Source organism: Micromys minutus, assembly GCF_963924665.1.
Source record: "Micromys minutus genome assembly, chromosome: 1".
NCBI classification, from domain to species: domain Eukaryota; kingdom Metazoa; phylum Chordata; class Mammalia; order Rodentia; family Muridae; genus Micromys; species Micromys minutus.
Window position 1 is genome coordinate 99,132,095 of NC_137969.1, and position 65,299 is coordinate 99,197,393.

A 65,299-nucleotide genomic window follows, 5' to 3' on the forward strand; every position below is an offset into this window, starting at 1 on the left:
CAAGAAGCAAATTGGGGAGGTAAGGGTTTATTCAGCTTACACTTCCACATTGCTGTTCATCACCAAAGGAAGTCAGGACAGATACGCAAGGCAGGAGCTGATGCAGAGGCCATGGAGGGATGTTACTTACTGACTTCCTTCCCCTGGCTTGTTCAGCTTGCTTTCTTATAGAACCCAGGTCTACCAGCCTAGGGATGGCACCACCCACAATGGGCTGGGCCCTCCCCATTGATCACTAGTTGAGAAAATGCCTTACAGCTGGATCTCATGGAGGCATTTCCTCAAGGTGTGTGTGTGGGGTGCTCCTTTCTCTGTGATAACTTCAGTTTGTGACAAGTTGACACTTCCAGAACAAGTTTATTAATAAGTTATAATGTTTTATGTTCTTTTTTTTAAAGATTTATTTATTTATTTATTATATGTAAGTATACTGTCACTATCTTCAGACACACCAGCAGAGGGCATCGGATTCCATCACAGATGGTGTGAACCACCATGTGGTTGCTGGGAATTGAACTCAGGACCTCTGGAAGAGCAGCCAGTGCTCTTAACCGCTGAGCCATCTCTCCAGCCCGTTTTATGTTCTTTATTAAGGAAATACATGGGCTAGAGTGGGGCAGAAACCTCCCATAAAATCACTACAATATTTGATTGCATTTTTTTGCTATTTTGCCTTTAACTCATTCTCCTACTTGGCTCATTATACAAAGATATTACTATGGAATGAATTTTCTCACACTCAAAGCAAAAAAAAAAAAAACTTAGATCTAAAAAGCTTCTGATTTAATCATAAAAGGTAGAATAGGGGGCTGGAGAGATGGCTCAGGGGTTAAGAGCACTGACTGCTCTTATAGAGGTCCTGAGTTCAATTCCCAGTAACCACATGGTGGCTCACAACCACCTGTAATGGGATCTGATGATCTCTTCTGGCGTGTCTGAAGACAGACACAGTGTGCTCATATACATTTTAAATCTTTTTTTTTTTTAAGCCTATATCATTGGTCAGGAACAGACCTGGCAGAACTCTTAGTATTTTATACTAATATCTTTATGGGTAATCAATGAAGACTGGAAAAGAGCTTGTAGCAAGTATTTGGTAGAAATTAACAAAATCTTAGCCACTGATCTGAAAAGTGCTTATTTTATTGAAAACGTATGTTCATAATTTCCTGCTACACCCTCCAGCCTGATAACCTCTATTTTATTTAACCAATATCTTTAAATTGTGGAACAATATTGTATAGCATCACTTAGTGTACACAAGGATCTGAAAGTTGTGGCAACCAGATCTTGAGAGAGGGCAGTATTTATTATCTGAATACATAAAGTCACTGGACCAGCCCCCAACATACAACAGTTCAGACCACTAGATGATTCGCTGAATAAATAGTCATATTTATTTGTAGAATTTATTAATCTATTGATTTTTAATTTAATTTATTTTAGGCAGGGTCTCTCTATGCTGCTCTGGCTATCCTGGAACTCACAGCAATCAACCTGCCTCTGTCTCCTGAGGGATGGGATCAAGGTGTGTGGGACCATGCCCCGCTAATTGTACGGCTTATTCTTCATCCTCTAGTGCATACACACACCATGCCTTTCAAACATACCTCTAGCTTGTTAGTTACTTAGTTGCCATCTAAGTTATTGATTGACTGTCATGGTATTAAAAGAATTGTGCTCAAATAACCTTTATTCCATCCCGAATGGCCCCAGGAGCAGCAATGCTTGCGATTTTGTTACAGTATGTCATTATAATTGTACTTTTGGTTTTGTTCACTTACCTAATTCCCCCCTAAATTACATCTGCGTGTTATGTATATGTACCATGAGTGTCATAGTCCCTTGGAGTTACAGGTGGTTGTAAGGCATCCAATGTGGGTGACGGGACTGGAATTCAGGTCCTCTGCAAAAGCTAAATGTGCTCTTAACTACTGAGCCATCTTTCCAACCTCTTACTAATATATATATATACATACATTACCACAGTGTTTATTCCAGGAAGTAACATTTTATACAGGTGGAGGGGATTTAAATTGTACATGATATCAGGCATCCACTGAGGTCTTGGCACTCTGAAAGAACCGACAAAGCAGTGGTCAACTCCTCCTTCCTGCGTCAGCCCAGAGTTGAGGTGAGATGCCCCTGCAGAAGCTGTCGAAAGAGTGGCTTCTGTCAAAATGACAGCACAAGGGCATCCCCTCAGCACATAGCCATTGTTGGAGCTGTCCACGGTGGTTCATCACCTTCAGCAGAAGCTGCCCCCAAGAGCTATCCATGGTGGCAAAACCTTTCCTGCCTCAGCCTACTGTCATCATGTGTAGCTGTCCATGGTGGTGACACCTTCTTTCCTGCCTCAGCCTATAACCTTGGTGGACCACTGCTGCAGGAGCGGTCCCCTGGGAGCTGTCCCCAGTGGCAACAGCACCTCCTCTCCAGCCTCCCCAAGCAGCTCCACAGAGATGGCACCTCAGCAAAAACCAGCTGCGTCTGGGAAGAACTTCCCACCCTTACCAACGTACGTGATGAAGGGGAAAGCGGGTGAAAAAAAAAAGCCATCATTTCTGAGCAGGAAAACCCACCAAATCCCTGAGCTTCCTACAAAACCTCACCAATCCCTGATCAGAAGAATCCAACCAATCCCCCAACAGGAAGTCCCAACAATCCCTGAGCTCCCCAAGCTCAGGACTTGAAATCCCACCAATCTTCAATCTGGAAATCTCTGCTCTGAGAAGCTCCGCCCCTTAAGACATCTTATATAAGCCCTACCCTTTGTTTAATTTCCTGTGGCCTGCTCCTGGGAGCAGAGGGCAGCCACCCCTGGATTTGTTCTCCTATGCCCTGGACTGGCCAATAAATCTCTTTTATGAGGTTTTCTGCCTGGTGTGTGGCTCTCTCCTTGTAAGAAGGCGGGAAGCAATGAAGAGAAGGAGGAGGAAGAGAAGAGGAAAGAAGAGAAGAGGAAGAGAAGGAGCAGGGCTGAGGCTCAGCTGGGGATTTCCCTCCCCTGGGAGCTGCAAGGCCTCTGCTGGGGAGGCTTCCTCTCAGCGGTGTGGTTCCTGAGCTCCTGTGTCTCAGGATGCCTTTCCTTTGGGATTCTGTCCCATCTCAGAGCTGTGTGGTTCCAGCTGAGCAGAAACACTCGGAATGGCAAAGGGTGGCTACCTGAATCACATGTTCTAGAAGTCATAGCTGCTAATCTGTTTTAACAACATAAAATTGGAGTTCTTATCAGAACAAAATTATCAGAATGTTCTGTCATTTCCCTCCGTGGTACAAAGCCACAAAGGGCTTCCTGCATAGGATAATAGGCACGTTCTGTGTAATAGCGGGGGACTTTTCTATGCCCTCCTTTGCCTGTAACAATGACACGGAGACGGTGTATCTATGATATGATACTTCTGAGCGCTATAGCTGGGCAGATAGTGATCTATCCTAACCCAACGATGATTGCCTGGACTTCTCAGTCATTTCCTGTAATTCTGGGTTTTTTCTCTTTAGCACTTAACAGATTTTACTTGATTCAAACTTTGGCTGTGTTCAATATTTCTTCTGGGTCTGTGATTTGGCTTCTGTCTAGGTCAGACCTTGCACTGTCATTGGCCTGATCTCTGTTTATGTGTAACCAGGATATGCATCTTTCCAGATCCATTAAAGAACTGTTTTTCTACCACAGGGACTTTTTTTTTTAAGTTAGTTAATTTGTTTTATGTATGTATCTGTTTTCAGACACACCAGAAAAGTGCTTCAGATCCCATTACAGATGGTTGTGGGCCATGTGGTTGCTGGGAATTGAACTCAGGACCTCTGGAAGTTGGAAGTGTGGTCAGTGTTCTTAACCACTAATCCATCTCTCCAGCCACAGTAGGGGCTTTTTCTTAAAAGAGCCTCTCTGTGTCCCCCCTGCAGCTGTTTTCTCTCTCTCTCTCTCTCTCTCTCTCTCTCTCTCTCTGCAGCCAGCAACCACACCTGGCCTCCTGAGAAACTGTGTTGCTAAGCAACTGTTTTTTCTCAGCTGCTCTTATGGCTTTCTCTCTCTCTCTCTCTCTCTCTCTCTCTCTCTCTCTCTCTCTCTCTCACTCACTCACTCACTTAAAGGAACAGAACTAAGAAACTGCTCTGTATCTAGAGCATGCTTGTTTCTCTTCTCATCCAAACTTTCTTAAATTTGGATTTCTGTCTCAGATTCCATGTAAGTACTTTATTTAGTGCCAAAAATAACTACAGTGCCTCTCACCCAGAACTTTTCTAAGCTTGACTTATGACCCATGTAGAGCACCATATATCCTTAAGAGTTTTTTTTCCCCCTCTCAATCTTTGTTCCCAGAAACAATGACTCTGAAACTTCTTATATATAGGCCAATAATCTTGGCTCTGTTCCCTGACTCACTCATATCTCAATAATCCAGTTTATTCTATTTCAGAGACACATGGTTGTTTGCCTACTTCTTAGATGTATGTGTCTGTTTCCTCAGAGTTTGGGTGAAACTCTCACAAGCCTGACTCGTTTCCAGAATTCTGTCTCTCCCTTCTAGGCATCTTACTTTTGAATTCAGCTCACTGGCCAAAGTCTTTTCTTTCTTTTCTTTTCTTTTTCTTTTTTCTTTCTTTCTTTCTTTTTTTTTTTTATTGACAGGTGAATGCTTATACACAGCACACAATGGCATTATTCCTTCAACTTCCCTACCACATGACATTCCCTGCCATCTTGACCTCACTCTAATACTTCCTTCTTCATCTGATTCCTCATGTTGAGTTCTCCTGTGGCCAACTGAGACATTCTCTTTCTAAGGACACTGAAGTCCTGCCTTATACTCTCCTGCCCAGTTTTACCCTGATCAGCTCTTTATGGACAAATCAGAAAATAATGGACAATGTTTCACAAAATGCTGAGTGAGGAAATGTTTCATAAAGATGGCAATAACAATTCTGGACTCCATTCGAATCTCTGGGTACAGAAATCAGTCCTTAAATACGCAGTGCTCAAAAATATTCCTCAACATTGCTGCCCCCTTTTAGTCTAAAAGAGAATATTTCTTTTAGATTAGCAAACTATGTACAAGAACAGTTACTGAAACTATCAGGTAAAATTACTGTTGAGAATTAGTTCTAATGCTTTGTGTTAAGTTGGCTCCCACAAGCCGTGCTTCCAGACACCGAGGGTCCACAGCTGACTTTGATTGGTAAAAAAGAATTGCTGTATAGCCAATAGCTGGGCAGAGAGATGAAGGCAGGACTTCTAAATCCAGTGGGAAGGGACCGAGGGAGAAGGACAGACAGAATTATCATGACAGGGAAGCAGAAAGATCAGACTAAAAGGCCCACCAGCATGTAAGAATCAGGGTAAACAGCCACACCGGCCACTCCCCTTACTGTGTCTGGGGCAGCAGAGAAAAAAAGCATAGATTTAGCAAATGTTAATTCAGGAATACTGGAGGGGAGTGTGTGCTAGCTTCAGGGAGGTTTAGAAGTGCCCAACCCTTGAGCTAGTTAGGCATATTAAAAATTAACCCTATGTGAATGTGTCTTTTTATTCGTGAATTCATGCAAGCCACAAAACAGAACAAAGAAACACAGTGGCCAATGGGGATTTTTTTCCTTGGGCCCTTCTGAAAGGTCTCTAGCTACCTCACAGAGTTCTGTGAGCGCTAAGGTGCTGGGAGCCCTAGCTGTGGAGAAGCAGGATGCTCCAAGGCAGAGAAAGAGTCAGATGGTAGATACTGCCTGCTTCCTACAAGCAAATAATCAAAGGATAGAGACAAATAAAATTTGATTTAATTCTTTTTAAGGCTAAAGGAAGGTATAATGGTAATTGTTTAAATGTTCTTAAGTATACATGGAATAAAGAAATCCAGGCCTTTGATTTTAAATGTAGGAAATAAAAGCAAGGTGGGAGAATAGAAAGAATGAGAAAAATGTGTTTAATAAAAAAATTTAAAATCTATGGCCGAGCAGCTCTTGGAATCTTCATACATGATCTGCCCAGGATTTTTGGGATTACTCAGCCTAGTATAACAAAATTAGAGTCTGGAAATAGGCTTATACAGTAAGTAAAGGGGAATTTAATTAAAGTTAAATACATAGATGAATACATACTTTGAGGTTTGATCTTAAATTGTATGTCAAAAATCAGGGGTATAGTATGTGGCTCATCCTAGCCTTGAACTCTAAGTCAAATGCTGACCATCTTCTCCCTCACCTTGCTTCTTGCTACTGGTGGCTCTGTCCTTTTTTGTTTGTTTTGTTGTTCGTTTGTTTGTTTTTTCAAGACAGAATTTTTCTATGTAGTTCAGGTTATCCTGGAACTCACTCTGTTGATCAGGCTGGCCTCAAACTCAGAAATCCACCTGCCTCTGCCTACAAAGTTCCAGGATTAAAGGTGTGTGCCACCACTGCTGGCAGCTCTGTCATTTTTAAAAAGCCACCTTATCGTGACCTCAATAAAGACATAATGGTTACATGAGAATATAACTTGAGTTTTTTAATTAATTACCTGATATTGACACTAATATCTGCCATGAGGTTTAGATTTTTGGTTGTACATGGTAGGACCCAATTGTAATCATAACATTTAAGAAGGAGAAGCCAGAGGATCAATGCAAGTTGGAGGCTATCATGGTAGCTAATTAATGAGACAGTTTCAAAAAAAAACAAAACAAAACAAAAAAATAGGTTAGATGATGTAGCTCAGGGGTGAAACCACTAGTTATCAAGCCTGATGACCTAAGTTTAGTTCCTAGAATCAATGTGATGGAAGAAAAGGACTGAGTCTCAAAGATTCTGACTTCCACATGCACACACTGAAACCACACACACACACACACACACACACACACACACACACACACAAATTCTGGGTCTGAGATCACACAAATAATGAGGCACAGACCACCAAAATCCAAAGTCAAACAAAAGCATCCTTTATTAATCAAGGGAAACAGATCTAGCTGGACTAGAGACACAGTCAGGCTCGGGAGCTGAAGCTATGATCCCAAAAAGTGGCTCACAGACCTTTTAAAGCAGAAAACCACAAACAGGTATGAAGGGAAAGATTAAGGTGAGGGGGTCTAGGCAACCTTTATCATGATTGGTGTGGTTAGGGGGCTTTCCAGAGGTCCTGGTTCCTGATTATTCCATGGTGACCTCGGCTATCCCAGGGAAAGAAGGTTGGCAACTGTTTCAGGCTCTTGGAGGAAAGGCAAGATGTTCCTACCCTTTCCCTGATTGGTAGACTCTAGTCTTAGAACATTTGTGGTTTTTCTTGGCATTGGGACCATGCAAAATGGAGGACAGACTTCAAGATGGAGTGAGTTAGGCCAAGTAAGTTTAACCCAGTCTCACACACACACGCGCACACACACACACACACACACACACACACTCTATTGAGACAATAAGATAAACAGAATAATTTTTAAAATTTGATTTACTTCTTGGTAGTCAAAGTTCCAGCTTCTGTTCTGGTTGATGGTATCAATATAAATTCCATGTGTCACTACCAAAAAGTTTCAGTTTCACTCGACAAGGCATAAGACAGCACTGGAAACTTTAACAACAGCAACAACAATAACAAAAAAATTTTTTGTTCCATGTGCTTGTATATTTCTCCCCCACGAAAATGGGTGGAGATGACATTTTAACAACTAAATGCTTAGCTGTTAAACATTTCTAATTTTGCTTCCGTGCTCATACCAGTTTTTAAAAAACATTGCCACAATATGTGCTTTAATTATTTCATCCTTGTCACGCTGATCATATTACGTATTTAAGTGACCCTTTTTCCCATTAGCCTCAAGAAGGACCGGAGTCTGGGTCTGCAGTTCTGAGAACGGAACGCGGGGCTCCCGGAGAACGTCAGATTACAAGTAAAGACCTGCCTGTTCCCTTGGTGTATTTCGCCTCAGGCTGACTACAGGTGTGGTGGGATGATATCTAGGAATCTTCAGTAGGCAGCTTGCAGCCAGTGCTTGTCCATTGCAAAATGGGAATAATTCGTACCTGTCTCCAAGTGGGGTAGGGAGGAGCCAAGAGATGAGTGTGAAAAGATCGCAGCAAAAATCAGTAATTCACTCATCATTTAATGGACACTTAAGCTCCTAGGCCCCCTATTACAGCGCCAAACGTGATACTTCAGCAGGTCGCAACCTTTAGGACTAGTGCTTAGGACAGGATCTGGCCCTGGGGTTGGTCTCCAGTGAAGCACGGGGAGGTGGCCTTATTAAAAATGGCGCTAGCGGCTTCGGAGGCGACTGCGGCGGCGCGGACTCTGCGTGCCCTCTGACCTGTTGGCAGCAGGCGGGGAGGGGCGCCGGGCGCCGCCATATTGGCTGTTGTCCTGTGAGGGGAGCGGCGGCAGCGGCGGCGAAGGCGCGAGAGGAGTCAGCGGGGGAGCGGCGCGAGAGGCAGCATGACTCGGAGGCGGAGCAGGCCGAGCGGCGGCGCGGGCCGGCGGGAGCGGGCACGGACTGCGGGGCTGCAGAAGCCCCAGGCGCCCGAGCCGCAGCCGCCGCCAAGCCTGGAAGCGGGAGCGGGTGCAGGGCCCTTGGAGGTGTCTGCGGAGCCGGATCGCCACGGGCCCCGAGAGGAGGACGAGCCCAAGCTGGCTCCAGGCCCTCAGGTAGGATCGAGCAAGACGACTCCGACTGCCTGGCTGCTTACACCTCCCCAGAGTGGGAGCGGGAGTGGGGCGGGATTGGGCATGGACCATGCTCTGGGTCTGGGGTCAGATCCCAAGTCCGGAGCAGAAGCTTTCAGCCCCTTTTTAGGGAATGGAAGCTGTACCCCCTCCAAAGCCAAAGCTCAGCCAACCCTCTTGCGCCCCTCCTAAAGCTACCCGTTAAACCCCTACTCCGGAGCAAAATGTTCTGACCATTTATGCTCTCTGAAATTGGCTCAGATCCTGAGACCACCGCTTAGTTCTCTGCCCTCCACTTCCCTTTGGAGCCACCTGAACCCCTGGCCCGTAAAAGATCATCATTTCAGGGCGCCGGAACCGGCAAGGCTACCGCCTCTGTGCGCCCCCTCCCCGCCCCCAGCAGCTTCATTCCTACCCCTGCACCGTCTACAGCCACTACCCTCAACAGCTGTACCTCTGCATCTGCCTTTTGGGACCTCCCTCCTTTCCCTACCCAGCAGAACAGTTGGAGTAGAGGGTCAGGGGGCCCCAAAGACTGTTAAAACAACTCCACTAAAGAGGAAACCCTTGTTCTCCTACCTCCTGTCCCATAAGGCACCCCTACTCCCACCCCCGCCAATCCACTAGGTGGGTGAATCCTGCGAGAGTAAGAGTATTCGGGAGGATTCTCGAAAGCTTCCAGCTTGCCACCTGGAAGGTCACTTTCTTTTGAGCAAAAGAGAAAACAGGAGAGGCGGGGGTGGCGTGGGCCACAGTTGCTCAGGGAGGGTTGTGGCACCTGGGGCTGGGTGGCTTGCCCTAAGCTTGCTCTGACAAAAGAGTTTTGAGTTGGTTTTTTGGCTGAGCCTGCCGAGGAAGGCAGGCCCCTGCAGGAGTCTTGGAGGGTCGGATGCAGCGCCCGGATGAGGATGAGGCGTGGCGGAAGATGCGTTTGGCTCTGCAGACACTGCATCGGGCAGCAGGGGACTCTGGGAGGCTGGTGCAGCCTGAAGGCATGGCTCTTGACAGCCTTCTAGTAGAATCTCTGGAATTGTGCATGTGAGTGGGGATGCCATTTGGGGTACCATTCCTGGAAAGCTTTCCCTGACCTACCCAGTTACACCAAGTACCTCCTCTGTGCCCACAGCCCTCTTTGCTTCCCTCTAATGGCACCTCTCCTTCTGTGATGAAACTTGTTGATGTGTCTGTCCCAAGCACCGAACTGTAAACACCAGGGGCTAGGAGGATGCCATTTTTGTACTCCTCCATACCTATCCCAGGCTTTGTCTTTACAGAGAAGTAACCAGGTGAATGAAGGAGAGATTGAATCAGGCCAGAACCTGTGCTTAGTGAAACCCACTTTTGATGCTGGTCTCCTTTGTCTTGTATCACCGTGGAAGGATTTTTAATTAATGTAAAGGTCTCACTGCTTGACTGTCAGAAGCACGTCGTTCGTCCCACCTTGCAGCCTAGGCTGTCACAGGTTGGGCTGGACTCCTGCTGGGTCTTGAGTTCAAACCAAATGTTGCTTCCCCTTCTAATCTGTTTTGACCCCCACCAAGATTGTTGTTATCTAGAAGAGAGCCATGGAGCTAGCTGTCTGTTGTCCTCTTCCTTTCCCATTCAGACATACAATCTCTGGGTCCCCTGTCACATAGAGAGCCCAGAAAGTTTGCATGGTGTCTTAACCACTCACTTTCATTGAAATACAAGTATCCCCAAAATTAGAGCTTTCATTAGTTCCTCTGATCCACATTTTTATAGATTCTTGTCTATGCTACTGCTTGGCCTAGGAATTCATTCTTTTGTTCATGCCGAGGTGACTAGCATGCCTTACTTCTAACCTTTCCACCTCCCCTGTATTCTCCTTAGCATCTAGCACTAATTTGATGCATTAACCACTAATACAGTTGTTTGTCTGCTTTTCCATATAAACCGAAGAATGCAGGAGCCTTGTTAACTGGTCGCCAGATCCCTGTCCTAGTGATTAACAGATATTAGTAAACAAACTAGAGGATATAACTACAATTACCCTGTTCTCAGATGGGGAAACAGAAACCCAGGGCAATTAAACATTTACACAAATGACTCCCACTCATAAATATGAGGCAAAAAAAAAAAAAATCTAATCAAATAAAAATTCACTCTTACACACACAAGGGAACTGAAATATCAGCTCTGAATGGGCCCTACTTTTTGCTGAGGACAAAAATGAGATTCAAGAAACAGCTTTTTGTGCTTGGGTCAAAACCTGGTGTCGGAGTAGAGGTTGGTCATTGCTCTGTCCAGTGTCATATCTTTCTTGAGGATCTTGGTTTGTAACCCTGCCCCCTCACTTTTGTCTGGATAGAATAGATAAGGAAGGTGAAATTCAATGTTAATGTTAACCTGCTGAACCAAGTCTATGTGTGGCACATAAGACCGCATTCAGCCCACAGACTTATTCTAAGATTCAAAACTCATACACTGTCTTATTTTTGTTTTTAATCTTAATGTGAGCTGGTATTTCGAAGCAACTGTGTAGCAAGGGGTGGTAGTTTGTGCCTGTGATTCTATTTTAGCACCCAGGAAGCTGAGGAAGGAGGACAGCTTTGAATTCAAAGGTAGTCCGCACTACATAGCAAGTTACAGGCCAGCCTCGACTCCATCACTCATTTTAATAACAATAGGAAAAAATGAAGTAAAGAGTGTTTCATGCCTGCACTTGTTCCTCTTAGAACCCTAAAGTCTTGCTGATGCTGACCCCATGGTTCTGTAAGAGTCATCCTGAGCACTTGAGAGGCAGGTAACCTTGCTCTAGCCTGGTGGTTCTCTCTGGAGCTCTTAGCTCGCTTGTGTAACCTGGACACTTTTGGATACAATCTCTTAAGATTATTTGGGATACCAAAAGGCCTTTCAAGTTGTTCTAGCCACTAAATCTGGTCTATTCACCCAAATTCTCCAACCGTCTTTTACTTCAAGATAAAGCTTAAACAGGTACTGTTTTACTAGCAAAAGATAGTAGAAAGGCAGAGGTGGGTCAACTCACACAACCTCATAGCAGTCCACGGAGGCATTGGGAACAAATTGACAGACTTGAGTTTATCTCCCCATCTTTCCTCCTGCTTTGTGTCTCAGATCCCGCTTCTTTCCCTATTTGAGCCACATCAACAGGAGACTGTGAAGCAGCCTAGGATTCAGAGTCTCTTGGTGGCAGGAGTTGTGTTGCGTAGTCAAAGCCAGCCTTACCTATTACTACCAGCTGATTTTAGATCAAATCATTCAGCTTGCAGCCTGTGTGTGTGCTGAGAACCCAGGAGGCTTGCTAAGGAAACTGGGGTGCTTGGCAATGAGGTCATCCTTTCCCTCTCATCTCTACAGAATCTCCTGCGACAATCCAGTTTAGTGTAAAGAGCCTCCAGAGACCTGGTTCTTCCAGTGCTAAGAGTAAATCTGTTCCCTTGAGGAACTGGCTAAGGTGATCAGTCAGTACCGTTATTGAAACCATTTCATTATGTTTAATTCACTCAGCAAGCTTCAAAATGATCTTTAACCAGGGCCTTTGTTTGAGGTACACAGAAGATGAAGGTAGTTCCTGTCCTCAGACCTTCGTCTGCTGGCTCATGCCTGTGCTACTTTCATGGCTAGTGGGAGGAAATGATCTGAGGGGCCATCTGCCTGGAACCACCTAGTTCTTTTTCTGTGCCAGAAAGGACTCTGCAAAAATGCCAATGACATATTGATGATAAGGAGTTTAAAGTTTTTAGTTTCCTTAAGATGTCTTAGAGTTATTAGCTTAATGTCTAATAATAGATGGATGATTATAATCATAACACTTTTACTTTACCTAGAAATTTTTAGAGTGGGGACCATTTTAATTAAGTCACTTTAAGGGTATATACTATGTGTGATCTTTATTGCTCAGTACATGGCTGTTGGATACCTCATGGTGCTGACTCACTGGTACTTAGGCAGGTATGACATACACACACCGTCATACCCAGTGTCCACTTGCCTAGCATTCATTTGTTCTACCAACACTAAGGGAGCCCTTAATGTCAGACCCTGGACTAGCTGCAAAAGGAGAAGTGAATGAAACCTGGTTCTTGTCCTTAGGGAGCTAATATGGTACAACAAATCCTGCATCCTCTTACTGGCTTTTGGGAGTGTTTATCCCTCCATGGTTTGTTTACTGCTTTATAAAATGACAGTGAGTCCAGGCTTACTTGGTTAATGTTAGGGACCAACAAGTCATACATGTCAAGCGCTTAGCATGATGGTAGCTATAATTGTTGGTGCTTGCTGCTTTGGATACCCAAACTCGGGGAAAGCTGAGGCAGAGAAGCTTCTCAGAGTCTAGTTGTAATGGTAAAATAACTCCAGAAAGTAAGGTAGAGAAGGAAAGTAGTGTTTACAACATCAATTCTCAGCTTTACTGTTGTGACCTTTGATACAGTTCCTCATGTGTAGTGACCCCCAACCATAACATTATTTTGCTACTACTTCATAACTGTAATTTTCTTCAGTTATGAATCATAATGTAAATGTCTGATAGAAGAGCCCTGTGAAAGGGTACCTAAGGGCCAGGACCTACATGTTGAGAACCACTGGTCTTCAGAGAAGGGATGAGCAGGGAGAAGTGAGGCTGTGCTCCACTGCAGGTGGTTTGGGCAGTTGAGGAAACAAGGGATGGTGTGATGGTGTGAAGTAGGGGTCATATGGTACGGTCAACCCTGTGTGATACAGTGTGAGAACGTAAATCTGTGGGAGAGGCGGCTGGATTGCTCTCTCTATTCCATGTGCCTCACCCCAGCCTAACTAATGGCCACATACTTTGTTCAACTAGGGTTGGAGCCCACCCAAGATAGATCCATTTCTAGATTCTTGTAGGTGGTTTTGAGTGTGGCTGCATCTGGGAGCTGCTAACTTGAGGAAGTCTAGCATTGTGTTTTGTTTTGTTTTAAGGTGCTAGAGTCCAAGGATAAAGCTCAATGGTAGAAAATTTGTATAAGGTTTAAGGCCTTGGGTTTGATTCCTAGCATCAAGTAAAAAACAAAAACAGGTTGGAGAATTGGCACAGATTTAAGAGCACTGGCTGCTCTTCCAGAGGATCTAGGTTCAATTCCCAGCAACCACATAGTGGATCACACACTGTCTGTAATACCAGTTCTGGGGGATCCAACACCTTCTTTTGGCCTCTATGGGCACCAGACATGCATGCAGGCAAAACATTCATACACTTAAAATTTAAAACAACAACAATAAAACCCAAAAAGTTTGCCTTCCTCCACTTCTTCAGTTAACTATTTTTTTAAAAGATGTATTTATTATATATATATATACACACTGTCTCTGCCTTCAGACACACCACAAGAGGGCATCAGATCTCATTACAGATGGTTGTGAGCCACCATGTGGTTGCTGGGATTTGAACTCAGGACCTTGAGAAGAGCAGTCAGTGAGTGCTCTTAACCACTGAGCCATCTCTCCAACCCCTGAGTTGACTATTTAACTGCCAGTCTTCTGTTGTACATTAGCCTGTGTGTCTCTGCTGAATGATTAGAATACAGTGATTCTAATTAAAGACAGGACACTGTCTGTCTTTGGAAGTACTGTAGAGATAATAGATTTAGACAATTAAGGTATGTGAAACAGGGCTATGCATGGTGGTGCATGCCTGTAATTCCAGTATTTGAGACAGAGGTGGGTAATCTTTATGATTTTGAAGCCAGCCAGGTCTAACATAGTGAATTCCAGGCTGGCCAGGGTTACATAGTACTACCCCATTTTTTTCTTTTGTTTGTTTGTTGAAGTTAGGTGATCACTCTGTTCATTCTGACTAAGAACTTGGAGGATTTATAACTGGGGAAAGAGGTATTTAATGGTCCTTCATGGGCAGGTAAGACCTAAGGAAAGACAAGCTTGTATTCTAGGAAGGGTCTGAGTTTGCACCTTTTATATCCTTATTTTCCAAATTATCCATTAGCAGAGTAGCAAGAGGAACATGCTGCAGTTTTATAATCTGCCTGCCTTCCCTTTATCCTCTACCCAAAGCTCATGGCTCCCTTTTTGGTTTACCCCATTAGAATGAAAGAAGTAGGTATCTTTATTCTGAAAGGGGCTATGGGAAAACTAAGGCAGAAAGCAAGGGCCAGAGGAGCTGCTAACTGAAGATCCTTATTAGGAAACAAGGGCCATGTTGTATAACATGGGGGTTCAAAGATGCCTTTAGTTCTTTGTCCTGTGCTTCAAGTAATACATTTGGTTTGGGCAAGTCTCACTTAGTAAGTTTCCCTATCATTTCTTCCAGGGCAGAAGAGGAAAGAAACTAACGGGTATTGCGCACCTACTGTGTGCCAGACCCAGGCCAGGTACTTTACATAATTTATTTCCTTCTGTCCTCACAACTCTGTGAAGTATGGTGTTATTCCCATTTCATAAATCGAGAAACCTGAGACTCAGAATTTGAGTAATACTTAAAATACTGAAAATGGCAGAACAAGGATTTGAACTTAGAACAATGTCTCCAAAGTTCATGCTCTTTTCCCAGTGAGAGACCTGTCCTGGAGTTAAAAGCAGTAGAGCAGCAGTTGGCCCAAGCATTTGGGTAAATGAGCAGCTTGGGATCCTTTGGCTGCTTGTACTGAAGCAAATTGAGTGTGTTGGTTAGGCTTGTGGGATCATTAGGATCAGCCAGTCTCAGTGCATCATCCTTACTCAGCTTAAACGACCAAAGGATGTTCTCTACCAACTGGCCTTAAAAAGGGAAGCAGTTTTCTGCCTACTGGAAGGGCCATGAGTGAGTGAGAATTGCAGAAAAAGTTCTAAACCACTGAGGTAGGATTGGTCAGCTCCTAGAGCATCCCTGCAGTTCTGATTTCTAACAGTCTGAGAGGCTTAGTTCTGACTGCCTTCTCACCAGAGCCATGTCTTCACAGAGCAGGACAGGAAAGGGATGGGTTTTGCTGTTTTAAATTCTATTCCTGATGTTAAGTTAACTGAGACACTGGGCCATAAGGGCTTTAAAATTTCATTTATTTAATGAACACCTGCTATGTGACAGGCAACAAGCCATGCTTGTTTCTGAACATATGTAAATGATCAGCAGCCACTCCATGCCTCAGAGAGCTACGATCTGCCAGGAATATGGCACAATGTGACAGTTGTCACACTAGAAGAATTACTTTAACTTAGAAAGTTCAGACCTTTGGCTAGGATCTTATGGGGTACTAGGAATTTACCACAGAGTTGTCCAGTGTGTGGAACAATGGTGAACATAAGAAACTGTAGCTGCTGTAGTCATTTACTTTGCCTGGGTGTCAGGGACGCTCTTGGAGTTTAGTATCTTGAGAGGATAGTACTCTCATGGGCTATTTCAGAATAGAATTTGGAACCTGTTGCAGAGCAGCTGGCTAGATACAGCATGTGTCTTGGGAAATCTGGTACAAACATCCATGAACTCTTGGGACTGAGAGGAACTCCTGGGAGGAGACTAGGCTAAATGTTGAAATGTTAGTTCAGCTTCAGAATAGATCTTGGCACCTGTCTGGTTGGCTGATCAGGGTTATTCTCTGACACTTGACAAACTGGACAAAAAAGCCAATGAAAAAAGTTGAGTCATGCCCCAAAAACTGCCCAGACACATCACAAGCTATGTAATTGTTGATAAGATTTATTGCCTAGCATACAATAGACCCGGGGTTTGATCTTCAGGACTGGAAAGAAGACTAATAATGTTTAAGTCAGCACATTAATATAAATCAAAATCCTTATTAAAAATAATTATGTGGGGGACCCATGAGATGGCCCTGTAGGTAAAGGTTCTTGCTGACCTAATGACACTAGGATCTACATGATGGAAGGAGAGGAGACTCCTGAAGTTGTCCTGGTGTTCACATATATGTATGGTGTGTTTGCTCCTGTGCATGAATGCATGCATATTCATACTCACAATAATAAGAAAGAAATGTGCCGTTTTAAAATTAATAATTATATATAATATATAATTTTATATATTAAGATAGGAGAATGATCCTGTTTTCATATTTGCAGATTTTTTAATAGAGTAAAGCTGGGGGAGGAGGCATGCTCTGTAAGCATAAGGATCATAGTTTAGCTCCTCAGCGCTCAAGTAAAAAGAAAGCTAGTATGGTTTTGTATACCTGTAAACCAGTATGGAGCTGGGATGGTACATGTGAAAATGAGAGGCTAGTTGAGGTTTACTGGCCCACCAGCCAGCCTAGCCAAAAATGATGAGCTCCAGGTTCAGATTGGAGAGACCCAGTCTCTAGGAAATAAGGCAGAGAGTGATAGAGGAAGGCACCCAGCATCCTCCTCTGGCCTCCACATGCAGTCCTGGGTACAGGCACCTATATGTACAGGTTACACACACCCTGCTCACCCTGCACAAAGCCATGACCTCAATGTTAATCTTTGTACTTATTTTACATTAAACATCTATCTGAGCCTAGCATGGTTGTGCATACCTTTAATCTCAGAAGCAGGCAGATCTCTGAGTTCAAGCCAGCCTGGTCTACTTAGCAAGTCCCAGGCCAACCAAAGCTATGCAGTAAGACCCTACCTCCAAACAAAAGTAAAAACAAAATCTGATTTGCATCTAGCACTGCAGTTGGATTCCTCACAAATGTATAATTCTGTGAAATCATGCTTTACAGTCATTTTGGAAGTAGATTTTATTTATCATGCCAAAAAAATATTTGTTAATAACATGGTTTCCTCTGTCAAGTATTTAGACACTCTGAAACTCATGGGGGAAGTGATACAAACTTTCCCAAATTCTAAGTTTTTATTTTGATTCTCACTCTGTAGCCCAGCCTGGTCACAAACTCATGGTAATCCTCCTACCTCAGCTTCCTGAAGTGCTGAGATTAGAAGTATGAGTCACCGTATCCAACTTCAAAATGTGAATTTTTGATCAGAAGCTTGAAGAAAACTGTCATTTTTCTTGAAGTAATAGGCTTATTTTGTTTATTTATTTTTTTGAGAAAATGTCTGTTAATATTCTTGTCTAAAAAATAAAGACATTCTTTCAAGGTAAAACTGGTATTGCATGGAATTTAAGAAAGAAAAGAAAGAAAGGAAGGGAAAAAAGTTTCCTTAACTTAATGCTTCTTGGACCAAGCAGAACCAGTTGGGTTGGTAGGGGACCAGGGACACAAATTTCAGTGTCTTGAACCCTGGTTCCCCTGCCCTGGGATGTGCACACTACATCCGTGTTCCTGTGAGCCATCCCTCGATTTAGAGACTCTGGGTTCACTTGAAGAGTGGAACACTTATCTAGAAATCTTTTTGGCAAGGTTCAAAATCAACAGAACCACTAGAATTTTTTCTTCTTGCTTTGCTTTAGACTAACCCTGTACCCCAGAGGCTCTGAAATTTAATCTAAGGTGAGTGGGAACAATTAGCTGCTGCCCAGGGGACTATGGTTTAAGAAATAGTTCCCTGAGCCTTGGTGAAGAAAAAAATACTGTTGTTTTCATTCACTTGATGACTATGTTGTGTTCAGAAATAACAACAGAGCATGGGAAACAGCATGGAGAAAGCCTGGGTTCACAGACTCAAGGCATCAGGGGCCATGTTTGCCAGAATTGAAAATTAATGGGCATTGCACCTAGAAGGAGTCCTGACCTGCCTTAGCTTTCATTAAAGGAATTGTAACATCTCTTAGGTCCTGGGCGTCTTACCACCCTTAACAATGAAAACAGAGATATGGGCTGGCAAGAGGGCTCAGCAGTGAAGATTCATATTCTCAAGGCTGATAACCTTATTATTATTATATAATTCCTGGACCCACATAGTAGAAATAGAATTTCCCCTGAAAGTTGTTCTCTGACCTTCACCCATGTGCATTGTGTACATGTACCTGCACGTTGCTTGCATGCACATACACTCAATATAGTTTCAGAGGGAAAGCTGGAGAGATGGCCCAGTGGTTAAGAGTATGAACTACTCTTGCAAAGGCCCCGAGTTTGATTCCCAGAACCCATGTTGAAGTGGCTCACAAATGCCTATAAATTATCTCCAATCTTCTGGCTTCCAAAACACCTATAATTACATATAGACATAATTAAAAATAATAAAAACATACTTAGAAAGATAAATAAAAATTAAAGCAAAGATGAAAAGAGATAAACATGGTGGTGCACATCTGTGGTCCTAGCACTCTGGAGGTTGAGGCAGGAAGACCGTGAGTTCAGTGGTAGCCAAGACTTATAGTGAATACTGCCCCCCCCCCCTTTCCCCTTGAGACAGGGTTTCTCTGTAGAGCCTCTGTAGGCTGTCATGGAACTCACTTTGTAGACCAATCTGACCTCAAACTTTCCATAGTCCTCTGCCTTCCCGGTGCTGGGATTAAAGATGTGTACTGCCATCATCCCCATCCCCCATTTCTGGCTATGAGACTCCTTCTCAAAACAAGGAAAATAGCAAATCTCCTAACCCCACAGCACCTTGTGTCCAGAGAGACACCAGAGACTGACTTTTTGGGGGGGGGGGGCTTTCAAATTGCATGATCCTGAAAAAAGGGCATAAGTGTACTAGACTTTAAAGAATTACTTTATATATGTGAGTACACTCTCTTCAGACACAGCAGAAGAGGGCATCAGATTCCATTACAGGTGGTTGTGAGCCACCATGTGGTTGTGGGGAATTGAACTCAGGACCTCTGGAAGTGCTCTTAACCACTGATCCATCTCTCCAGACCAAGTGTACTAGACTTAAAAGAGCATTGTGAATAGCTAATCCCTAGTGTAGACTTGTTAGAACAAACAGCCAAAGGGCCTACCTTAGAAATTAAGTGCCTACTGAGTTGATCCACCGTTAGTTAGGCCCTTGGGCAGCTCTGTGCAGTGCAGATGTATCCATGTTTCAGTTAAAGCTTAATTAGCTTTCTGTGTTTATTTCCTCCTTTATCAGGAGAGACAGCCTGCCCTATAGAATGACTTTCATTAATGGCTAATACATTTATTTTGTGGCCTAATTTAGCTCTAGAAAGAGTGACATTATTTTCTTAGCTGGGAACATCTTATTGTAATCCTTGCAGATTTGAAATTGAAGCCATACAGGTAGAGGTGCAGGATAGAGAGGTGAGGACCTGCGCCATTCTATAGGAAGCAGTAATTTCAAGGAAGGTCTCACCGAGCTGCCTGCCAACTGTAACGCTGTGAGGATGCTTTACAAATCTGATGAATTAGTCATCAGCAAGGCTCTGCTGCACTGAATGTCTGCACTCAATAGAAGAAAACACTCGGAAAGACAGATGAATAAAAGTTTGAGGGCAGTCTGGTCTACATAGTGAGCTCCAGACAGCCATTTCCCTCTAGGATTGTCTAGAGAGGTGTGGATTTATGCTGAGGCCTTTAAGGACTTAACTATTTGTCAGGAAATGGAGATAAACAGGTCTTTTTCCCCCCTTAAAGATTTATTTATTTCATGTATGTAAGTATATACCAGAAGAGGGCATCAGGTCCCATTACAGATGGTTGTGAGTCTCATGTGGTTGCTGGGAATTGAACTCAGGACCTCTGGAAGAGCAGTCAGTGCTCTGTACCACTGAGCCATCTCTCCAGAGATGAACAGGTCTTAAGGAGAAGATTCCCTTTAACAAAGGGAAACAGGGAGATGTAGGGAATTGGGGGACTTAAGATTTTTGACTTAAATGCAGAGAGTAAGATGTTTAACAGAAGCCAGACAAGGAGGTTTATAACTAATCCTAGCACATAGAAGGCTGTAGCAGGAGGAATTCTACAAGTATAAGGGCAGCCTCTGCTATATAATGAGATTTTTGTCAAGCCCCACCCTCCATAAAAAAAAAAAAAAACTAACCCCTTGAATTTGTTGTATATGACAAGGTCTCAGTTGTATAAGATTCAGTAGTCATTTACTGTTTCCTTGGTTCCTGTCATGTAATTAGTACCCTGTTTAGCCATTTTATGTCTATAAATATTTTACCTACATGTATGACTGTGTGTCATGTGCATGCACAGTGTCAGCAGAGGCTGGAAGAAGGGTGTGGGCCTCTGGGAATGAAACTAAGATCCTTGTGAGCTTCCATGTAGCTTCTGGGAATCGAACCCAAGTCCTCTGGAAAGACAGTCAGTGCTTTTAACTGTTGTGCCGTCACTCCAGGCCTGAGAAGGCATTTTTTTGTACTGTGGGGTATACAGTATGCATTTTTGAGTTATTGCTCAAAACCATATATTAGCCAGGCATAGTAGTGCTCAAATTTAGTCCCAGCATTAGGTAGGCAAAGACAGGTGGATCTCTTGAGTTCCAGGCTACCCTATGGCTATATAGATGCTGTCTCTCAAAAGAGAGAGAGAGAGAGAGAGAGAGAGAGAGAGAGAGAGAGAGAGAGAGAGAGAGAGAGAGAGAGAAGAAGCATAAAATCAATACATTTTAAAATCCCCATATATTGTACTGTATAGACTATATAAATATTTTACATGTACATGGTCCTCCTGAATTTGATCTCTAGCATGCGAGAGAGGAGAAAAGGCTGCTTTAAAGAAGATTTTCACTGTTTTCAAACTTTTTTTCCTGACCAGACATGCTGGCATATGCCCATGCCTATAATCCTAGCATTTAGGAGTAGATGCAGGAAGATGAAGAATTCAGGACCATTCTTTGCTAAATAATGAGTTCAAAGCCAGCCTGACCTTCATGAAACCCTGTCTCACAAAAATAAAACACGAAAATACCTAGCAATAACAACCCCATGTGATGATTTTAGGACCATCTCACCTCGTGAGTGAGAGCTGCCGTGAGGATCCTTATCCTAGGCTGCCTATGGCATTCTTATACCACTAAGCACTGACCCCTGCATGCTGGGGCCTTCCCCTGTCTACCTGCAGGTAACTATAACTCACCTCACACCTTTGGAAAATGTCCTAAGTGCTGTTCTTAAAAACTCCACCTTTGGGTCCATGAGACACCTTAACAGCTACGGGAACTTGCTGCCAAACTTGACAACCTGAGTTCAATTCCCAGGACCCATATGATGAGAAGAAAGAGCAACTCCAGCAACCTGTCCTCTTACCTGTGTGTGTGTGAGCGCGCGCACACACACACACACACACACACACACACACACAAATAAATACACACTTACGTTTACACTTAAAAAGTCCTTTGGGCTGGAGAGATGGCTCAGCGGTTAGGAGCACTGACTGCTCTTCCAGAGGTCCTGAGTTCAAATCCCAGCAACCACATGGTGGCTCACAACCATCTGTAATAAGATCTGATGCCCTGTTCTGGTGTGTCTGAAGACAACTACAGTGTATTTAAAAACAATAAATAAATAAATAAATCTTTAAAAAAAAGAAAAGTAATTAAAAAAAAAAGTCCTCCTTTGCCTTCATTTCTCTAACTATTCTTCATTAACCTGCCATATTTGTAAGTGATGAGATGAGTTCCATTTTCACTCACCGTTAGCAGCTGCCTTGCCCATTGGCAGAGTGTTGGACTGTGTGTTTTATAACTGCCACGTGTAAAATGTCTTTATCTCTGAGGCTCTTTCCCTAGTCTTTATCCTTCCCTGAGTCTTTCCTTATACTCTTGTTGTCACTGCTGGTCCCTTTCTTTTGTGAGAAACCAGGGACCCAGGATAGTAATGACAACATGGCTGACTTAAGGATACCCTGGTCCCGATTCATTGTGAAGAGGTGATGTCGCAGGAAACAACACACTTACAAATTACCTAGTGGAGGGTAAACTTGAAAGTTGCATGCGAGTTGTCTGTTGCTGTGAACAAACTACTGGCAACCTAGTCGCTTAAAACAATTCCATTTACTGTTTCTCCTGAACCTGCTGCTTGATGGGGTGTTCTTGCAGCTCTAAGCAGGCCTGTTTGGTTTCAGGGGGCTCACTCAAATCTGATCAGCTGACTGGTTATGTAGGAACACTCCTATTTTCTCCAGGTCCCACCTGTGAGGCAAGAGTCTGGCCATTCCCTCATGGGTGTCAGAGGCATAAGATCATACAGGTCATCCATGCAAGGGTACAAGAAATGCAAATACACTATTCAGATTGGTGCTGCCAGCTTGTCGGCTAACATCTTGTTGGTCCACAGGATGGACCATGTGCATTGTTAGTGGAGGGAGACTAGTGTTGGAAAACAGGAAAATCGTGAATTGGGCCTATAAGTAAGTTCTCAAACAGGACCCCAGTGTGAAAGGAAACCTTCAAGAGTAAATGATTGGGTCCGATTTGTTGCAGAGGGAAGAAACAGGCTAAACAATGATCTGGGCCTGGGCTATGCATACTGTACAACTCTGTAGGGCTGGTAGGAAGCAGAGCTCAGGGAGGTTAAATAGCTTGCTCAAGGTTGTCAGCTGACTCGTGCTGAGGCTGAGATGGAGTGTAAGTCTGTCTGACCCAGAGTCCAGGTTTTTCCCCACCATCCTTACCCAAAAGAACATCACAGTCTGTCTCTCCCTATTTGTTTACTATTTCTACAAATCCTTCTCTATAATGCTAAAGGAATTAATTGTTCATCTCTCTGGAAAATGTTCATGTTCTTCCTAACTCTCCGAGGATGGAAAGTCCCTTTTCCTTCCAGGTGAGGACTGGTCTGTAGCCTTCATAGATCTGTGGCCCTTCCTAGGCTCATCAGAGAGGGAAGAAGCATCTCTGTAGTTTTTGATATTTTGAGGACATCTGAGCATGAGTTTTGGAGTCACATTTACTGGGATTCAACCATTCACTAGCTCTGTAACCTTGGGCAACTCATTTAACTTCTTGAAATCTGTTTCTTCATCTTTAAAAAATGGGAATAAGAACACCTGGTTTGCAGAGCTGTTACAAGGACTAAAACTAAATTATGCTTCTAAAGTGCCTGTCCCAGTGCCTGGCACGTGATAACTGGTGTTACTAATAATGTTAGCATCATTTCTAAGGCAGCCTTTCCCCCTCCTGGGAACCCCTGTGTCTGTGTGTTGGACAGGTTCCCCCTACCTCCAGCCAGTCTGTGCAGACTTGTTGCCTGCTGTGTCACCGCGAGCGCAAAGGCTGGGAAGAAGGCCCTTCACAAAATGGACTGGTGTTGCAGGGTGAGAAGCTGCCCCCTGACTTCATGCCAAAGCTCGTCAAGAATCTCCTAGGCGAGATGCCTCTGTGGGTCTGCCAGAGCTGCCGAAAGAGCATGGAGGAGGATGAGAGGCAGACAGGTGGAGACCATGCAGTGGCGGTAGGTAACAGCTGACAGGCACCCTGGATGCAGAGCTGCTTCCTCCCTCAGGAAGCTGAGCTCTTCCCCTGGCCCAGGAGGCTCTGCTCAGGCTGCTCAGAGAAACCACCAGGCTGCACTTAGTATTTGCAAGCTGGGTTCAGATTTGAGGGAAGAAGAGACAGGCCTACTAGTGAATGTAGGTAATCTTGATCCTGTCTGTCTCCTGACTCTGATGCCTTCAGCCCTGTGGCCACTTGAAAGGCCAGCAGTATGGAACAGATCAGTGGAGATCTGAGGTGTGCCTCAGTCAGAAGACATCAGTAATGGATAGGAGCTGTGAACGACTGCCGTCTGAGTCATTAGCCAGATTCCTCATTTACCCAGAATCAATTCCGCTTTCAAGACTTCTTGCTTTGGGGCTGGAAACATAGCTCAGTAGTAGAATGTTTGTCTTGTGTGTACAAAGCTCTGGAGCCATTCCTTAGTGCTGGAGAAGAAGGAAGGAAGTCAGTCGGTCCGGGCAGGTGACTCAGTGGGAAAAAGCACCTGCCACACAAGCTTGAGGACTGGAGTTTGAGTCCTCAGAATCCACATAAAGCCAGATGGGGCAGAGCATATCTGTAATCCCCATGCTCGTGCAGTGAAATAAAGGGTGGAGGCAGGACAGTGCCTGGAAGCTCATGGGCCAGCTAGCCTTGTCTACACAATGGCAAACCAACAAGGAGACCCTGTTTGAAACAAGGTGGAAGGGGAGGACCTGCATCCAAGTTTGCCCTCTGACCTCTATGTACACTGCGACTCAAGCATCTGCACTTACAGACACACTCACACATCATACACACATGTGTATCTTAAGCAGAAGGAAGGGCTGAGTGTGGTGGCACTCCCTTTAGTCCTAGTGCTCGGGAGACAGAGGCAGGCAGATCCCTGTGAGTTTGAAGCCAGCCTTCTCTACCTAGTGAATTCCAGGGCAGCCAGGGCTCCATAGAGAGATGTTGTCTCAAAAATACCCAAAGAAATAAAAGATAATTGAAAGTCTGGGGCTAGAGAGATGGCTCAGTGGTTAAGAGCACTAGCCGCCCTTTCCAGAGCATTGGAGTTTGGTTCTCAGAACCCACGTGGTATCTCATAACCTACTGTAATTCCAGTCCTAGGGGATTTGATGTCCACTTCTGGCCTCACAGACATACATTCAGACAAACACTCATACACATAAAATAAAAATAAAGTCTCAAAAATTTTTTAAAATAAATGAAAGGAAGGAGAAAGAAGCGGGCCAGGGACCATGAGCGCTAAGCCACACTTGGGATTTAAAGTCCTTTCATCTTGTTGGCAGCTCTTCATTATCAGATGGTCCATGTTCAGAGATAGGCTCTGCCCTTGGTAGACGCTCTGCCCACTGTCCATACAGTCACACAACAGGGAACACCATAGTCCTTAGCAGTGCTTGGCACTTGTTTCTGTTCAGCTCAGCCTATGCTGATTATGCTTCTGCCATAACCTAAGGCCGGACGGAGCAGAAGGTCAGCCCCACTGTTTGACCATGAGCCTTTTCTTTCTCCTTTCCAGATTTCCTTGTCACATACATCCTGCAAATCACAGTCTTGTGGGGGTGACTCTCATTCATCCTCGTCCTCTTCATCATCCTCATCTTCCTCCTCCTCTTCCTGCCATGGGAACTCAGGGGACTGGGATCCCAGCTCGTTCCTGTCAGCACATAAGCTCTCAGGCCTCTGGAATTCCCCACACTCCAGCGGGGCTGTGCCAGGCAGCTCGCTTGGGAGTCCTCCTGCCATCCCTGGTGAGTCTAAGCTTTGGAAAGTTCTGGGCCCCCTTCTATGTAGGTAGCTGATTACTTCTCTATTTTGGCCCAGTCAGTGAGGAATTTGGTTAATAGAATAAGTAAACATGGACCTGTTCTGATGGCAGCAGGACAACTTAGACCTTCACTATCTCTGAAAGACCTGCAAGACTCTGAAGTTACAAAATACTGCTGACAGAAAAGTTTGCCCTCACTATCGTTACTGACTTTGGGTCCAGGATGGGTCCTGATACTGTGTGGGTAACAAGTAGCCTGGAAAAGCCTCGGGAAATGAGATGTAGGTCATGTACACTGTCCTTTATCCCATCGACAGCCTGAGCCGCCTCTGATTCTTGGCCTCCTTGGACTTATTCTGTCTACATTAGAGATAGGTGGACAGCACTGTTTACCCCAAAAGACTGACAGGCTGGCAGGCCACAGGAATCTCCTTAAACTCAATACCAGTATTCAAGACCCAAAGGAGAAAGCATTTGGATTATTACTGCCATACTTCTAAATGGATGGGAGAGTTGTTCAAAATGATACTGTCCTCAAATTATGTGAATTGAGTACATCGTTTCAGTTATCTTAGTCCATGAGCTGAAGAGACTCATCAAAGCCCTTTCCTACTTCTGTCAGAAATCTGTAGCATCCTGGGAGTCAGGCATACCTTGGCTGCTCTGGTACATGTGGCCCAAGGTTGCAAAATTCTTAGGCCTAAGGAATTCCTGAGAACCACAGCTGAGCCATATCCTCTTTAGGCTTGGATGCTCAAGCCGGTCCAACAGAACCCCAACCCCACACATTTGAGGGTGCCTTGTGCTGTGCCCTCTGGTCACAGGAAACAGGATGATGTGGCAATGAGCCCATGGACTTTTCTTCCAGGTCTGACCCCTCTTTCTCCCCTCCACCTACAGGTGAGGCTTTCCCTGTCTCGGAGCACCACCAGCACTCAGACCTCACTGCTCCCCCTAACAGCCCTACTGGCCCTCCCCCCCATCCAGCATCTCTGATTCCTTCTCACCCTGGTTCCTTCAGCTCGGCGTCCCACCCACACCTGCTGCCCACCACTCCAGCAGCACCCTTCCCTGCCCAGGCTTCAGAGTGCCCTATGGCTGCTGCCACTGCCACCCACCCCCCAGGGCCATGTCAGAGTCCTCATCTGCCCTCCACCAGCATGCCACTCCTGAAGATGCCTCCACCACTTTCGGGGTGCAGCCACCCCTGCAGCGGGCACTGCAGCGGGCACTGTGGTGGGCCTCTCCTCCCACCACCAAGCTCCCAGCCACTCCCTAGCACTCACAGGTAAGTGAGTGCCGTGAAAAGTGCCACTCCCTGCCACTGGAGCCTAAGAGTTTGGAAAACTTGTCAAGAACAGAGTGTAGATTGGGCTGGAAGAAATGGCTAGAACAGGTCCTGTGTCCATTGGATTCCTTAGCACCAAATATAAATAAGCTCTCAATTAAGGGCTTTTCATCTTTTTTTTTTTCCAGTTATAATTTTTTAAAGCTTAGAATAATTCAGATGTAAGAAAGGGAAGGGTTTTCACAACCTGAAGAGAAACTTCCAGCATGTGGTCTGTTTTCTTGAAGATATTTCTGTATATAAATGGCATCATTTGGTCTGTGTTTGATAAATAATTTATGTAGCAATTTTTTTATTTTCTTCATATTGAGATGGGCTCTTGCCATGTAGCCCAAGCTAGCCTTTTAACTTGTGATCCTCCTGCCTTGGCCTCTTACTACTTGGATTACAGGTGTTTCTTACCTGCTCTGAACTGTGTACCAATACTTCTTAAATATCATGATCATTTCCCAGTTTAAAACTTAAGTATCCGGGTATTATCTTACTGTGCAGTTGAACGTAATTTTTGTTTTTTCATCCCTGAACATTGAAGCATTTTCAGTTTGTTTTTGTTTTTGAAGGCACAGTTTCTCTGTGTAGCCCTGGCTGTCCTGGATTCTCACTGTAGACCACGCTGTCATCAAACCCACAGATCCACTTGTCTCTGCCTCCTGAGTGCTAGGATTAAAGGTGTGCGCCATCAGACCTGTTTTGTTTTGTTTTCCCCAAATTTCTAACCAAGAGAAATACTTTTGTGATAAGCCTGGGTTTAAATAGATCTGGGTCCTTTAGTGCCCTAGAAGAAGCTCTTTGGTTCTATTAGCCTTTATTTGAAAGTGAATGTATTGAAGGCAGCTAGGCAGCTGTTATAATAGGTTGACACTGTATATTATGGATCTGTGTTTCCCAGTCTGAGATCTCACCACCTGCTGCTGCCACTCTTGACATGTGCTGTCACATGTCTTTCATATGCTGTTGTCAGTACAAACTTGGACTTTGCTGTTCCTATGTTTTGTTAAGCCTCAGTATTTGGGGCTAGAGAATATTAATTGTAATTCATTTATATTGCTGGTCTCCAGCTGCAGAATATTTTCCACTCCATTAAGTTAAATTAGCCAACATCTAAAGCCATCCTGCCCCAAAGTTCTCCCTTTTTTAGACTTTTCATCAGTTTCTTGGGAGGATTCTTAACACTCACTGGCAAGCTGTTTTCTCCCATGTAGAGTGCTACACACCTATAATCCCAGCAACTGGGAAGCAGAGGCCAGAGGATCTAGAGTTCAAGGCCAGCCTCAACTACTTAGAGAAACCAATTTTATACAAATTGAGAGTGAAGGGAAGAAGGGAGGGACGGTGCATGTGAGTGCTGGGGGTTCCCTTTGTGCCAGATGCAGAATGCTCTTAGTTTGATCCCTAGCAGGAAAGGGAGAGTAGGTGGGAGAACTGCTTTTGATAGGGTTCTCTGAATCCACATAATCACCAGTATAGAGTAGCAGTCTGACTCTATCTTCAGGAACACTGGTGAACTTGAAATAAATTTCTGTAAGCACCATTGGTAACAACTGCTGCTTTCCTAAACCCTATTGTATGTTTACTAACCTTTGCAGAAGCAGGCATGGGCTATAATGGCCTGTCCTAGACTGTCACCTTACTTTATTTCCCCCTCAAATATAGACCATCTTTTCCAGTACTTCAGCTGCTGCTGACCTATCACAGGGCTCTGCTTCTTCCAAGCTTTGATTCAGAGCCCTCTCAGCCTGTCTCATCCTTGCCCTGGGAAAATATTCTTTATGATATAAGTTGCCCCAACTCATTGCCAGAGTGCAGTGTAAATGGAGAAAGCATGAACTTCGAGTACAGGGAAACAGGATGGCTAGGTTTCATGCAGAGTATGAAAAGCAGTTGTGGCTCTTCTAGTGTATGGTTCCCCCCCCCCCACCCCCGAAGACACATCCACTTTTTCTCATCACAGAGCTCTTAAGCAAGGAAGCTCTCTGCCTACTGACACAGATACAAGACTCAAGTGTGCTGTATGGACCCTGGACAAGTAGAAGAAAAACTGTTCTCTTTGATCATTTGGGGCTATACCAGAAGAGCCACCAGCCCATGAGTCAGTTCATACATATCCCTGCTCACTGAGCACTTGCTCTGCAAGGTTGTGGTCCTGTATAATCAGACTCCAGAATGCAAGGAGCAGCATCACTAGGTCTAAAAGACAAATGATGAACAGCCAGCCCATTATCACAAGGTGATACAGCGAGCTAGAGAGGCATCCACACAGCACCGTCAAAGAGCTGTATGCAGGAAACTTCTACAGGGTTATTAGTCTTTACATTTGTGAGACCTGAGACTCTATCTAATCTACAAGAGGCATTAATGTGACAGGTGGAGGGCAGTTGGAATGGAGGCTGGGGACTGGGATACTTTTTTAGGCTCCTGCTGTGTTCTGTGCCTACACCACCCACTCTTACCTCTGGGCCCTTCTCCCTTGCAGCAGGGACCCTGGGTGCAAGGGGCACAAATTTGCACACAGTGGCCTGGCCTGTGAGGCAGATGAGGGTCTGGGCGAGGAAGAGGACAGCAGCTCTGAGCGCAGCTCCTGCACCTCGTCCTCCACCCACCCCCGCGATGGGAAGTTCTGTGACTGCTGCTACTGTGAGTTCTTCGGCCACAATGCGGTGAGTGAGCCTGCCTGGGCAGAGAGGGCTGGGCAGCCAGGGGCAGAGGAGAGACCCCCTGATCATGGCAGTGATTGCCATACTGGGATTCAGAGTTCTTACACCTACGTCTGCTTGCTTCTGCCTGGAGGCACATTTGAGGTCGGGATATTTTAACGTTTTATTGGCTGTGTTCTCGTGGTTTCTCTTAAGATTGACTTTTTTTCTTTAGGCAAAAAGGAGAGGAAGTGGCAGAGAAAAAGTTCTGGTTCTGATGAGTGTGTACACGTGTAACCCCAGAGAAGGGGACGCTTGAGCATGATGAAGGCAGAGTGGAGGCAAAAGGTTCCTCAAGTGTGACAGCCAGCTGAGGTACAGGCCATGAGCACAGATCAGGGTACACGCTGTCTCCAGACAGGGAGTAATTCAGAAGTCTTAGGAGAAAAGAGGAAAAGACTGCTGGCTAGGGCAGAGCAGTTTAGGATAGGAAATGTGGAAGAAATTCAGAATTGCTAGCCACCTTTGAGTGAGGTATTGTTATCTTCATTTTAGAGGTGACAAAATTGAGGTTCACAAAGACTTGAGTGACTCACCCAAGGTCATACAGCTTCCAAGTGATGAAGCCTGGGCTCAAACCTGCTTCCCTGGCTCCCAAGTCCTTGGTCCATAAGCTCTGCCCTCATCTTCATACCTAGCACTGTTTGGGCTCAGTTCAGAGTCTACTGAGGATGAAATCATTTGGCCTTGATGGCTGATGCTAGAGCGAATAATTATCTGGCTTCTCACCACAGACTTGGTGCCAGCGGGTGGGAATGCCATGGGCCTCTCAGGCCCAGGGTGTAATGTCAGCACCTCCCCCTCCCCCAGCCACTTGCTGCCCCGACGAGCCGGAATTATACTGAGATCCGGGAGAAGCTCCGCTCGAGGCTGACCAGGCGGAAAGAGGAGCTGCCCATGAAGGGGGGCACCCTGGGCGGGATCCCTGGGGAGCCTGCGGTGGATCACCGAGATGTGGATGAGCTGCTGGAATTCATCAACAGCACGGAGCCCAAAGTCCCCAACAGCACCAGGGCTGCCAAGCGGGCCCGGCACAAGCTGAAAAAGAAGGTGGGTGTGGGGGGGAAGCTCAGCTCTACTGCCTCTCCTCCTTTACCCCAAGCCCTAAGACCTCTGGGGTATGAATGGTGCTGACTGCCAAAAACCTTGGTATCATTCACTACTATGGGAAGGTCTGAATGAATCTGGGAGGCATCAGGGTCAGAGAAACCCCAGGGGCAAGTAATTGGAGCAGGAAATAAGTCTCTGCCGCAGGCTGCTTGCTGGAGTCCTCCATGCTGAGGATTTGCTGCTTCCATCGCCGGCCATTTATTCATTCAGCAAGCATGTCCACACACACTGGGAGCCAAAAAATAACAGTTCTGTTCTCACCCCAGGAGAAAGTCAGTCACAAACACATTAGGGTGTGACAAGTACCAGGCTGAGGGAACTGCCCTGTCTTGTAAAGCCCAGGAATGGCTTTACAGGAGGGTGACTCATCAGCTGGGTCCCGGGAAATAAGGGCAGCAGGTACAGCACATCCCACAGCAGTGTGATAGAGCCAGTGCTGAAAGCAGCAGAGAAGTAGGGCAGGAAGTGGGAACAGAAGAGAGAGCCTCAGAGGCCCTGCTGGAGGGAGGTCAGCTTTGAGACTTTAGCCTCCAAATAAGGTGTCACCAGAGGGTTGACTCGCTGAAATCTGTATTTTGATTGCAGTGTGGTGATAAAGAGGGCAGATTGGAAGGTGAGGGAAAGAAAGCTGAGTTTGATACCCCAGGCAGGAAAAGACAAGACCAAGGGGGAGGTGACTGAGACTGGAACTGAGAGACTTGAGTAAGAGAAGGAACAGGCTTGGGGACTCTACAGCACGAGAGACCCTCGGGGATGTGTCCCAGGTAGGAACTAGTATGATGACAGTTCTTGTGACTGAGCCAGCATGGCAGTTGCAGGAGACTTGGGTGTGGTTGGGGTGCATTGACTCAGGTTCCTGTGAGACATTCAAGTACAAGTGGAGATGTGAGTCTAGCAGTTGCCATCACAGAGATGTAATTGAGGTCCTGGGATTGAACCAGTCCTCACTCTGCACGGAGGATTTAATCCAGGGAGCTATTCCTAGACAGACCTGCTGCTAGATGAGCCCCAGGGCTTGATGCTAGTCACCTGCGGCTTCATTGCTTCACCTGCCTAACCCCAGCTGCATCTGCTCAGTGCCACGGACAGGAACCACCACCTGAAGAGATTTGGTTTTACAGCTAGCTGGTTTCAGTTCTTGGGTTGTCAAACAACCCTGGAACTCTGGAAGGCAGAATTTATTCTCCATCTTTTCAGCCCAAGGACAACCAAGATCCTTCTGCAGCCTCAAGTAGTTAAACAAAAGGCCATGCTGCTACCTCCAGAGAATGGTCATCCTTCTTTTGCTCCCAACCCAAGGTGCCCTCCAGAAGTGTTCCACAGGCTGCAGTGGTCTCTGACTTCTGAGCAGTCCCCAGAAGGCATGTCCCACAGTTTCCAGGTCTGGTGTACATTTATAAACCCGTGTATACTTCCTGAAAGACTGTCACTCCAGGGCTCAGTTCAGACATTTCCTCCTTTGCAGACATCCTCAGGGAAGTCTACGCTTTTGCTGCACCTTGTATTTCTCTAGCCTGTCTGCCGTTCACCATAGCTTCTGATCCCAGAGCACCCTGGAGTCACTGTCCACTAGAGCTGAGCCTTGTAGACAGGAACAAACATACAGAGGTGCTCTCAGTGTTAGATCAGGCTGTTATGCATGTGGGTGTCATTCTCCTCTTTGAGGTTCTTACTAGTTTGGCTGCCATCAAGAATCCAGTTTCCCCAGTAGGCATGTAGCAATGACTGCTTGTTCTCCAGCACCTTGGGAGTAAAAGTGAGGGTCTTCCTGGTCCTTCATCCCACTTTCAGACTGTTACTTCCTTTTCTTGCCTTTAGGTACTAATCCCTGATGCTTTGAAGTTATACCCATGCCTGTGCCATCTGCAACCTAAGACCCATCCTTCCTTGTCCACCGACTGTTCTCTTCTGACCTTTTCTTCTCTTCCCAGGCTAAGCTAGTACTCACTTGAGTAAGCTTACTTCAGTCACTCTGTGACCAGTACTCTTTAGTTCCTTGCCTGTTGCCTTTCTCATACATCTGCTTGAAAAACTGTATCTCGGGGGCTGGAGAGATGGCTCAGTGGTTAAGAGCACTGACTGCTCTTCCAGAGGTCCTGAGTACAATTCCCAATGACCACATGGTGGCTCACAGCCATCTATAATGAGATCCGATGCCCTCTTCTGGTGTGTCTGAAGATAGCTATAGTGTACTTATGTATAATAAATAAATAAATCTTTAAAGAAAGAAAGACTATATATCTGGTCCATCCTGCACGGTCTTCCCTTCTATATCCAGAGGATAGCATGTGACAATATGTGTATGTGGCACTCAGCTGGGTGGTTCCACCACTTGAACTCTCATGTAGCTTGGCTGGCCTATAGTCCTTTTCTTCCTTGTCCATTCACATGGCCCTTTTTTCAGACCTCTGATTTTCCAGATATGAGGCTCTCAGCTGTCCTTGTTCTTTAGCAAATATATTCACTTCTGTTGCAGCAAGAAGAGTCACTTCTTAAGATACCTCCTTATCTAATGAAAAGGTTGTCCTCCTACCCAGTCCATGGAGTCCTTTGCTTTCTCAGCCCAAGCTGCCTGCTCTTATTTTCAAAGCCTTCAGTTGGCAAACTGCTTCCTTAGGCTCAAACCCAGGGATACGCTCTCCTCTGCTCTGGCTCCCATCATGTGTTATGTGCCCACTGTTGAGTTTTTAAGGCAGTCAGTTCCTGCCTTCCGAGTTTGTTTCCTTTTCCTTATGTCCGAGTTCATTGTTTCCTTTGTCACCTAAGCAGTCCTTCAGTCTCTGCTTTATCACTGAATCCAAGGTATGTCTTGGATATATGCCATCATGGATGTCCACCAGTCAACCTCTCACATGTGCTCCCCTTTAATCCTTTGACTCCTTGACTTTCAGGCAAGCAGGGGCAATAGTATCACCATCTTCTTATTTCTCACCAGCCTCTCTGACCTCTCCATCTCCCTTGTGAATTCCTGTCCTTCATCTAAACTTTATAGACCATATCTCTCTAGGGAAGAAAAGCCATCTAGCTGTACTTGACATTGGCATCTCTGATAACTATTGGTCCTCTTTGGGGACATCCTGCAGGTACCTCAAACTCAGTACTTAACAAAAGAGACCTGCCTCTTCTTTTCCATTGTCTGTTCAGTAAAGGGGACCACTGCACTCTATTGTTTGACCTTGAGTTGTGGGCCTTGTCATGGGGAAGCACATTGTGACTGAAAGCAGTGAGCCTTGGAATTGGACTTCAGTTTGAGGCTCAGCTTGATCACACTTGCTGTATGACCGTGGGCAAACCAGTTAATTTCCAAACCTCAGTTTTTCCATCTATAAAATGAGACTAACAGGAACCTAAGCCATAGGTTGTTAGGAGGATGTTATGAAATGCTGCATGGAAACCTGGGTAGAGTGCCTGGCACATACAAATACTCAGCTCATGGGGACCATGGGAGCAGCTGCAGTAGTTGGTCATGCTTTCTGGATATGTGTCATTTTACCTTCCTGCTGAACACCACAAATCCCTATCTATGATATCCACCTACAGCTTCTCTGGTTAAAGCCTTCAGTTGGTAAATATTGGGTGTTCGGGCTCAAATCCAGGCTTCTCCACAGCCTACAGATCTTCAGATCTAGCTGCTGCTTAGCTTCCCAGCTTCATCTCAGCCTTACTTTCTCACCTACCGTCCTGTCTCCCAAGTCCCTCCACACCACACCTCCCTGGCAAAAACAAAGGCAAAACAAAATTCTAGGCTCCAACTGTACTTCTGCATAGGGTGCAAATTTTTCCAGGGTAATTCCACTCAGTGATCAGTGCCCCTTCAGGAGTACTCAGATGGTCCAGGCTGGGTTAAAAGCCTTGTACTTTTTGCCCTGAAGCACTTGACACTGTCACTCGAATTAAGCAGACCATTTGGCCGTCTCTCTTCCCTGGCTGAGTGAAGCTGGGAAACAGACTGTCTTGTGTCCAGCTGTCCCCTGAAACTTAGCCCACTGTTTCACAGTCAGTGAACAAAAGGAACTAAAAAGCCTGGAACTTATGAACTATGCCTTGCTGATTTACTACCCACCTAGTCTTGAACCAGTTTTGTATTCTTGCCAAAGCTGAAGTTCCTCTTCTGTATAAACTATGCATTATGGTGCAGCAAGGGCAGTGGTGAGGGTTAAAGACAACTTACTGCAGGGAGCCAGGTCTATACATATAGCCACTTTCCTTTCGATGACAGTGTTTGTAATGAGGAGGCTCCACACCAGGACTTCTCAGACCTGCTGGACTTGAAGTAGATTCCTGAGTAAAAACTTTCTTATCTATAACAACCAGAAGGCAGGCTGTGCTGGTTCCGAGAGGGAAAGAGCATCCTACAGTCTCCAGATGCCCCATTATCTCTGCAGACACTACTCCAGACCGCTCTGTTTGCTGACTTCCTGAGTAGGCAGAGTGGGGAAGGAGACTTGGACCCTTACAGCCATCCTCAGAGCCACTTTTTCATGTAAATTACAAAGTTGGATATTAAAGTTCAGAGACAGTGATTAGTCCAAGGGGCTCTAAAGAACTGAGCTTAGGTGTGTAATCACTGTTCAGAAGAGACAGGTTTCATGGCTGCCCACTGGGGCAGAAGAGCATTCGGTTCAGAGGTGGAAGCAAGTCTTTTCTCCCCAGATTCGTTTCCCTTTGTCTCTCCCTCAGTCTGCAAGTCACCTGGAAACACATGAGGTAGTACTCCACCACAGCCTTCCTGTCTGAGCCCTAGGCTCTGCTAGCCTCCTGGTACCTTGGATTTAGGTAGAGATATTCAGATAACAGCCCACAGATGGATTTATAGGACCCAACCTCTTGGGACTTGTCAGTCTCTTGGGCTCATGAGCCGCTTTTATACCTTGTGTTGAGGGCCCTGCCTGTCACTAATCATGGTATACTGTAGGACACACTTTAGATGTGGGCTTGGATATGTGGAGCTGGCTTAGCAGTGAGAGACCTTTCTAAAAGGTACCCTCTTCAGTAATGCAGCATCAGGAGGACACCTATAGTCAGCCACTCACTTGGAGCATCTCAGCTCCTACATCTTCTTCAAGACTGCTTAATAAGAGCACATCTTCCTGTCACCCCATTTTGTTCTTTAGTCAACAGTTATTGTCTTTGCTCTGCAGATGAGTCCACAGGGACCTAGCTGGGGAGTAAACAAATGTCTCAAGCTCATATTAACCCATACTCAGGAAGCAGATCCTAGCCCTCTTAGACCCTAGAGCTGACACAGACTCATAGTGAATCAGCTGTCCAAAGCTACCCTAGGGCTTATTTGTACTTCTCCCCCCACCCCACCCCCTGCCTCCAGACTTGATCTCTGTCTGCTTTCATCACCCACCATCCCTGCAGGGTTGAGGAATGTGTGAAGATCCTGAGTCTCTGTCTTTAGCAAGTGACAAAGCTAGGCTCCAGGCTGTGTCAGGTGTCACATTGTACTTGATCAATTCGTAGCAGACCTCTGCTGAAACTGTGTCTTCTATTGGCAGGAAAAAGAGAAGGCCCGGTTGGCAACAGAAGCTCTGAAGCAGGTGAATCATGTTTCTGGAAGCCAGGAGCCAAGGCCTGCCAGGGAGAGGCTTCTAGAGTGGCCTGACCAGGAGCTGGACCGAGTCAACAGCTTCTTAAACAGCCGCTTGCAGGAGATCAAGAGTACCGTCAAAGACTCCCTCTGTGCCAGTTTGAGCATGTGTGAGCTCAGTGTGGATAGCAGGGCCTTTAAGGAGGGTGCTATAGAAGCTCAGACCCTAACCCCTTCAGACCCCAGCAGCTGCTCTCAGAAACAGCCTGATATCAACCTTGACCTGTCCCCTTTGACCTTGGGTTCTCCTCAGAGCCACACATTACAAGCTCCAAGTGAGCCAGTCCCACCATGGGCAGAAAGGAGAGATCCTCACCCACCATGGACAGAGGTGAGGGGACCTCCTCCTGGTATTCCTGAGAATGGGCTTGTGAGAAGACTCAACACTGTGCCCAACCTGTCCAGGGTGATCTGGGTCAAGACACCCAAGCCAGGCAACCCAAGCTCTGAGGAGAGTCCAAAGGAAGTTCCCACTTGCAAACAGGAACTGTCTGAGCCTGTGGCCACAGGTGGAAAGCCAAGAAAGAGCAAGAGACAGGGAAATCAAGCAAAGAAGACTGAGACAAGTCCAGCCCCCTGGCCTCCAGCCAACCAAGAGGCTCCCAATGCTAAGAGCCAGATATCTAGCCCCAAGCAGCCAGGCAAGGGCTCAGCAGAGCCTACCAAAGCAAGCAATGGTGCAGAACCTGAAGAGAGAAGCCGGGGGAACCGGCCAGGACCAATTCGGGCTGACAGTCCCAAAACTGACAAGAAGGGTAGTTCCTGGCAGAATTGGCCAGGTGGGGCCAAGGCACGGACTCTGGAGCAGGAATCTGAACAGACCTCCGGCCCAGCAAGGCCACAGAGCTTGTCCCAGGGCAAGGGCCGCAGCCGCCGGAGCCGAAACAAGCAGGACAAGTCAGCCTCCTCCTTGGGTGAGTGCACCAGGAACCAAGTGGCTGAACCCCCCACTCCAACCAAGCCATGGGGTGGAGGGCATTCCCTGTATATGGGCAGCAGCGCTCCCAGCATGACCCCAGAGGCCTGGCCATAGGCACTGAGCCCTCCTGGCTGTGTCTTCCTAGACGATGTGTTCCTGCCCAAGGACTTGGATGGGGTGGAGATGGATGAGACAGACCGAGAGGTGGAGTACTTCAAGAGGTAGGTGTGTGCTGCCTGCTTTTCCCAGCTCGGGAGATCATGTCCATGCCCATGCCCCAAATTGTATCTTGAGCCGGAGAAAATCCACGGGGTTCCTTACTGCCCTTCCAGGCCCTTCCACATAGTCTGAGCTCAGGGAACCACTTGGCAAAATGAGCACCTGGGAAGGTATAAGGCATAAGAAAGGAGTGTGTCAGCACCCAGGAACAGGGTTCCAGTGTAGTCCTGGTTGCTCAAGAACTCTGTCCATAAAGTAGGCTAGCCTCAAGCTCCCAGAGATCCCCAGTGCTGGTATTTGACTGGCACTTCTTCTGTTCTAGTGGGCCAAGCTCTAGGAAAAGTCTAGAGAGATTCAGAGACATATAGCCCAGTGATTGGTGCCATTAAAGGCATATTGGTATGATGGGGCCGCCGGGTGGGAAGCCTTCCAGCCAGCCTGGGGATTAGAGGTTGCTTTTCTGGAGAGGTGAGACTAATGTGAGATTTGAAGAATAAGACTGAGCTGAGCTCAGCAGGGCTGGTGAAAGGTGTTTGTAACAGTGGGATACCATGTATAGAGGCCTGAGGGAGAAGAAGCGAGCTCAGTACTGCAAGGGTAAGGTAAGGTAGAGACGATGGCCAGTATATCTCTCAGCAGTTGTCGTCATGCATTGTACCCTGGCCTTGTGGACAGCAGTTCTGAAGTCTGTCAAACTCTGACTCCTGGAAGCCACAGTGTCTGTTTAGAGCCAACTTGTTTCTTTTGTTGTTGTTGTTGTTGTTTGTTTGTTTACAAAGTGTCTTGCCATATGACCCAGGCTGCCCTCAAACCAATGGCAGTCCTGAGTGTTGGAATTACAGTTTACCATGCTAGACTTCCAGCTGGTTTCTGACATGTTTTGTCCAGAGGTGGGGTCCAGTAAGGACAGGAAAAAAACCTCTTACTGTGTTTTGCCCATATTTCCAAAACCCAATAGGTTCTGTTTGGATTCTGCAAAGCAAACTCGTCAGAAAGTTGCTGTGAATTGGACCAACTTCAGCCTCAAGAAAACTGCTCCTAGCACGGCTCAGTGAGGTAGAGGCCCAGCCGTCATCTGCACCCGCTTCCTTCTTTCCATGTCCTCTGTCCCTCTAACCCACTCTGTACCTGTACGATGGCTCTGGGGATTTGGGCTTAGGGCTTGCTCGCCCTGCTTTCTGCACCCATATAGCAACCACATCTCCAGATTCAGTTGCTGATGCTCTACGCCCTGTCCTCTGTATGTCCACTCACCAAGGCCTCTGTTCTTCCCTCAGTCCTCCCTCGTTAGGCCCTCCCTGAATCTTGCTTGCTGCTGCTTCTCCTGAAGGTCAGCTTCTTGGGATGTCATCACTGGGGCTCAGCCTCCCAAGGCGTCCTGGCAACAGTAGACTCCATGGAGCTGCCCTGTGAGTGGGCTTAAGTCCCACTTGTTTCCTCCGTGCAGAATATGCCTTCCTCCTGAAGCAGCATAAAAGACCAGCCGTAAGGGAATAGTGACGCACAGGACAACTAGAGCAAGACCTTGCAGGCCATTGAGAAGTCATGGAGGTGTTGGTGAGGGTTCTTCCCCAATAGCACAGGTTCCTGAGGATCTAGTAGCTAAGCTGTCTTTTGGGAAGAGACTGGCCCACAGCAGCTCTGGCCTGCCCTCCAGCCACTCAGATAAGCCCTGTTATCTGAACTATTGACATGCTGGGTAATGTTTTGGGGGCTGGGTTAGTACAGAAGAGATAGGCAGCTAATACACAGTATTGGGGCCCACGGCCATCAGATCCCGTTACAGAAGGTTGTGAGCCACCATGTGGTTTTGGGAATTAAACTTAGGACCTCAGGAAGAGTAGCCAGTGCTCTTAACTGCTAAGCCATCCTCTCAACCCCCTTTTAAAACTATGGGTTTTTTGTTTTGTTTTTATGTGCATCAGTGTTTCACCTGTATGTGTGTCTGTGAGAGGGTGTCTGATTCCAAGTTACAGACGGTTATAAGCTGCCATGTGGCTGCTGGGAATTGAACAAGGTCTTTTGGGAAGAGCAGCCAGTGCTCTTAACCTCTGGGCCATCTCTCTAGCCCCACAGTTCAATGTCTTAACTTTGTGCTGTGCATGTGAATCAGGATTTTTTTTGTCTGACAACTGCATAGCTGCCCTTAGTACAAATGGGAGAAGTGATCTCTGTACACATACTCTTGAGGTACCTGAGCTGACACTGTGCTCCTGTGTTCTTTAAAAATCCTCTCTGGGTTGAAGCAATAAGGACTCTGAATAACTCCCATGGGGCAGTACAGAGGCCTGAAGCCAGGGCAGCCTCCAAAGTTGAGGCTCCCTGTGCTGTGCATATGTTGCCTTCAGGTTAAAGCTGCTTTCAGAGTCACCTCAGGCTTCCTGTGCTTTGAGGAGTCTGGTCCTTTGCCACTTCAGGATAAGCGCACCCCACCTTTTTCCTTTTTTTTTTTTTTTTCTCCACCACAAGAGTAAGGAATAGCAAAGACCCCAGGCACTTCATCTGTTACCTTTATGGAGAGAAAAAGAGTCACACCTCACATAAGCCCAATATCAACTGGTCTTCTGGGCAACCTAATCCAGACATCTTCTACCTTAGCTGGTCTCTTCCAAGAGGGGAAGGCCACGCCCTCCTCCCTACCCTCCTGAGTGTACATCCTGTAGCCATTCCATCAACTTCCAGACACAGCCTCAGGAGCCAGCACTGACTGTGTCCTTGAAGCTGAGCAGGAGACTGAATACAGGGCTGGCCTCCACTAGCACCTGAGTGGGAGAGTGCTGCCAGCAACCAAGCTCCTACTCAGCCTCCCCTGCACAGATGTGCTGCCCTGCGCAGACGTGCTGCAGCCTGTTTCCATCCGGGAAATCTGTTGTTTGTTTTTTGTCCAAGAAACAAAGCTAACACTGCATATTACCACCTCAGACTCAGATGAAGCAGGGTTCTGGGCAGAAGCTGGGGATGTAATTCACAGGGACCCAGAGCCAGCAAGGCCAGCAGAGGCCAGCAGGGGTGGGAAGAGGGGGCCTAGTACTCACTGCTATCCTGCCTCTTTCTCCCTCTCAGCCCTGCACAGGTTGACTTCTCCAGGTCATCTCAAGGCTCCAGCTCAAGCTGCAGATATAGTTCTCAACCCTCCCTCCTCCTACTACCCTGACCAACCAAAAGCTGAATGGACGTCATGCTGTGCTGGGGCCTTTGAGGACCTCAGCAGAGCCGCTTCCTGGTGCTATGCAGCCTCCACTCAAGAGCCCGGGGAATGGGCTGGCCTGGGAGCCAAGGGCCAGTGGCACTACTGGCCCCAAACTGCTCTCTTTGTGTTTGGTTTCTGTTTCTGTTTTGTTTTTTTAATTCTTTACTTTTGATACTGTGAATATCTTTCATGGGGAAAGATAAAGCAACATTTGGACACAGAGTTGGTGTGATGGTGATTTGCTGGTCTGAATGGGGAGTGGGAGGGATATATGTACTCAGAAACAGAGGTCTGTCACTATCTAGAGCGGTACTCTGCACAGGCTGTCTGTCCTAGTTCTCACTCAACCCTGAGAGTCCCCAAGCAATCCTGAGTGGAAGTGACAGCCCAACATAAAGGAGATGCAGGCACTAAAGCTATGTCAGCAAAGTGGCTGCTAACCCGCCTGGCTGGGCCCAAAAGTTGTGTTGTCACTGTCTAGGCCCTGCCTCCTATTGGAAGCACTCGGGTACATCAACCTAGAACACTATATGGGCTGGATAACTCAACAGTGGCTGCCTCTGTACACTGGAGAGGCTGATCCATGAGGCTAGATTCAGTCTAGTGCTGAAGGGATGGACAATTTCTAGAGAGCCACTGATCTTTAATTTTTTAAATTTTTTTATATGTGTTTTGTCTGCGTGTGTGTGCATGCACCTCATGTATGCACTGCCTGTGGAGACTAGAGAGGGACATTGAATCCCCTGGGACAAGTTACAAATGGTTGTGAGCTACCATGTGGTTGCTGGGAATTGAACCTGGGTCCTCTGGAAGGGCAGTCATCACTCTTAACTGCTGAGCCATCTCTAGCCCTCAAGAGAGTCCCTAATCTTTAGTGCGCACTGGAAGACTGAAGAAGTAAAGCTCTGATGTCCACAGCAATAGCAGCAACAGAGTAGATGCATCCGCCATGAGGGATGAGTGAAAATGGGCAGGCAAGAAGCAACAACTTTTCCTACAACCGAGGAAAGTACAGGCCCTTCTGGAGGAGTGTCACCCTTCAGTTAACCCTTCCAGGAGATGCCCGACAGTTCATCCAGCAGTGTGTCCAATTAAGTTGGGAACTGAGATGAATCCCTACACTTAGTTTTCCCCTTTGCAAGATGGCCATGTGGATACAGGTTGAATATGATCTTCTACATATGTGTGAGCCCAGATCAGTGAAAGGCCCTGAGACCTTAACAGCCATGTACCTGTAGCCCTAACCAGTTGAGAGCCACCCACACCATGCCAACATAATTAGAGCAGTTAAACACCTTTTATTGACCGGATCTGATTGTCCAGTAGGACTAGGATATGTATCCGCTCATAGACCTGAAAACAAAACCCATAATAAACATCTCTAAAGTCAAGGAATCCACTTCATCTTCCCAAATCCTATTTTAATGTCAGATTTACTAAAAATGCCTCACATATGCTATGTCCAAGCCAAAGTCGTTGTCTTTTTAAAGATCTATTTTATGTATTAGTGTTTTGTTCACACCATAAGCCTGGTGTCCAAGGTCAGAAGAGAGCATTGGATTCCACAGACCTGGAATTAGGAGTGTTTGTTTGGCACCATATCAGTGCTGAGAATCCAATCTGGGTCGTCTGCAGGAATAAGCACTCTTAACCAAGCTTCTGCTGGCACCACAGTGTCTAGGGTGCGCCCTCCCTGCACCAGTGGTCAGAACCTGTCCCCTTCCTCTCTTCCTTCTAAAGAAAGGGAGCAGGAGCTTGTTTTTCACACTTTAAGCAGCTATCTAAAATTCCAGTTGTGGCAAATGTAAGTCTAGTCAGGCACCTACAAAGACTTGTAACTTTGGCCTTTGGCACTCCTAGCTCACAGTCACCAGCCTGGTATCCCCAAATCTGCTGACATTTCCCACCCCTCCACAATTAATCTTCCATTATGAGTCCTGGGGGTTGGTTTGTTTACCTTAAGATGAGTTCTTATTTCTTAGCCCCAGCTGGCTTCAAACTCAGATCTGCCTGCCGAGTGCTGGGATTAAAAGTTAATGCAACCACCTGGTTTTGTTGTTTTTCTTTTAATTATTCTTTCTTTACATCCTACAAGAGAGATCACTTGCTACGAGTATCAGGAAAGTCGATTTGCACTACCTTTGTGATGATTACATGCTAGGTGTTGTGGTATACACAATTGCAGCACTCATGAGTCTGAAGCAGGAGGATCACCACAAGATTGAAGCCAACCTTGGCTACACAGACCCTCTCTTAGGGGAAAAAAGAGTCCTATTTCTCCCAGTCTCAAAACAAGTGAGTGCTCCTATTATACATAAAGACTTGAGAAGGGGCAGCCAGCACTAGCTCTGTCTTTCCTCCTTAAAGTTGGACAACCTGGGCCCCGGTCTCCTTTTCCCTCCTACCTCACAACCAGCCCCTGAGACCTCTGTGCCCCGAGGAATTTGTGTATTTGCTCTACACTCTAAGCCCCTTTCCTGCTCTCCTGACAATGACTTCACTTACTCGGAAACCCAGATCCAGCTCCAGCTTCTCGGTTATCTCTGTGCTTCCCAGGTGGCCACTCTGAGATATCATTTACACATATAATATTTAAAGAGTTATTTATTTTATTTCTGAGTACATTGTAGCTGTCTTCAGGAACACCAGAAGAGGGCACCAGATCCCATTGCAGATGGTTGTGAACCACCTTGTGGTTACTGGGAATTGAACTCAGGGCCTCTAGAATAGTCAGTGCTCTGAACCACTGAGCCCCAACGCACAGGTTTAAAAACACCTTGACTATTATTTTACTTCCTACCCGTCGACCCCATCGGGACAGTGGTGCTACTTGACGCTGACGAGGAAACCATTCTGCGAAATCCGCCCTCGAAAACCCCCGCTTACAGGGCTGGGACTCCTCCTGGCCGCTAGAGGGCGTAGCGCTCCGCGGAGATTGCGGAAAGAACGCCGTGCTGAGCGGAGGGTGTTAACCCACGACTTGAATCTTCTGTGCATGCCTCAAATGCTCCTACTACCCAGTCTTTTTATGTTTTTAAAAGATTTATTTATTTATGTGAGTACACTGTCGTTGTCTTCATACACACCAGAAGAGAGCATCAGATCCCATTACAGATGGTTTTGAGCCACCAGGTGGTTGCTGGAAATTGAACTCGGGACTTCCGGAAGACCAGACAGTGCTCTTAAACGTTGAGCCATCTCCCCAGCTCCATCCGACTCTTTCAATCAATTCCGCCGCTTGCCCACAAACGCGCTGGAAGAAGATTGTCCCCGTTCGCGATCCGGCGCTCACGCCGTTGCTAGGCGACGACAGCAGTTTTCTCGTATCTGATTGGAGCTCTGATGAGGCGTGGTTTAACTTTTTTATTTTTTGGTCCTTGCATTGCGCATGTGTACGGCCTACGATGGAGGAGTCGGAACCCGAGCGGAAGGTTGGACTGAGGTTGGGTCCACGCGAGGGGGTGCGGGCAGAGGGAGGGGCCGCGGCTGACTCGGGTCTCCGCAGCGGGCTCGCGCGGACGAGGCGACCGCGGGTGGGAGCCGCTCCGAGGACGAAGATGAGGACGACGAGGACTACGTGCCCTATGTGCCGTTGCGGCAGCGCCGGCAGCTACTGGTAAGGGGCCGCACCCCAGGTGCAACGGCGACCTGTCCCCGGCCGTCAGAAGGAGGGGGCCCTGAGGGGTGGGACGTGGTTCTGAGGAAGTCCCTACTAGTGAATCTGAGGTCCAGACAGACGTGCGCCTCAGTGCACACGACTCCCTTCCCCGAAAAAGCCAGCGTCCTAGGTTCGGACTCTCCGGGTGCTATGACACCCCCCCCCCAACCTACCGGGCCTTGGGCTTGACTGTGAGGTACACTGGTGGAACCTCAGCTCCAGAAGCTGCTGCAGAGAAGACGCAAGGGAGCTACAGAGGAAGAGCAACAGGACAGTGGCAGTGAACCCCGAGGAGATGAGGACGACATCCCGCTGGGCCCTCAGTCCAATGTCAGCCTCCTGGATCAGCACCAGCACCTCAAAGAGAAGGCTGAAGGTGGGCTGAGCAGGAAGGAAAGAGGATGAGCCTAGACCCGAAAGGACCCCTGGTTCTCTTGACATCTTCAGCTTCTTTCCTCAGCACGCAAGGAGTCCGCCAAGGAAAAGCAACTGAAGGAAGAAGAAAAGATTCTGGAGAGTGTGGCTGAAGGCCGAGGTACTATTGTAGTTGGTGCAGGCAGTTTGTGTCCCGAGGGGTCTGCCTTTGGGAGGCAGGAACCTCACTGAGCTACATCTGTCTCCTTAGCCTTGATGTCAGTGAAGGAAATGGCCAAAGGCATCACCTATGACGATCCAATCAAAACTAGGTATGTCTTTCCAATCAGTGTATGTGGCTGAGACTGGCTGTGGAGCCCTGATGCCCAGCTGTATGGACTGGGGAGGGAGCTGCTCCACTGTACTGTGTTGACCTCTTCTGCCCACTGCCTACCCATAGTTGGACACCCCCGCGTTATGTCCTGAGCATGTCTGAAGAGCGACATGAGCGGGTTCGGAAGAAGTACCACATCCTGGTGGAGGGAGATGGTATCCCACCACCCATCAAGAGCTTCAAGGAAATGAAGTTTCCTGCAGGTACCCGAGGAGAGGGACGCTGTGCTTGTATGGTCTACGACCTAGTGTCGCAGCACACACTGCGCTCAGCAGCAGTAATGAAGAGTTGGAGATAGGATGTCCCTCTGTGGTTGTTGCTGGCACTAAGTTTTGAGGGAGAAGCTTTGTGGAGGCAGGATCTCTTTCTGCAGTCCAGGCTGACCCCAAATTCTAAACAGTTGTCCTGCATCCTCCCTAGTGCATGCTAATGCTAGCATTGTGGACATGATCGCCATGCTCTGTGGGCAGGTGAGGAGATGCGTGGGTTTGAGACCAGCTGTTATCCTGGAGTCCTAATAGTCTAAGAACATCAGGCTTTCCTCAGCCTCAGGTACCTGTGCCTCCTGGGCTCAGGGGTTAAAGGCGTGTTTCACTACTCCTCGATAGAGGAAGGATTTCTTCAGACTTATTTTCAGCTGCCCCAGCTGTCCTCTGCTTCCATGGACCTTTAGTGAGGACTTAGGTCCAGTCAGCCTGTGCTCCTTGGACCCACTGTTTCATGACTTACAACCTACAGGGAAGAGCTAGTTCTACAGGATTCAGGATGCCAATAAAGCATCTATTCTTTTCTACAGCCATCCTTCGAGGCCTGAAAAAAAAAGGCATCCTCCACCCAACACCCATTCAGATCCAGGGCATCCCTACCATGTAAGTATGGGCTGTGGGCGTGGCTGCTACAGTTCTCTGTCTCTTGCTGGGCCCAGTCCTGAAGCCGTCCTCTCCCAATAGTCTGTCCGGTCGGGACATGATCGGCATTGCCTTCACTGGGTCAGGCAAGACACTGGTATTCACACTGCCCGTCATCATGTTCTGCCTGGAGCAAGAGAAGCGATTGCCTTTCTCCAAGAGGGAAGGGCCTTATGGACTCATCATCTGCCCCTCGGTAAGACAGGCTAACCCAGGGTTGGGAGAAGGACTGGGCTGGCTTCTGGTACCAGCCTTTTCTCTGACTTTAGCGAGAGCTGGCTCGGCAGACCCATGGCATTCTGGAATATTACTGCCGTCTGCTGCAAGAGGACAGCTCACCTCTCCTGCGCTGCGCTCTCTGCATCGGGGGCATGTCGGTGAAAGAGCAGATGGAGACCATCCGACAGTATGTACTATGGTCCCACTGTGTCTTAGTCAGGGTTTCTATTCCTGCACAAAACATGACCAAGAAGCAAGTTAGGGAGGAAAGGGTTTATTCAGCTTATATTTCACATGCTGTTCATCACCAAAGGAAGTTAGGACCAGAACCCAAGCAGGTCAGAAAGCAGGAGCTGATGCAGAGGCCATGGAGGGATGTTACTTACTGGCTTGATCCCCTGGCTTGCTCAGCCTGCTTTCTTATAGAACCCAGGTCTACCAGACCAGGAATGGTACCACCCACCATGGGCTGGGTCCTCCCCGCCTTGATCACTAGTTGAGAAAATGCCGTACAGATAGATCTCATGAGGCATTTTCTCAACTGAGACTCCTTTCACTGTGATAACTCTAGCTTGTGTCAAGTTGACACAATACCAGCCAGTACACATAGGCATCCCCAAAGTTCCCAGGAAGGCAAAAGAACCCTTTAGTTTAGCTGCTGCTTGGTTCTCGGAGTTTTTCTGTGAGTCCAGCAGCACTTGGGGGAAAGCAGTTTCGGGTAGGATGGAAAGCTGTAGCTGGGAATTATGGGGATATAACAGATGGAATGTCTCATTCTCAGGGATACCAAAGTCAGAAAAGGCTTTGTATGGAAAGTGCCATTTGAATGTTAGGGGGTGGTTCAGGTAGAAAGCTCAGAAATTGAAATCTGTGGTATCCAGAAAAGTCAAAGCTATTCACTGTGGTTAATCAAGGAGACTAAGGTAGTGATGTGGGGGCCAGAACCCAGTAGCACCTGTGCTCTGTCCTTTACAAGTCCTGCAGTCCCCAGCAGACTTCTCTAGCACTCTGGACCAGACCCGGAGATGATAGTCACACCAGAACCCACCCTGTGTCTGAGCTATTTCTACACTCAGGGAAGATGCAAGCATATAACAGGTAGTCAGCTTTTCGGAAACATGAGCCCAGCAAGGCCAGCAAAGGGACTCAGGAACCAGGAGTAAAACCTCTAGAGGCTCAGGACAGCCCTTGTAGGGAAGGCATGTCAAAATAAGTGTAGGCCTAAGAGGTCCAGCCTCTACTCCATGAGCTGCCTGTGCTATACAGAAGGTAGCAGAAGTGCTGAAAGGCAGGGGAGGAGACAGCAAAAGCAGAAAGCAATGTACGGCCTCTTGGTAGGTCATAGGGATACCCACGTACCCAAAACTCGGGGTTTCTTTGTTCTCAGTGGCGTGCACATGATGGTAGCTACACCGGGACGCCTCATGGATCTGCTGCAGAAGAAAATGGTCAGCCTAGACATCTGCCGCTACCTGGCCCTGGATGAGGCTGACCGCATGATTGACATGGGCTTTGAGGGTGACATCCGCACCATCTTCTCCTACTTCAAGGTGCCCAGCCCCTACCTCACTCTGGACCCCTGCACATGAATACCCACACTCATACACTGCATGTTGAGCTGCAGGCTTCCTGCACTGTACACACTGCTTCTTAGGGTCTGTGGCTCAGCTGTTCAGTATCCCCAGGCCCCATCTAGTCCTGCATGCCCTTAGCCTTCCTACTGCTCAAACCACAACAGCTCCTCACAGCGTGGTGACCCTGACCATATGATCATTTCATCACCACTTCGTATGGTAACAACACGGTTATGGATTGTATTGGAAACATCTGATATGAAGGCTTTCTGATATAGGACCCCCCAAAAGGGGTGAGACCCTCAGGTTGAGAACCACTGTCTTAGCCCAGTCCTGGCCTTTCCTTTCTCAGGGCCAGCGGCAGACTCTGCTCTTCAGTGCCACCATGCCAAAGAAGATTCAAAACTTTGCCAAGAGTGCCCTGGTAAAGCCTGTCACCATCAATGTGGGTCGCGCTGGAGCAGCCAGCCTTGATGTCATCCAGGTAGGCACACACTCCTGATAGGCAGGGTTTTTTACCAGCATAGGCTAATAGACTAAAGCCGGCCTTACTGCCTTGAAGCTAACCAGAGTCCTTTAGCCAAGGCCGTTTGTAGGCTGTGTAGCCCTCATGGCAAGAGGCTTCTGGGCACCAAGCACAGTCTGGGAGTCCAGCTACAGTGTCAGGGGCGTGGCTGGTGAGCTGAACCTTGGATCCCCTGACCTGGCCCCTCTGGTGGCAGGAGGTGGAATATGTGAAGGAGGAAGCCAAGATGGTGTACCTGCTTGAGTGCTTACAGAAGACGCCCCCACCTGTAAGTAGAGCCGAACCAGGCTGGTCCCAGAAGTCCTGTGACAAGATGGGATGGGAGGAACAAATACCAGGCGGGAGGGAGTCAATGTGATACCATCTGACTAGAACGGCCTTTTCGGGGCAGGTGCTTATCTTTGCAGAGAAGAAAGCAGATGTGGATGCCATTCACGAATACCTCCTGCTCAAGGGGGTGGAAGCTGTGGCCATTCATGGGGGCAAAGGTCAGAATGGTCAACATACTGGCACAGCCCTGCTGCCATGACAGCTTCCTGCCTTTCCCTTTCCTTTCCCCTTCCCCGCCTGGCTAGCCTGTACTGCTCCCAACACTCCTACTATAGTTCTAACACCTACCTGATCCACTCCAGACCAAGAAGAGCGGACCAAGGCCATTGAGGCATTTCGGGAAGGCAAAAAGGATGTCTTAGTGGCCACAGATGTGGCCTCTAAAGGCCTGGACTTTCCTGCCATCCAGCATGTCATCAACTATGACATGCCTGAGGAAATCGAGAACTATGGTAGGGAGCGTGGGGAACTGGTGGGCTGGACAAGCGAAGGGCCAGGTCCCAGGTAGTGGACTAGAGGCTCCTCCCTTTCTTGCAGTGCACCGAATTGGCCGTACTGGGCGTTCAGGAAACACTGGCATCGCCACCACCTTCATCAACAAGGCCTGCGGTGAGACACTCACCATAGCTACCTTGACTCTACCTTGGGTTCTGAAGCCAGGAGAGACCCTAATGGCTCATTATCTCTCCCTCAGATGAATCAGTGCTTATGGACCTCAAAGCCTTGTTGCTGGAGGCAAAGCAGAAGGTACCACCTGTTCTGCAAGTGTTGCATTGTGGAGATGAGTCCATGCTGGACATTGGAGGTGAGTGTTGAGCAAGGGCCTAGACTAGTCTACAGCTGGGTGTCTTGGGCTGGTAAAGCAGACAGACCGAAATACCAGGAAACCAGTCCTGGCTGGTAGGGCCAGCTGGGATCAAGATCCAGGACCTGAAACTTGGTCCTAAGACTTCGCTGACCCTTCTCTCCACTCCCAGGAGAACGGGGCTGTGCCTTCTGTGGAGGTCTTGGCCATCGGATCACTGACTGCCCCAAACTCGAAGCTATGCAGACCAAGCAGGTCAGCAACATTGGCCGCAAGGACTACCTAGCCCACAGCTCCATGGACTTCTGAGCCGTCTGTCTTCCCTCTTCTCCCCAAGAGTCCAGTCCCAGGATACCAGCCATGCGCACACCAGCCCTCAAGACAAGAAGCCAGCCTCTTTGGCCCAGCTGGCCTGGGCCACCCCAGTGCCCCCAGAGTTACTATTTTTGTTCTCTTCCCCAGCTGCCATTAAAGCACAATCCCTTTTCTTGGACCAGTTCTTCCTTCTCTCTCTTTCTCCCACCTGCCCCTGGGGTCCCGTACAAGCCTCTGCCTCCAATACTACCCTGAGGCAAGATACCTGCATCTCCCAGAGTTGCCAGCCTGCTATAGAACAGATTTACTGGCTGGTGTCCCTATCTTGGGTCTCAGGGTATCTGGTCATTAGATAACTCAGGAGCTACCATTAGGGGTCACAGGGAAATGGCTGTGTTCATGGCTTCCCTGGCTGTCTGACACTGTGACACCGCTGTCAGCTTCAGTCTTCCTGTGATAGCTCCAGGGCTTCTGAAGCCCCTTGGCTGCCCCTCCCTGCCTGTGCAAGTTCCCAGCCAGAAGTCCTCTACTCTACCTGCTAAGGAAGTGGTAGATGCCACCAAACTACTATTCTGGCCACAGTCACCCTCCACCTCTGTTGTGCCCCTCTGCCCTGGGCTATAAAGACAGAACAAACCAGGCTGATCTGCCACAACTGGAGAGCCACAGGTGAGATGTGTACGTGTAGATGGCTGGCTGGCCCACCAACCAGGACTTCACCTGGAAGTAAGAAGGGGCCAAGGAAATGGCGCAGCAGTACCCAGGGTCTCAAAGCTCTGCACCAGGAGCCTTGCAAGGCATGTGCTTACTCAGCAAAGGCAGCAGTTGCTCTGGCTGTCTTGTCACTCAGTGTGTGGCCTCCAGCAAGTTACTTAAGTTATCTGAGCCTTGATTTCCTCATTGCCAAATGCAAAGGGCAGGGTCAGGTTGAGTGAGCTCAGAGCTGCATGAACCACAATCATGGTGGGCACTAATATTTCCATGTGCACTATGTGACTGCCAACCCCCCCCAAACAGCATTCCTCAGCTGGGTTATAGCATTCTTCCCTAAGTTGACATTACACAGGTGACGAGATACACCCATAAGTTGTAGTCAAAAGCACCAGTACTGGCCTCCAGCAAGGCAGGTCAGGTGGGTAGGGGCGAAGTCACTAGGCAGGAAGCATGTGACCTCCCTGGGGAGAACATTGGGGGCCTGCCGCCCACACTCGTGACAAGCAGCCTGGATATGGAGTCCTTGTGGCCTGCTGGCTGATATATCTGTTGTGTGGTGCTTCCCTCTCCAGCCTTGGACAGTGGCTAGAGAAGGCCTCCAGGAAGAAGTAGCCGCCTGTGGCAGGGCAGAGCAGTGGTAAGGGGGGCCCAGAAGGGACTGATATGAAGAACTACACCTCAGGAAGTAAAGGAGAGAACAGATGGGGTGGCGTTGCCCACACTAGACTCGAGGGGAACAAAATGATTGGTGGACACAGCCAGGGTGGGCCCAGGTGGGTGAGATGGAGAGGAGAAAGTGAGCTTTAGAAATATTTCGGATTGGCCTGGGATAGTATCTGTGGTACAGCAGTTGCCTTAGCATACCCAAGGCCCTGGCTTGATTGCAGTACCACAAGAGAGGCAAAAGTGCCACTCAGAATGGCAGCAAGTTTAGCAATCTGGGTTGAGAAGGGTCCAAGGCTGTGCAGCTCCCATCCTCACGTTGCCTGGCAGTGGGGGAGGGTTCAGAGCTCGTGACTCAAGTCGTCCACCCTGTGGTCAGACACTCAGATCCAGCTGATCCAGGTGCATGCGCAAGAGGCAGTTCCCCCCCCCATGCCACCCATGCTGGCTTCAAGCTCCCCATAGGCAGGTATGGTCGGTCTCCGTGGAACAGCAAGCTCCCTAAGGAAGAGATTTGTTCTGAGTACTATCCCTTAAGTGAAGACCGGGCTCCCCTCCCCCTGGCCCTGCAGCTGTCTCTGGACAGAGGGAGGGGGAAGTGGCCAAAAAAAAAAAAAAACGAGAAGTAAGAGAAGTTCCTGTCCAGCCTGTACCAGTCTCCTCAGGACTTCACAACTGTTGTGGCCATGGAGTCTGTGGAGACCCCTGTCAAGGACGGCATCCTCTACCAGCAGCACATGAAGTTTGGCAAGGTGGGACCCCAGGCTGCCAGCCATGGGCAGCTTATCTAGACCTGAGAGAACTGGGAAAGGGGTCTGGGTGAGGTGAAAGCTGGGGAGTGGAGGTTCTTGGCCCAAGAAAGTTAGGGATGAAGCATCCTTCCTAAGACTGCCTCATATAGTGCTAGAGATCCAAGACCACGGAAGAGTTGTAAGAATCAAAACTTGTGTGTATGATAACACCGAGGCTCCCGGAGAAGACCGTGGCCTGTGTTTCGGGAGCCCTCCAAGGATGGAGCAAACAAAGGCTGGTTCTGCAGATACTGGGGAGGAGATGAAGCGGGGATCGGGGATTCTTTTTTTTTTTTTTCCTTGAGCATCAGACTGACACCCACAGTTCAGCTACAGCTGCTCCTGGGCAGTTAAACCGTCTGCTGCCTTTGCTAGATATCATTTGCATGTTTGTTTCCTTCCTTACCAGCAAGAAGCAGAGGCCGCCTTCCCACCCGCCCTTCAGCCTGTGGCCCAAGTGCCCTTTCTGGTTGTGTAACTGCCGTGTCAGTTGGTCTGCCCCAACCACTAGATACCATTAACTGTGAGGATCATCCAGAAAAGAGCAGATGTGACCTGAACTCAGGGCCGACCATCCCCAAGTATAGATCTCTCCCTGACCACCCCTGCCCCAGGAAGGCCTCCTCCTTCCTTTGTACCCTTGAAGTCTTAGGGAGGCAGAAGCCAGGCAGCCAGTTGCTAAGCAGCTTGTACAGAGCCAAGGGGGCAAGAGTGGCTTTCTTCCCAAGGCTCTCTTCCTTACAGAAATGCTGGCGCAAGGTGTGGGCTCTGCTGTATGCAGGAGGCCCGTCAGGCGTGGCTCGGCTAGAAAGCTGGGATGTTCGTGATGGTGGCTTGGGCCCAGCTGGTGACAGGGCCACAGGACCTGGCCGTCGAGGGGAACGCCGGGTCATACGTTTGGCTGACTGTGTATCTGTTCTGCCGACCGATGGTGAGAATTGTCCCAAGGACACTAGTGCCTTCCTGATCACCACCACTGAGCGAAGCCACCTGCTGGCTGCACAGCACCGCCAGGCATGGATGGACCCCATCTGCCAGCTGGCTTTTCCAGTGAGTGTAAAGTGAACTAGCCTGCTGGGACCACCTCACCCCGCTTACCTGTGTCCTTGCTTAGTCAGATCCTGCCACTTGGTAAACATGGCCAAAAACCTGCAAATCTGGGCAACAGCTTAGAAACCCATAGAAGGGTCCTGTATTCTATGCATGTTAGAGAGAAAATGAAACCATAGGTCAGGAGGACAAGTGGGCCTGAGCCTCAAGTGACAAAGCAGTCGTCTGAGACAAGTGTTTGAGCCAAATGGACAGGTACCACAACACAGTAGTATCATGGGCAAAGGCCCTGGGGCAGGAAAACATCGTGTGTTTAAAGGGGCAGAGAGTGGGCCAACCAACAGCTCAGGCACACAAGAGTCAAGACATTTGGAGAGTTCACTGAGAGCCTTTTGAATCCACCTTGGGCCACATGTAGGTAAAAGGTTTTATGATGAACCCACAGGGATGGCTTTTAGTATTAAAGCCAGAAGTTAATGGTTATGAAGTCTCAGGGTTCATGACAGAAGAGACAAATGCGCCTGACTTCCTCATTGAGTTGATTATGGAGCAGTTGGAGAGATGGCTCAGTAGTTAAGAACACTACTGCTCTTGTAGAGGGTCTGGATTCAATTCCCAGCACACACATGGCAGCTCACAACTGTAAGTCCCAGGGGTTCAGACACCCCCTTCTGACTTCCATGGGCACTATATACATAGTACATAGACTTGTCAGCAAAACATTCATAAGCACAATAGGTAGTAAACGTTTTTAAAAGTGGATCGTGAGGTTATCGTATGGCTGCCTTTCTCCCACTTGATGTAAAGTCAAGAGAATGAAAGAAAGTGTGGGCAAGATGTGGGCCAACGCTCATGTATACGCTGACAATGACAGCACTGTATAGTTACCCAGAGGTGAGACAGCATGTGCCCATCCCTTGAGGAAGAGATTAAACAGAGCCTTGCACTGGGTGGCAAAGTCTGTAACCTCAGCATTTGGAAAAGAATCAGCTCCATGGCCAGCTCCAGGTCAGCCTGGGCTACTTGAGACCCAGTCTCAAAAGCAAGATAAAAAAACAACTAACATGTAACTATGACATGAAAGACATCAAACGGTAACATGATCAAAGTTAGGAAATTCTTAAAATTCATATGGCACTCAGAGTAGCATGTCCACATAGATAGACAGCAGGTGCTGGCTCTCGGGACAGGATTTCATTTGAGATGATGACAGGTTCTGGATCAGGTGCTGCTGACAGCTGTACAAGCTCATGAATACACTAACATCCACTGAACTGGGTACCTTAAAATAGTAATGACTCTGTAGTTAAGAGCACTGGCTGCTCTTCCGGAGTAACTGAGTTCAATTCCCAGCACACACACGGCAGCTCACAACTGCCTGTAACTCCAGTTCCAGAGAATCTGACACCCTCACACCAATACACGTAAAATAAAATTGGATAAATTTTAAAAAATAGTAATGTTGTTTTGAGACAGGGTTTCTCCATGTAGCCCTGGCTGTTCTAGAACTCACTCTATAGACCAGGCTGGCCCTAAACTCAGAGAGATCTACCTGCTTACCTCCTAAATGCTGGAACTAAAGGTGTGTACCCAGACTGGAGAGATGGCTCAGTAGTTAAGAGCACTTCTTGCTCTTCCAGAGGTTCTGAGTTCTATTCCCAGCAACCACATGGTGGCTCACAGCCATCTGTAATGAGATCTGATGTCCTCTTCTGGTGTGTCTAAAGACAGCTACAGTGTACTTATTTTTAATTAATAAATAAATCTTTGAAAAAAAAGTTTTAAAGAAAAACAAAAAAGGAAAGAAATACAAAGAAAGAAAGGCAGAAGGAAAGAATGAAAAAGAAAGGATGGAAGGGAGAAAGGAAGAAATAAAATCATAGGTGGAAGAGGAGGCAGGGTTTGGCTTTAGCCATGCTCATAGTTCAAGGTGATGATGGTGGCCATTTCCTGACAGGACTGGCTGTAGGATGGAGGTCAGGGGAGGTCAAAGGTGACCTGCAAGTGGCTTTAGAAGAAACCTGGACATTTGCTTGGTGCTCCTCCTGCCTCTTCAACTGCTGCCTGCCTCCAGAGCTATATGCAAGCCAGCACATGGGTTGTAGATGCATGCCCTCCGTTGTTTAGCACCTTAAAGCCCCAGGAATACTCTAAGACCAACACTCCCAGGGGAGCTCGGTGGGGACACTGAGAGTAAGAGAGGAAATGACTCAGGAGATCCCAGAACCATGGAGTGTGGGACAGAGTGGGACTAATGGTGGAGGCTTTGTCTTCTGTGCCATCAGAGTGGGACTGATGGTGGAGGCTTTGTCTTGCTGAGCCATCAGAGTGGGACTGATGGTAGAGGCTTTGTCTGCTGAGCCATCAGAGTGGGACTGATGGTAGAGGCTTTGTCTGCTGAGCCATCAGAGTGGGACTGATGGTGGAAGCTTTGTCTGCTGAGCCCATGGCAGGGATGGGGAGGAAGAACAGGGTGGACTCTAACAGATGATTTAAATCTATTCCTCAGAGTACCGGAGAATGTTCCTCAGGACCAGGACAGTCTGAGAGTCCAAAAAGGGGCTTTGTTCCCATGGAGGAAAACTCTATCTACTCCTCCTGGCAGGAAGGTGAATCAGGGGAGACCCTGGGGCAGCCTCACCCCCACCCCAGTAGTGGTATCTGGGAACTGATGAAATGCCCTTGCTTCCTGAGTACAGTGGCTGAGTTTCCCGTGGTGGTGCAGAGGACAGAGGCCACCGCCCGCTGTCAGCTGAAAGGACCCTACCTGCTGGTGCTGGGTCAAGATGACATTCAGCTTCGGGAGACTTCCAAGCCCCAGGCCTGCTATAGTTGGCCCTACCGTTTCCTGCGCAAGTTTGGCTCTGACAAGGTGAGGCGCTGGGCAGCCTGACTGGTGTCTGTAGGGAAGGTGGTAAGTGATCCGTGCCCTGGATCCTTGACCACTGATCCCTGCCTGTGTCACTTGTATGCAGGGTGTGTTCTCTTTTGAGGCTGGCCGCCGCTGTGACTCCGGTGAGGGCCTTTTTGCCTTCAGTAGTCTACGTGCACCAGACATATGTCGGGCTGTGGCTGCTGCCATTGCCCGCCAGCGGGAGTGTCTTCCAGAGTTGGCCATGTCCCCACCCTGCCCCCTGCCTCGGGCCCTCTCCCTGCCCTCCCTAGAGCCCCCTGGAGAGCTTCGGGAAGTGGCCCCAGGATTTGAGCTTCCCACTTCCAGAAAGTTGCCTCCAACTGATCCTGGACCTCAGAGCCTACCACTGTTGCTCAGCCCCACACAAGAAGGGAAAGCATCCGGTCTCTATGCGTCTGTGTGCAAGCAGACCAGCAAACGCACAGCCACTGTGGAGCATCTCTACGAGAACGTGTGCACGTTGGAGGCCAACCCTGGGCTGTCCAATGGGGGTCCTGAGGCCCAAGAGGGCCCTTCTGGTAGCCGCAGTCCCCTGGGCAGCCCCATCTACCATAACAGTGAGGATCTGAGTTGGCCTGGCTCGGCCCAGGATAGCAATCTGGAAGCCCAGTACCGGAGGCTGCTAGAGCTGGAGCTAGATGATGCTGGAGGCACAGGCCGCCCTGGAGCACAGACAGGCATCAAGGCCAAACTGGTAACCCTGCTGACCCGGGAACGGAAGAAGGGCCCCACCCCCTGTGACCGGCCCTGAAGGCCTGTGTGGCCACAGCAAGACAGAGGTGATCTCCCAAAAACAGGAACAACTTCTAACATATCCCATCTACTCTGACCTGCAGGGACAAGCCAGGTGGCCTGGGGAGGAGCCATACTCTACCCTACCTCCTTCCCTCAGACAGTGTACAGATTGACCAATAATAAAGCTTGCCTATCAGCTTCCCCTTGGTTCTGCCTATGGCCCACATTCCACACTACCTCACTTTCTCCTGGATCCCTATTGGCACACCGCACCCTTGTGCTCAGTGTAGCAAACACCAGACCTTGATGCTGGGCCCCAGGCACCTGAGCCTGACTTCAGCCACCACTGGGCTAAAATCTACAGGACATGATGCGGGTTTGTTGGGCTCTGTGTGGTTCTGTGCAGCAGGGAAGACCGCCAAATGCGGAGACGCAAGGTTTGTTGACAGAAGGGCTTCAGAACTGAGTCAGAAGGGTGAGCATGGCCCAGGGAGGAGGCAGGCTGTGGCGTGGCCTTTCCTGTCTCAGGAGTCATTCGCAGACCACTCAGTGCCGGCAATAACTTGGGTCTCATCTTTGGAAAAGCCACCAGTTAGACTTGGCAAGGAGCAATAGGAAGGCTGGGTCTGAGGGATAGAGGAAAGCAGAGCAGCCAAGCTGTGGCAAAGGTGCCATGCACTAGGGGTTAGGGGTGGCCTATCGCTTGTTCACATCCAAAACACTCATGGCTGATGGGACTCAGGCAGTCGGCAGGCACATCTGGGGAACCTCTGGCTGTTTCATCAACTAGAAAGAAACTAAAAAAATTTTTTATTTATTTATTATGTATAAGTACACTGTTGCTGTCTTCAGACACCAGAAGAGAGCATCAGATTCCATTACAGGTGACTGTGAGCCACCATGTGGTTGCTGGGATTTGAACTCAGGACCTCTGGAAGAACAGTCAGTGCTCTTAACCTCTGAGCCATCTCTCCAGCCCAAAAGTAAAAATTTTAAGATGAAGTCGTATGGGAAGGGAGTCAGCTCAGTGGTATAGGACCTACCTAATAGGAGGTAGAGCCTGGGTTCAGTCTTCAGCACCATACACACAGAGAGAAGAAAACACACAGGCTACATTACTCAGAAGGTAGAAGCATGTGGATCTCTGTGTCTGAGGTCACCATGATCTTCATAGTGAGTTCTAAGTCAGCCAAAACAAATAACCACCCAAAAAAGACCCACAACATCAAAAAGACTATGTATTAGACCTAATTCTCTATTAAGATTTTTCACTTGAGGTGGGGTAGGAAGTTAGAGAACTCAATAGTTAAGAGCACTGGTTGTTTGTTCTGCCAGAGGATCTGAGTTCAAAACCATCTTTAATTACAGTTGTAGGGAACCAGATGCCCTCTTCTGGCTTCCATGGGCACGCATGTGGTACACAGACATTTGTGCCCTTAAAACATACACACAAATAAAAAATGATTGAAAACAACTATTTTTTACAAAACTTTTGTTGAGATTGTGGGCGGGGTGTTAGCGCACTCACATAACAGGCTGTGAGTTCCCTGTAACCCCAGCTCCTGGGAGGCGGAGCCGAGATCCCCAAGGCAAACTGGCTAGAGAGACCAGCTAGAACCAGTGAGCTATAGCTGCATTGACTGGGCAAAGTAGGAAACAGTGAAGAAAGATGCTCAATGTTAACTTCTGACTTACAGCACACACACACACACACACACACAGACATACACGTATGTGAAACCCACACTTATGCACACATGCCACACACATGCACATGCAAAGAGTTTACCAGTGCCTATACTGTTCCAGTCATGAGAGGAACATCCTGCATTCAAGGCAGCTTCAGCCATCTTTTCAAGGTACCAGCATTTCATAGCAAAATAAATCTCCTTAAGGCTCCAGTGCCTGTTTTCTACTCTCTACTGCTTCTGGACTCTCCATCCAGCAGATGCTGCTTCTGCTTCCAAGGATCTGGCTTCTCAATTCCTGGGCTTTCTGCTTCAGCCACACTTACTTGATAGACAGAATCTAACCTTAAACTCACACTGCTCAGCCTCTCAACAATGAGATTACATCCACACATTGACACTATCAAGCCCTGTGCTCAAGACACTGACAGTCTTGCTTCCTAGCATTTTCTGGCTGCCTTTTGCCTTACTCTACCTCCCCCTACACCTCCCACATGGAGTTTCTCTTTCCCTCCTATTTGGTTTGACTGATAAAGACTCGGGAATTCACTGACATCTGCCCACATCTGGAGAAATCCACTTACAAAGGCTTGACTATTGTGTCACATAGGCAGGTTCTGCATGCTTTCCGCAGAGCTCATGCCTCCAAGGAGCCTTTCTGTGCTGGTTTGAATGAGAATGGTCCCATAGGCTCAGAGGTTTGAATGCTTGATTCCCAGTTAGTGGAACTGTTTGGGAAGAATTAGGAGGTGTAGCCTTGATACAGGGTATGTCACTGGGGTTAAGCTTTAAGGTTTCAAAACTCTTCCCATGCTAGGAAGAGTCTCTTTCTGTCACCTGCTTGTGGATCAGATATGAGCTCTCAGCCACTGCTCCAGTGCCATGCCTGCCTTTCACAGTGCCATGCATCCCACCATGATGGACGCAGAACAATTCTCTGAAACTGTAATCAAGTCCCCAAGTAAATGCTTTGGTGTATAAGATGCCTTAGTCAGGGCAACCTTTCACAGCAGCAGAACAGCAACTAAGACATCTTCAAACCCTCTTTCCACTTCCATCTACTCTCACCTCCTAGACCCTGTCCTGTCAGGAATCAGCAGTGAGCAGACATGAACTTCCCCTGCCTCTGTTGCACTGACTAAGGGTCCGGCGACTTCATGCGTCGTTTCCTTCCTGCTCCCCACAAAAGAAGGGTTTGTCTCTAGAATGGGCTCCCATCTGAGGTGTCCGGTTAGTTCCTAATTAATTCATTTGTTCATTCATTCATTTATTCATTCATGTACCAACATTAGCATCTTGCCATCAACATTTCCAACTCCAGAAAAATGGCAGATGCTGTCTGATTTCAAATACGAAGAACACCCTCCTTTACCCTCACATTTCCTGCCGGCTTCCTCCCCATTTCTCTGTTCTGCTTCGCAGTGGAGCTCCTCGAAACAGTTGAATTGCTCTTAATTGTTTCCAGTTTCTCACCCCTCTCTCTCCCTAACTTCAGTTTCCTCTTTTTCTACTCTTCCGTTACATGATGTTTCAAAGTCACCACCTACCTACCAGACCAAGCTACACGTTGAGACCCTGGGACCCCTCTGCTCTTTGTCCTTCCTGAATGCTTCACAGGTCTTTTCTGTTCTTATGTCTCTGTAGTAACTCACCTTTTCCCAATGCTCAGGGAGGGAGCCCAGAGCTTTCGTCTATGATTGCCAAGAGTTTCTCCAGAACCAGCCCCTGCTCTTTTGCCATTTTCTCTGTCACTGATACTCTCAGGGTTCTCTCACATAAAAGTGTAGCTGAGCCTGTCAAATCACCCGGAAACCTTTGAAGAATGCCTGTGGCTAGGCTCACACATACAGCTCTGATTTATTTTTTATCAGTTGGGAACAAGGGACTTTAGCATTGGTGTTTGGTTTTTCTTTTTTCTTTTCTTTCTTTCTTTCTTTCTTTTTTTTTAAGATTTATTTAATGTGTGAGTACAGTGTTGCTGTCTTCAGATATGCCAGAAGAGGGCATCAGATCTCATTACTGATGGTTGTGAGCCACCATGTGGTTGCTGGGATTCGAACTCAGGACCTCTAGAAGAGCAGTTAGTGCTCTTACCAATGAGCCATCTCTCCAGCCCAGGGTGTTTGTTTTTTCAAATTCTGGGATTATTTCTGACATGTGTCCTGAGCTGAGCACCACTGGTGTGGTTAATCACTGGCTTTGTTTTTCTTAAGATTTGCTTTTTAAGGGGTTAGGGATTTAGCTCAGTGGTGGAGTGCTTGCCTAGCAAGCACAAGCCCTGGGTTCTGTTCCCAGCCACCCCGGGGGGGCGGGAACCAAATGATTTGCTTTTTAATATTTATTTATATTTATTTTCTGAGACAGGGTTTCTCTGTATATCCCTGGATGTCCTGGAACTCTGGCTATAGACCAGGCTGGCCTTGAACTCACAGATCCATCTGCCTCTGCCTCCTAAGTTCTGGGATCAAAGGTGTGCACTACCACCACCCCTGACAATTCACTTATTTTTATTTTATATATGTGTGTGTTACTTGGCTGTCTGTGTGCACTATGTGTATGCTATGCCCATGGCAGCTAGAAGAGATAGAGGGCTTGGGCACCCTGGGGCTGGAGTTACAGACCCGTTATTAGTCACCATGTGGGCACTAGAAATCAAACCTGGGTACTTAGCAAGAGCAAAATTGTTAACTGCAAAATATTGCTAACCCTACATATCACTAAATTTTAAAGGCCATTTAAGTGGTGGTAGATTCTAAAGGCATGTCCCCCTCTAACATAGACTTTCTGGGGCTAGAGAGATGGAGAGATTGCTTAGTGGTTAGTGCTTACTGCTTTACCAGAGGACCAGAGTTTGTTTCTCAGCCCCAACATGAAGTGGCTCACAAATGCCTGCAACAGCAAGAAATAATACAACTCTCCCCTGCTTTCTAATAAATCTTTTTAAACACTCATGCACTCACACACTAACACACACATGCACATGCTCACACACACATATACACACTCACACATGCAGGATCACACTCATAGTACATACTCACATGCACGCATGTGCACACACACAAATGCATGCACACATGCACACTCATACACATGCACACACACATGTGTGCACACACACACACACATACTTCCTGCTCACTACAGACTTAAGAATCCCACTGCACACTGGACATCTGGGCATCTAAAAGACATTCTCGGGTCTAGGGTTATATAGCTAAAGGGTGCAGCCTAATGGACATGAAGCCCTTGCTCATCAACACTGGTGAAAGAAAAAGTTTCTCCAACTTTAATGTGTGACAAGAAGCCAGAAGTTGAGGGTCAGGCAGTACTGACCCACGTTTGTTTGAGAACAGAAAGAAAAGTCTAGAAGGATGTTAGGATCGTGAGAGTTAGATTAGCACATCATGTACCCAAGAAGTCCTGGCAAACTCCACAACCAACCAAGCAACTCTAGAGCTACAAGGCCAGGAAACCTCATCAGAGCAGCTTCAGCATGGAGGCCTTCTTCCTCAGTGGCTAGTCCAAGCCTTTGCTACTTCATCAAATACTAGAACACACTAGAGTCCTAGTCATAACCGAAATTGGAATCCAAAACTCTTGAGGACTTGGTCTGATAACCTCTCTGTCATTAAAAAATTCCAGAGAGAATTCCCAGAAAGCACACGATTATGTGTTTATTCCCAGCACTGCAAGATGAGATAATAAACCTTAGTTGGGGGTCATGGCCCATTATAATTCCAGCTCTAAAGACTGAGACATGATAAAAAGCTCTAGGCCAGCCCGGGCTACAAAGCGGTAGCCCATGTAGTAAAGACTAGGTTATACATCAAGGCCTTGCCTCAAAAACAAAACACAAAACAAGAACAGTCTAAGTCTCTTTTCCTTCGGGATTTCCATCTTGTTCCAACTGGATTAGAAGAGATACAGTCTGGAAGACTTTCAGAATTTAGAGGCCTGGCTGGGGAGATGCAGGGGTTCAAGCCACCAGAGGGCGCTATATCCTTCCTAGTCCGTGCCTGTTCCAACCCTGAGGCTGTGTGTTCTTGGGATGATCCCAAAACGGTGTCCAGGCCCAGGTCTTTCTGTGGAGCAAGAAAGGGCCCTGGAGGTCTTTTCCTGTCTGCTGACATGGCCAGGAGCCGGCCTCTTTCCTTCATTGCACCTTTGCAAGCCTTCCTTCTTTTATCTGCTCACTCATATTAACTGCGCAGGCTCTGAGGGCAGGCTAGTGAGGCCCAGACATCACAGGTCCAGTATGTCACAGACTGGAACGTACTGTGGAAAAAAAACAAAATAGGTTAGAAGTCTAGGGTATCAGGGGACTGCTGTTTTAAATATCTACAACTTACTTGCTTATTCTATTTGTCTAAGCATTTGTCTGCATGTTTATCTACACTCCATTTACACACTTGGTACACAGGGTGGCAAGAAGAGGGTGTCTGAAATCCCCTGGAACTAGAATTACAGATGGTTGTGAGCCACCACGTGGATGATGAGAATCAAACCCCGGTCCTTTGAAAGAGCAGCCAGTGGGTGCTCTTAACCACTGAGCCATCTCTCCACCTGGGGCTGCAGATTTAGATGGGATGCTCAGAGAAGGCCCCAGGAGGAGGTAGTATTCAGAGGAAAAAATAAATAAGGATTTTAGGTCTCTAGGGGGAGGGGGAATGTTTTAAGCAAAAGGAATTGAAAAATGCAAAGTGTCCTGGAGGCAAAGGCAAGCATGTTCTCAGAAGTACAGAATGAAGACCAGAGTGCTCTAAGTGAAGTGAGCAAACTTGGAATAGGCCTGGCCAGTTTCATTTCTTTTTCCCCGTCTTAGAGATTCAGACTTAGCATCTAGCCCAAGAAGCTAAACACAGCCTCCTCCTCTCCTTTATTTTTATCTTTTCTAACCTATTTTGAAGCAGAGTCTCACTAAAATGCCCAGGCTGGCCTTGAACTTGTTACCCTCCTCTTCCCCCAGTATCTGGGATAGCACAGGCCCTGTGCTGCCAGGCCCAACACTTGACCCAGTTTCTTAGTCTTGGGCAGGTCTTAAGGATTTTAGTTTTATTTTAAATCGAGTGTGAGCCCACTGGAATGCTAAAAAGATGAAGTGTGATCTCTGTTTTAAGAATATCACATCGGCGACGGCAAGAAGGCTGGGGGTGGGGGGAGGCAAGGGTGAGAGCGGGTCGGTCAGTGAGGAGGCTCGTAGGTGTTGAAGCATTCGGGGGTGGTGGAACAGCAGCAAGGATTAGCTGTGAAAACATCTCACAGGTGGAATCTGCGGGATTTGGGAGATGGCAGAGATGAGACGAGACCTATAATTCCGTAGGTACTGCTGAACCAGGCAGGCGAATGATGTCATTGACCGAGACCAGGAAGGAGTGAGAAGGAAGCTCAAACTAGGATTGGGTTGTGTGCGGGCACACATGTAGATGAGGGATCTATTATTGACACTTGCAGTTCTTGAGGAACGAGGGTGGCTTGGCCATTTTTGATGTTATGTGAGGCCAAAGGAGAGTGAGTGAGTGACCAGATGGCCAAGACTGGAGGCAGATGAAGAGTTATACAGGGAAGAAAGCCTCGAAGCCAGAGAGATGGTGATTTTAGATGAGGAAGCTCCTGGGCTCCATGGTAGAGTTTGCCCTCCCAGGGTAGAGCTGGAAGACCTGAGAACAATGCAAGTTCTAGCCAGTCTACACAAGGAATCTTTATGTGTATGGGTGTTTTCCCTGCACGTATATGTATGCTGTGTGTGTGCCTGATGCCTGAAGAGGTCAGAAGAAGGCACTGGAACCTAGGAAAAGAAGAAGGAGGAGGAGGAGAAGAAGAAGATAAGGAAGAAGAGGAGGAGGAAGAAGAGGGCTGGAGAGATGGCTCAGAGGTTAAGAGCATTGACTGCTCTTCCAGAGGTCCTGAGTTCAATTCCATCTGTAAAGGGATCTTTATATCCTCTTCTGGTGTGTCTGAAGACAGCTGCAGTGTACTCATATAAGTAAGATAAATAAATCTGAAGAAGAAGAAAAAAGGGAGAAAAAAACCTGATCAACCTGGTGTAGGCCAGCATTCCTTGGTAGGACAGGATGAACCCTGAAGGCTGCAGTTGGCTTGAGGTCATAGTCAAGTGTCAAGAGTACTAAAGAGGACAAGGAAAGGGATGTGATGGAGACAGAAGCATAGCAGACAGATGAAGAGGTTTTTTTTTTTTTTTCCCCCCGAGACCCAGCTTCTCTGTGTAGCCCTGGCTGTCCAGGAACTCGTTCGACAATCAGGCTGGCCTTGAACTTAGAGATCTGCCTGAAGGGGATTTCTTCAAAGATAACAACTCCCTTAGGAGTTTGTGTACTCAGGACAATGATGGGGAAGAGGGTGTGTGATGGGGGAGGAGGGGCTGGGCCAGGGGAGGTTGTGCACCTCACTACTCACTCAAACACTCAGGAGAGCTCAGCTTTCCTTTCTGCCCACCCTTGGCTAAAGCTGAGGAGAAAGTAGAGGCTCTGAGAACAGTCCATGGCAGCCCCTTTCATGCCAGCTGCATCAGAAGAACTGTGTACTCTGGACTGGGGTGTAAATAGGAAACAATCCATTCTAACAGTAGTTCTGGGGGGCTCGGGTGGAAGTCTCAGGGCTGTGGTCTTAACACTGTCAGGCAACAAGTGAAGCTAAGCCCGCCCCGTCAGCCCTTACTATATATGTATGTATATATGAATGTATGCATGTATATATTATGTCCTGTAAGCCTTTGGTTGGGTTTGGTGTTGAGGACTGAACTTAGGGCCTCCAACGAACTCAGCCACTGAACTCTATCACTGAGCCACACCCTGAACGCCAGAAAACCTAACTTGAAACTACTCTGTTTCCCTTCTCCAGTTCCTGAAATCTGATGGTGACGACCCCATTGACCTCTAACAGTATCCCTAACAGAAAAGTGTTATGATGCCGGTTTTTCCCCTACAAGGGAGAGTAAGATGAGAGGAGACCAATCAACTTGGGTGTT

The 65,299-nt window shown here is 47.5% G+C and overlaps 3 protein-coding genes across 8 annotated transcripts; all 3 read left to right on the plus strand.

The window, feature by feature from the left end:
- Nucleotides 1-8,341: 8,341 nt before the first annotated feature.
- FAM193B (family with sequence similarity 193 member B) lies at nucleotides 8,342-40,895 on the plus strand. 6 transcript variants are annotated; one of them, XM_080934014.1, is made up of 10 exons: nucleotides 8,342-8,617; nucleotides 23,556-23,798; nucleotides 25,350-25,581; nucleotides 26,499-26,886; nucleotides 29,420-29,603; nucleotides 30,450-30,689; nucleotides 36,254-37,259; nucleotides 37,410-37,485; nucleotides 38,442-38,539; nucleotides 40,547-40,895. In XM_080934014.1, the coding sequence occupies exons 1-9, from the start codon at nucleotides 8,408-8,410 to the stop codon at nucleotides 38,536-38,538; spliced, it is 2,676 nt and encodes an 891-aa protein (XP_080790140.1). In that variant the 5' UTR covers nucleotides 8,342-8,407; the 3' UTR covers nucleotide 38,539; nucleotides 40,547-40,895. The 6 variants fall into 6 exon arrangements, with proteins under 6 accessions (XP_080790140.1, XP_080790142.1, XP_080790141.1 ...); XM_080934015.1 differs by lacking the exon at nucleotides 8,342-8,617 and adding an exon at nucleotides 8,831-9,673 and having other exon boundaries at nucleotides 23,556-23,661; XM_080934017.1 differs by lacking the exon at nucleotides 8,342-8,617 and adding an exon at nucleotides 14,910-14,964 and having other exon boundaries at nucleotides 23,556-23,661.
- Nucleotides 40,896-44,070: 3,175 nt separating this feature from the next.
- Nucleotides 44,071-49,934, plus strand: DDX41 (DEAD-box helicase 41). Its single transcript, XM_080919437.1, has 17 exons — nucleotides 44,071-44,104; nucleotides 44,179-44,289; nucleotides 44,548-44,707; nucleotides 44,792-44,866; nucleotides 44,957-45,017; nucleotides 45,146-45,282; nucleotides 45,876-45,948; nucleotides 46,030-46,183; nucleotides 46,257-46,393; nucleotides 47,594-47,756; nucleotides 48,133-48,264; nucleotides 48,503-48,574; nucleotides 48,698-48,794; nucleotides 48,939-49,088; nucleotides 49,174-49,245; nucleotides 49,331-49,441; nucleotides 49,614-49,934. The coding sequence occupies exons 1-17, from the start codon at nucleotides 44,078-44,080 to the stop codon at nucleotides 49,748-49,750; spliced, it is 1,869 nt and encodes a 622-aa protein (XP_080775563.1). The 5' UTR covers nucleotides 44,071-44,077; the 3' UTR covers nucleotides 49,751-49,934.
- Nucleotides 49,935-51,819: 1,885 nt separating this feature from the next.
- Nucleotides 51,820-56,672, plus strand: DOK3 (docking protein 3; the record flags this gene model as incomplete). The annotated part of the gene is made up of 5 exons (XM_080910190.1): nucleotides 51,820-51,885; nucleotides 52,669-52,974; nucleotides 55,484-55,583; nucleotides 55,674-55,846; nucleotides 55,950-56,672. The coding sequence occupies 5 exons, from the start codon at nucleotides 51,820-51,822 to the stop codon at nucleotides 56,637-56,639; spliced, it is 1,335 nt and encodes a 444-aa protein (XP_080766316.1). The 3' UTR covers nucleotides 56,640-56,672.
- Between the last annotated feature and the right edge of the window lie 8,627 nt (nucleotides 56,673-65,299).

Coding starts and splice junctions, on each gene's coding strand:
- FAM193B (XM_080934014.1), top strand. CDS start 8,408: ATGACTCGGAGGCGGAGCAGGCCGAGCGGCGGCGCGGGCCGGCGGGAG. Junction 37,260..37,409: donor CAAGTCAGCCTCCTCCTTGG/GTGAGTGCACCA, acceptor GTGTCTTCCTAG/ACGATGTGTTCCTGCCCAAG. Junction 37,486..38,441: donor GAGGTGGAGTACTTCAAGAG/GTAGGTGTGTGC, acceptor AAAACCCAATAG/GTTCTGTTTGGATTCTGCAA.
- DDX41 (XM_080919437.1), top strand. CDS start 44,078: ATGGAGGAGTCGGAACCCGAGCGGAAG. Junction 45,949..46,029: donor ATCCAGGGCATCCCTACCAT/GTAAGTATGGGC, acceptor CTCTCCCAATAG/TCTGTCCGGTCGGGACATGA. Junction 48,575..48,697: donor TACAGAAGACGCCCCCACCT/GTAAGTAGAGCC, acceptor TTTTCGGGGCAG/GTGCTTATCTTTGCAGAGAA.